Raw genomic sequence first — 72,089 nt, 5'->3', positions numbered from 1 at the left:
CACACACACACACACACCCTTGGCTGTTCTTAGAGCGTTGTCTTGGATTTCCTGTTGCCTAACATGACGTGCTTCCATGTGTCTAGCCTTTGTCCTGCATGTTGTTCTCAGAGTCTTCTCGAGCTGTGATCTGATTGGCTGTCTCACTGGTCTTGCGTGAGCTTTGCAGATTTGAACCGATTCATCACCAAACTCAGGGTTCTCCTCAGCTGCATCCAGTCTAGGAGGTGGCCCATCGAAAGCCTCCTTCCTGTCTACCCAAGGCTTCTAATCTCTAGAAACACTTCCTGAATCTTAGACTCCCCCTCTGCTTGCACTGCCCATGTGATCTTGCATGCTATCAATTCTCTTACGTAAAGTTTCTCAAATGAACTTTTTAGCACTAGGGTCCTTAGTATTTTAATCATAGTTGTTTTAAATCCCTTGACTCATAACTTCAAGAGCATATTGAGTCTGGGTCTTATGCCTTATCTTTTCAGTCTATCCCCTCGCTCCAACCTTTGGTGTCGTATAAATGTTTTGATGGCACACATGCCAGACAGGGTAATTGGAACGTCTTCAGACAAGCCACTAGAAACGAGAGTTAGATGGGACAGAGGAAGAAGAGCTCCAGTCAGGCCTCTGATTCATGGTCTCAGGCCTTTGGTATGCTTGGGCCTCCAGACTGCAGTCTGCACAAGCCTTTTCCAGTTCTTTTCACTCCGAGGTGGGGCAGGACGTTAAAGCTAGCTTCAGGTGGGTCCCTGTTAATTTTTATAACACCTCCCACAGCAGGTTAGTTTCTCCTGAAAAAATAGGACACTCTAGAACATTGCAAACCTTTCTCATCTTCTTTCTTATCTGTCCCTGCCCAGCCCCTGTGGGGAGAAGAGGGTTTCTCAGTCATTGTTGAGAAACTGGTAGAAAGTCGGGAGGTTGGTAGCCATGCTGACAGTTTTTAGCTCCCAGGGATGTACACACAGAGCCTCAAGCAAATCTTTAGTTGTAATTCTTGTTTCTCCACTGTAACACTGGTTCCTGCAGAAATTTCGGCCCCAAAAGGCTGTTCATTTTCGTATCTTGTCAATTTCCCTACCATAGCCTCATATCTCTTACAGCTCGAAGGACAACTGTTGAATATTCGTTAGCTAACTTTTAGGGACAACTTCCAAGCTCCTTCCATGCTCAATTAGAAACTGAACACTCACTATAAATAACTTTAAATCCCATAACTGAACTAAATAGTTTCAAAAAATCAAAATTTCAACAATTATCTGATTTCCCATCCAAATATCTACTCCATATGGAAAGTGGTAAAGATTTATGTATGAGATGAAAGAGGGTAGTTTTCTATTTTATAAATGTTATTCTGGTGGTGTTCTAGATAGTTGTCTATTGCTTTTCTAACAACAACAAAAAGAATGTAGCTCTCTCTACATCCATACATTCACTAATCCAGACTCTAACTCCACTAATATACAGCATATATATGTATTTTATTTATTATTATTATTATTATTGTTGTTGTTGTTGTTGTTGTTGTTGTTACCTGCAAATACTATTTGACTTTATGACTGTTATTTCCATATGGGTCTATAGGGCAATGTGATTAGATTTCTTTGTTTGCTTGTTTTTTTGTTTTCTGTGAGATTATTAAGTGCCTTCTTACTTGAGTAGTCTATACCCATTTCTTACTCCTATACATAATTTCAAGCAGAACTATATATCTTCAAAACCAGCAGTGGGTTTGGTAAAATTTCAGTTTCATTACTTATGAGGGATTTCCTGGTTGGCCTTGACGCTGGAGGAGACCAGGAAAGGGCATAGGATCCCTTGGAGCTGAATTGCAGGTTATTGTGAACTACTAGGTTTGGATGATCAGAAGAAACAGTCCAGGGTCCTCTGGGAAAGCATCAAATGTTCTTAACAGCTTAGCCATCTATCAGCAGCCCAGCACCCACATTTTCTAAAGCTTCTACCACTGCTCTTGAGAAACCTGACGCCATTCTGATTTCTGAGCTTTTGTGAATACTAACATTTTCTCACTTGTTCTTGTTCTTGGAGGTCTGAAAAACAACTATTTGGCAGGTTGACTCTCCCGCCAGCTGCCCACACTGTTCCAGGAATCTTCTCCTGCTGTTCCTTACTTAATTGTCCCCTTTGTCTGGTTGCTTCTGCTTATAGAACTCCTTCCCTTTGGTTGATTTTCCTCATGTCTCTCTTTCGGGTATTCCTCTACAATTTGACCTCTCTTTATCATCATCATCTAAGGCATCATCGAGGTTCTCGGCTTCTGCTTTCTTTTGTGGCTGTTTCTCAAACACGTCCATGCACACTTTCTCTTCCTGGGGTTTTCCTACTTTGCACCCTGGCTGTGCAACCCCCCAGATTACCCTTAGTTCTCTCCTATGTCACACACATTCTGTGTCACTTTCCTCTATTTTTGCTCATACTGGAGGATGAAGCCCAACAGACAAAGAATGATGAGCAGATGGGACTTGTGGACCTCACTGAGCACCGAGGGACACCTCCATTTACTGAAAATCCCGAAACGTAAGTTGGTTTGCTTTCACTTTGCTCAGTCCCTGGAAAGTAAACTTCACATCCCTTGCCTGGAGTCTTATGATAGCCATCCTTGGTTGTCAACATGGCTACATCTCGAATTAACTCAAACCCAAGTGTCTGGGCACCTCTGTGAGAGAACTTTTTCTTACTTAAAAGGTAGGAAGAGCCACCTTTAATCTGGGCCACACCTTCTGCTGGCAATCTATAGAAAACATGGAAGAAACTCTCTCTCTCTCTCTCTCTCTCTCTCTCTCTCTCTCTCTCTCTCTCTCCTCCCTCCCTCTCTTCTCCCTCTTTCCCTCCCTCCCTCTCTCTGCCCATTTTTTCTCACTCTCATTGGTAAGTCCATTCTTTCATTGGCATTAAAGCCTACTTCTTTAGGAGTCCAGCTTATACTGAAAAACTAAGCTAAGACATTCAGTCTCGTGAACTGAACAACTACTGGATTCTTTTTTTTTTTTATTAACTTGAGTATTTCTTATATACATTTCGAGTGTTATTCCCTTTCCCGGTTTCCGGGCAAACATCCCCCTCCCCCCTCCCCTTCCTTATGGGTGTTCCCCTCCCCACCCTCCCCCCATTGCCGCCCTCCCCCCAACAGTCATGTTCACTGGGGGTTCAGTCTTAGCAGGACCAAGGGCTTCCTCTTACACTGGTGATCTTACTAGGATATTCATTGCTATCTATGAGGTCAGAGTCCAGGGTCAGTCCATGTATAGTCTTTAGGTAGTGGCTTAGTCCCTGGAAGCTCTGGCTGCTTGGCATTGTTGTACTTTTGGGGTCTCGAGCCCCTTCAAGCTCTTTCAGTTCTTTCTCTGATTCCTTCAATAGGGGACCTATTCTCAGTTCAGTGGTTTGCTGCTGGCATTCGCCTCTGTATTTGCTGTATTCTGGCTGTGTCTCTCAGGAGCGATCTACATCCGGCTCCTGTCGGTCTGCACTTCTTTGCTTCATCCATCTTGTCTAATTGGGTGGCTGTATATGTATGGGCCACATGTGGGGCAGCCTCTGAATGGGTGTTCCTTCAGTCTCTGTTTTAATCTTTGCCTCTCCCTTCCCTGCCAAGGGTATTCTTTTTCCTCATTTAAAGAAGGAGTGAAGCATTCACATTTTGATCATCCGTCTTGAGTTTCGTTTGTTCTAGGGATCTAGGGTAATTCAAGCATTTGGGCTAATAGCCACTTATCAATGCAACTACTGGATTCTTAAACCTTCCATTGGTAGGCAACCATTGTTAGACTAGCTGGGCCACAGCCTGCAAGCCATTCTAATAAATCTCCTGTGTGTGTGTGTGTGTGTGTGTGTGTGTGTGTGTGTGTGTGTGTGTATTCATTCTTCAAGTTCTGTTCCTCTAAAGAACCCTGACTAGTACAAGTCTACATAGCTGTCACCATTTCCTTTCTGCTGTGTTGAGGATGTCAGGCGTCAGACTGGAAGATTCTACCCATTTCATACATCGAATTGCCTTGCTGTCAGGGTGGCATTGCTGCAGCCTAGCATACTGTCCCTAAGGCCAAAGCCCTTCTGATTAGAGTATTGCCTCCTCCTGCTGCCTGGAAGAGCATCATCCTGGAAAGCCACATGAGGAGAGACCCAGAGACTGTGGAACTGATTATCACTTTGATCTGCAGGACAATCCACTTTCAGAGTTACTGTCCAGATCTTTGAGAGGTTCTGGGTGGATTTTACCTGCTCGTGAGCACCCCTCACTGTGAACCTGGTCTTGTCTTCCTCTGTCTTCACTACTCGCTTCTGCATTTTTAAACTGGTGTTGTGATTAGCTTTTCTCCCTTGCTCTTTGTCATTTGAATATGTGCTTCTAAACACTTTTTTTACTGGTATTCAGTTAATGGATGCCGTGATTTGGGGGATTTTTAAAAAAAAAAAAGGTTTAAATGTAATCTCACAATTTTCAAAAGTGAACTGTCAAATATAATTTCAAAAATGCATCATAAGGACCAGAAGATGTGGCTTAATAGTTAAGAGTACTTGCTGTTCTTTCAGAGGAGCAGAGCTTAATTCCCAGAGAGCACGTTGGGTGGCTCACAACTACTTGTGACTTCAGCTTTAAGGGCTGGAGCATCCTATTCTGATCTTCACGTGCCCCAATATACACATCACTCACACTCACACACACACACACACACACACACACACACACACACCACAATCAAATCTTATATTTTGTGCAATGAATGTGAGATTGCAAGAGTAAAAGCTTGTATTTGCATGCTGTTTTATAAAGGTAGTATTTTTAAATCTAATTTGGAATCACATTGAGGACGTGGCACTTTACCAAGTACGTATGGAATTAGATTAACCTAGTTAAAGTAGGCGTTCTAGTTTATTCTCAACAATAGAACAGCAAGATTGTTTAAGAGTAAATACTTCCTTCCCCTGCACCCCATCCTCCTGGCATTAAACCACAGACAGGTTACAGATTTCGTTTTCTTCATGTGTGTAATTTAAGATTCAGATACAATAGTTGTGTTGGTTGAAAACAGAGCTCAGAGCTTTCTCGTGCATTTGTCTGGTATACAGTGTATTACAGTCATTCTGGGGATACTTCCCTATCATGTAAGAGACTGGAAAGCCTTGCCTAGCATTCTTTCCTTGTTGCTCTAATACTGAGCTGACATCAAAACTCACTCTTGACAGTAGGAACAGGTAAGGTCAGTGTGAGGGTAGAGTGAAAAGACAAGCCATGTCTGAACTACCTTACTAACCAGAACTTTGCTGGAATCAAAAGAATAACCTGACCAAAACACCAACAAGCTGAGTGGCAATGATTTTTCTTAAGACAGGTAGGAAACACATCCCTACTCATTTGTCTCCTTCCTATTCTCTTTCCACAGAACAGGTACACCAGCCAGAGTATGACTTGCCTTTCCTTGGTGCATTCATGGAACCAACTAAGAGAGCCTTGAGGGACAATACTTTATGTCTCTACTCTTCCCTCAAGCATTATGGGAGGAAGTAATAGACCTCACTCATGGTTCTTCTATAAGATTCCCTTAACTGTCTTCAAATAAGCTCCTATCGCTGAGTTTAAGTCTGAAATATGTGCAGTTGCTGAATCTGTGCTGGGATTCATTGTACCCTGACTGATGAGGAGACCAAAGTACATTCCACTATGGGGACCAGCCCTCTGGGCAGAGGAATTCTGGCCCTGTCATTTGTGTTCTGGTTTAAGAGCGTGGAGCTATGTACAATGCAGCAGAAACTGAGCACTGCACAACTTAATTGCTTCCTTTGTCTGCCTTTAGAAAACTCAGGCTAAAAGGAGCACTCCACTGCACATGTCCCATGACATCTGAGGTCACCAAGAAGAGCTCTGTTCTTTCTTTCCTTAGACAAATACAGTGTTAGATTACTAGTGGCTCATTTTGTACTTCAGTTTTGACTTTGAGCAGGGGTTAGAAATTACACATGAGACTGGATACTCCTTTCACTAAGTGAGGCCACCTTGTCTGTGTGTGGTGCTCGATTCTGCTTTACTCCTCTTACAGTTTTGCAAGGTTAAGAGTTGTGATAGGCTGTTGGCTTCATGTGATTTTATTTTCCTCTTTCTATGAGAAAGTGGGTTACTACCCTATCTTCTGAGTTTTTGAAACCTAGTTTTCTGGCAATTAATGCAAAAGCAAAAACACAGAAAGCCACGTAAGTTTTTAATTCAAAAGAAATATGCTCCCACCTCCTACTCTAGAGTCTAGCCCAGTAAATGGATAAAACTGTAAGCTATTGAGAGAGATAATCCAGACCTGTAAAGACAAACATTGAATGTTCTCTCTCATCAGAGGCTCCTACTCCAAGTCTTCTAATATGAGTATATAGTCTGGAGTGACTGCAGAAACTGGGAAAGTGGAAAAGGGATCATTGCTGGGGTAGGAAGTAAGGAAGTAATGGGGGTAGTGGGGTACAAGTGATCTGATCAAGGAATTGAAAAGGGGGTGCTCTAATTTGGAAGGGATAAGATAGATAAATACAGAAGGAGAGGGGACAGTAAAATAACAGTAAGGATTCCTGGAAGGTCATAAGGAATCAGGAGGGAGAGAGATAGACACACAGAGACAGACAGACAGGCAGACAGACAGACAGACACACAGAGAGAGACCCTATAATATACATAAGCCTATCTACAAATATGCACATACATTTTAAACGAAAAATTTTAATCTGGGCTGACAATGTTCTCTCCAAGAGCCAAAGGCCATCTGCTAAAACCCCAACAACAGGCCTGAGAAGCTCTCATTTAACTTGTGTGTCGGGGTTGTCCAAGAGACCCCCAAAACACTATAACTATTGCTATTTTCCACGATTACCCTCAAGAGGTGAAAGTAAGTCTCTGCTGCTGAAGACAACATACACTTCAAACAGAGGCCCCTGAGCTGGTACTAATTCGAAAACCTCCTTCCTGAGAACTAGATTTCATGGTACCAGAAGGCACCATATGAGCTTCCAAAGGAGGAAAGCAACTAACAGACCCACTCAGAATAATGCATATGAACTATGATGACCAGTCTGGCATCCTAACCCTAAGGATGCTGTAGTGGCATGCATGCCTTAACAGTAGCCAGCCACTGTCTAATTAGACTAAAGACCTGCTTAACATAAAGAAAGTCATCTTTCAGTCATCTGCAAACCTAGACAACTACCCAGAGCTAGGGAATCTATGGATCCTGCAGAAGAATCTACAACTGCTTTTTATTTTTACTTTTTACTAAGCCAGCACAATTCCAAACTATACTATAAATATCTGTCTTTATACCCACAGAGGAATGTAGTTCTCACCCCTGCTCATGAAAGGCTCTCTTTGTTACAAAGACCATTATGGACGACCACAACCAATCAATATGCAGAGGTGTAGAGCCCAGTCCACCTAAGGTTCAGGGAACTCTTCAGAAGAAGGGGAGGAAATATTGTAAGAGCCAGAGGACCAGGAAGCTTGCTTCTAGAATGTGCCTTGTAGTGATGTCAGAATCTACAACCATGAGGTCTCAACATGGCTGCCTAAACATGACATGAACAATAATGATGCCAATGAACATGCTAACGTTGAAGAAAGAAATCTCATAAGGCCCTAAACAAAGAACTACAGTCAACCTAAGAATGCTAAGAATGGGGAAAATAGTCTGCCTCAGGGGAGAGCACATCAAATGGTTATCCAATACCAAATGGTCAGCCCTGGAAACATGTATAACCATGATACAGACTGAATAGTGTGTGTGTGTGTGTGTGTGTGTGTGTGTGTGTGTGTGTGTGTGCATATATGTGTGTGTATGTGTGTCTGTTTGTACAGATATACACATAATAGTAATCAATGAAAATAGAGGCCATAAGTGTTTGAAAAAGGAGCAGGAAAGTGTATATGGGAAGTTCAGAGAAAGGAAAGGGGAGGAAGACGTGATGTAATTATATTGTATAACCTTGAAAAAGAAAAAAAATCAAATCAATTTATAAACAAATGAAATTGGCAGAACTATCATCAGGAATTTTAATATGTTGCCTGTACAAGATCTTCACAAGGTCAAGTCAATTATAATTTTGGCATGAAGGGAGTAGAGGCTCATGAGGCCCCACCCCTAGATGATGAGCTGCTGGGCAAGGAAGAGTCACTTTCCTTGGGGGGGGGGGGCATTGGTAGGTTTCCAAAGCCCCAGTGCTTACGTGCAGCACTTATTAGAACTGGTGAGTTAAAAATAATAAGTAAGCCAAACCAAAAACCTGAAAGCCAGCTATTAAATAAATGGCTTAAAGCAAGAAATAAATAAGCCAGACCAATGGCTAAATGATACTTCTGACAACAGTGTGAGAGACAAATGGAAGAAAGTCTTTCTGTCAGAAATAACAGAGATGCAAAAGAATGAGACTCAAGGAAAGATGACGACAACAAGAACGTGGAGAGAAGTTCCTCTTACTGGATATTTAGACAACAGAATCACAGTATTAGCTGAGCAAGGGAGGGAAGGAGGAGTGAGAAGCAGAAGACAGAACCGAGGATTCTGACCTGTTACTGGTTCGTTGGGGTCCTAGTTACCAGCTTGGTGGTAACTAGGGAATGATAGCCAACTCTCCAGTTAGACAGACATGTTTCTTCTTAGACCTTGTGCATCTAACCAAGTTACTAAATGGTGTGACTTAGAGGCCTGATAGATATTTGCCCTAGACAAAAGAACAATTTCATTTTCAAGTCAGTTCTTAGGAGCCTCAGTGAGGAAGACACTCTGGGAATTGAGAGGAGAAATAAATGTAGTTCTTGCAGGCAAACTTTGCATCAAAGAAAAGGTTTTCTATGAAAGACATTTCCTTATCTCTCCTGGGCAGGTTCCCCAAAGTTGACACAAGACTACTGAACAAAGCACTGAGTGGCAAAAGTGAGCATGCGACTTCTGCAGACCACACATTCATCCCCAGCATGTGTAATACAGTTAAAACTATAACAAAAAGATTGGGTTCCTCTACTTTTGCTTATGGGTGAGAGGAGAAAAGGCCAAGGCAGCAGGAGCCATTAGTGTTTAATTAGTTAACATGGAGCTACTGAAGCCCCTCAAAGAATGTCCAATCAGCAAGAAGAGACCCAGGAAGAAGCCATGACAGTACAAAAACCAAAGGAAGTTCATTAAGGAAGTGAAAAGGTAACTGGGTGAGGAATTTGCAGCACAGAAAGTCACTGGTGACTCTGCAGAAATCCCTTCACTAGATTTAAAGGACCCAAGCCTTGCCAGAGAGCAAACCACAGAGAAGCACAAAGTGTCTTTAGAGTCTGACAGTAAGGGTGATTGCACATACGGGGACAGACCATTTCTTTAACTTGTTTGAAAATGGAGCCTGAAATAGACTGCTGAAAATAATCCAATCTAATAAAGGGCTCAGGAGTGAGATGAAGCTAAGAGACACAGGAAGCACCCAAAACCCACTAGAGACAGGAAAGGATGGCTGGCAGCTCTGCCGGCTGGCAAAATCCCCAGGAAGCACAAGGACAGAAAATGTTCTGTTGTGTTTGATGACTAAGCCACTGGTAAGTTTTGTTTGTTTGGTTGGTTTTTGTTTTTATTTTTTGTTTTAAGAGAGATTCAATTGAGTGTTGGAAACTTAAGTCAGAACCTAGGAACCAAAAATCAAAGGGCTGTGGGGAACTGAAAGTTGATGTTTGAGGGTACATTTTCCAAACTGGTGATTGAAATTGAAAGACAATAACCAATTCTTCAGACCGGGCCTGGGTAGGTGAAGGGACTCTAGTCAGCCCCGAGCAGGACAAACATGGCTCTGGCAGGCCTTGCTCTTCTCTCCCATCCCCTCTGCCTTGCTAAAAAACTGCTAGATTACATTCCTAGATCAAGCCACCCAGGTCTAGCTATCAAAATATTGAAGTCCAACAATCAAAAGTTCCCTAGGGCTTACCTAATTAACACTCCCAATTAAAATTAAACACCTCATCCTAACATGGAATGTCCCCTTTTCTCTTCATAACCTGGCATTTGACTATAAGCCATGCCTGTCTCCTCTCTATCCAGAGACAGTCATTTGTTCCAATCCACAACAAATATTTCTTCCTCCTTTCTCTTGTTCCCTTCCCCGGCTCCCTCATAAATCTCTTTTGTGCTGAGAACTTGGTCTTGGGAGTCCTGAGCCAATACCATTCTCTTACAGTAGGCCCATGATCTCCTCTGAATGGCCAATTCTCCTAGGAATGGGTGGACACCAAGCCAAGAGAATTGAGTTTTATGGACACAACAGTCAATCAAGGTAGAACAGCTAAAGCAATATTGTTTTTTTTTCTTTCTGTTTTTATTGTTGTTGTTTATTGTTGTTGTTTGAGACTGGGTCTTACAATATAGCCCTCGATAGATTGGAGATTTCCATGTATACCAAATTAGCCTTGAACTCGGAGATCTGCCTACTTCTGCTTCCTGAGTGCTGAGATTAAAGATCTGCACCACTATAACCAGCGATTTATTTTTCCTTGGTGGAAATCCTTTCCAGAAACATTAAAAGTACCCACAGTCCAGTGGCATATGGACTGACAGGACTGTGAGGATCCTTATTTGATTTTGCAGCTATGAAGCTTTCCTCTTGGATTGAATTTCCTTCATGGTAATTGGCCAACAAAATAATTTTCAGTGGCATTGTGTCTCTTTCCCATTTGTGATGGTTAGTGTTCACTGGAGCTTGACAGAACTTCAAATCACCTGGGAGATGGGACTCTGGGCATGCCTGTAGGGGATTGTCTTGACTGCGTTAACTGGCTTATAGGCAAGGGCGCAGGACTGTACAAATGGAGAAAGGGAGCTTGACCACATGCACTCATTGCCCATCATTTCTGACCATGAGCATAGTAAAACCAGCTGCTGCTGCTGCTGCCTTGACTTCCCCACCATGATGGACTGTACCTTGAACTATGAGCTAAAATAAATTATTTCTCCTTTAATTATCTTTCTTTTGCTTTCATGAAACTATTTTTATCACAGCAACAGAAAAGAAACAAAGAACCATGAGGAAAGCAAAAAACCATAAGGATTCTATAAAACAAATTACCTTCCTCCTTCTCTTGCTCCTCCTCCTCTTCCTCTATCCATCCCTCTTCTTCCTCCTCTTCTTTCCCCTCCTTCCCCTCCTTCCTCTTCTTTCCTTTCTCCTCTCCTCCTCCTCTCCCTCCTCCCCTTCCTTTCCCTCCTCCCACTCCTTCCCTTACTTTCTCTTCCTTTTTGCAAGACAAGTAATTGATTGAACCCAGGGCATTAACAATGTTATATACTCTACCACTGAGCTATATATCCTTAGACTTACAAACTAAATTTTTCACTGTCATGATCTCAAAGTATTAAGTAGACACCCAGTATGTTTTTTTAAAAAAAAACCAAGTTAACAATAGTTAATCATCTAACACTCTCTCTCTCTCTCTCTCTCTCTCTCTCTCTCTCTCTCTCTCTGTGTGTGTGTGTGTGTGTGTGTGTGTGTGTGTGTGTGTGTAATTTATAGACATAGCTTAAATCAACTTCCTCGTTGTATAAGCATGAGTACATATAATTATGTACTCAAAGCTAACCAGGATTTTTGAAAGTCAGGTATAATCATGGGGTATGGCTTTTATTAGTCACAGCCTCCGTCTGGAAGAGTTGATTCGGCCAAACAGCAAGCCATAGGATTTGCTCTGACTTAGTCAATAGTCACTGGGGGGGGAAGGGTATAGCCTGGGTAAGGGCAAAAAAATGAGCAAATATTTAAAAGAATTGCATTTTTAAAAATACACCTCTTCCCATGGTTAAGAGAGTAGCACTTACATTTCTGATGCTGTGTGATGAGTGATGAGATTTAGAGCCTTGGCAGAGCGAGAGTCACAACAAGCATGTGGCTGTTGGCAATTGGGGTGAACATTTGCACACTAAAAAGTTTTAGTATGCACATCTGCCTATGAGAGATGGAAACCCTAAAGCCATCGAGGAGATGTTCATCTATCGGGACATTCCACACCTTTGGGAACACTTGAGGTCATCACTGATTTTGTTTTAAACCACAGTACAAGCCAAACTTAATTCACAAAAATTTAGGTCTAAGATATAAATTGACGTAGTATTTCTGAGAGTCTTGCAAAGATGAAGAAGAGGAGGAAGAAAATGAAGAAAAAGAGGAAGGAGATCAATGGGGGTAGAAGAGGACTCAGAAAAGGCAGAGCAAACAAGGTCAATATGTTCTAAGTGCATTCTATACAAGAATAAACATGACAGAACCCACTACTATGTGTAGTTAACACATGCTAGTAAAAGTGGTTCTTAAGAAACTAAAAGGGCTTCTACTTCTCCCCATCTCGCCCGATGCAAAGCCTCAAACACTACCTCATCCTGCACCAGGAGAACAACCAATGAGTAACATCTATTAAGGGATTCTCCTGAATTGTCTTGGAGTTTTCTTCCAAACTCTTAGCCCCCTCTCTGCTTTGATATTGTGTCAAAAGTTGTTAATGAGAGGTTACTACACAACAATAGGACCCGTGTCTCCTCTTCAAATGGTTTGCTCACCTCAAATGGGACCCACATTTGTGCAAGCAGATAGTGGTCAGAATGTGAGGAGAGCTTTCTGGCTGCCAGGAAGTGGCATCACATCAACTGAAAAATGTAGCCCTATCCCTAGTTCAAGCAGTGTGTGTGTGTGTGTGTGTGTGTGTGTGTGTTACATTTAACATGAATTTTTTAAATCCAAATGATAAGAAGGGGAAAGATCTAGAAAAGAAAAAGAAAAAGTCTAACCCAGCAATCCAGATAAGAACTATTATTCCAACAGTGGGGAAGGTTACCAGGATTAGATTTACAACATATGTGGAAGTTACTGTCAGCAAGTACTGGCCATGGCGGGAAGCTAGGAACAGGGATAAGAAAGAACAGAAGACAGCACCAAGGGTCCTGGGCCATTGATCTGGACAGGAAACAAATTATGAAAAGAAAAGCATTGTGTAAATTTTGAATAAACAGAATTTGAGGTCTCATTTGTTACACAGATGGAGATGCAAAGCAATCATGTGGATATAGACATCTAAACCTTGAAAGGGTCATGTTTTCTGAGGATTTGAAATTGGAAGTTCTAGAAAATGTTGGTCATAGCAACCCACTGGGTTCAAAAAAAAAAATCAAAATCCAGGCAATTACCGTATTGATTAGTATTTGCTTGCATAGAACAGAAATGCCTACAGCTAGATTAAAAGGAAAGGGATTAACTACAAAATATTATGCAGCTTAGAAATTTCATGGAAAAAAAACTATCCTAAGCTTCAAGAAATGATTCTCAACACCACACTCCATAAACAAACAGCTAAGTGAGCTGCCGTCTCTGAAACAAGAGATTCCTAACCCTTGGGACCTTCTGCTTCCTCAGTAAGTGTCCGCAGCCACTTAACCCAGCACCACAGCCTTCTTACTGCATCCTACCAGCAAACACCCCCCCAGGCCTTGACCTCTTCCCAGTGTCCCATCCAACGAGCCAGACCATAGATGTTGAAATACATGCAGAACACACAGGCATCTGAAAAATGGTTCATTTTGCTTTATTTAGTTGTGGGTTTGTTTGTTGGGCTATTTTCCACATTAGGGGGACAGTGAAGAAAAGTGCATTGTGAGTGGATCAAACTACAGGAGACTCCAAGAGGATTAAAACATGGGCAGTGAACACTGAAAACCAAAGCTAAAACTCTCCAGTTGCCTTGGTTCGGGTAACGTCAGTCACGTATGACTGAGAAAGATGATTGAAACTGGTTAAAGGTAAAGGTCCTGAGGAGATGTTGTATTTGTAGCCCCAGGCCTGGCGGAACAGAGAAATAAGCTCACTCACAGCCCATCTAGCTGACAGTGAGCTCCAGTTCAGCAAGAGACCCCGTCTCAAAATAAAACAAAATGAAATAATAAATGCGATTCATGTTAGAGTACACCTGGTGTCAACCTTTGACCTCCACATGTCTACGTGAGCAAGCACGCCAGCACCCTTGTATTGTAATTTCTTTCCAGTTGAAACATTCCTTCTCCAGCCTCATGTGGTAAACCAAAGGTCAGGGTGTGCAGAAGTTTAGAAGGTTTCTGGAGGTTGCTAGCCCACAGTATACAAGGGGACTGGAGACTGACCCTCAAAACAGTGGGAAGAAAGCCATCTGTTCAGATTGTGAAACGACCTGCAAGCTGCTTAGAGGGCTCCAGGGTTATAGCTTGGGGGCATCCTCATCTATGCAGCTGTTTTTGTGCTAGCCTACTCCAGATCAGTAACCTCTCACCCACATTCCTGACCACAACCTTAGTGCCACTCACTTTCCACCAAATTAGACAATAGTACAGTTGTCAGTTTGGTCTGTTATGGGCCCTCTTTCTGGAGTAAGTAGAAATGTTTATGGCATCTAGCCAGGAAAAGTACACACACACACACACACACACACACACACACACACACACACACACACACACATATTTTAAAGAGGTCAACAAGAAGGATAGTTTGACTTCCTCTTAAGGATGACGTAACTTCTAAGGACCTGGGTGTCCCATATAGCAGGAAGGACTCATACCAACTTAGCAGGCTTCTTGTAAGAGTGACTTACCTTTCACCACTATAGCGGAAATCAAAAGTGTTGGCCTCACTTAGCACCTGGAATCTCTCCAAGTGCAGGCGTTGGAGTGTGGGCAAGCTCAGTTACTCAGCTCCCTCATTGTCTTCTTCCAAGCTGGAAACCAACTCGCGAGTTAATAACTTTCAAATATGAGCTTTATTAATGGTGAACCAGGAACGAAGAGCTCAGTATGAGCTTTGCAGTGGCTAGTTCTTTGTTTGACCCAAGCTAGTGTTATCTGGGAAGAGGGGACCCTAATTAAGAAATTGCCTTCCTCAGAGTGGTCTGTAGGCAAGTCTATGAGACATTTTCTTGATTAATGATTGATGTGGAAGGACCAAGTACACTGAGGGTGGTGCCACCCCTGGGCAGATGGTTCTGAGTTGTGTAAGAGGTTGAGCAAACCATGAATCACCTCTCCATCCTCTGCTCCATTGCTGCCTCTAGGTTCCTACCTTGACTTCTTTCCTGGAGGACTACAAGCTATAAGATGAAATAAACCCTTTCCTCTGCAAGTGGCTTTTGGTCACAGAAATAGAAATGAAACTCAGACAGGCTTCAACCCAAAATATCCTTCCCTGAAACTGAACTCACAAACCCAGTGCCATACTTACTAGATGAGTGTCTCAGCTTGCTTTACATTGCTGTGATAAAACACATGACCAAAAGCAAAAAGAAATGTGCTTTTCCCTGTCATCCAATCCCTCTACACGTCCCTCTGCCAACTGATCAGGGAGGAAAAGTTAAACTTTTGTCCGCTGAACACTTGACCAGATGACAATAAGGCTTTTTATTTTGCAAATATCCAACACTATTGTTTCAACTTCCATACAAGTCTCTGGCATGCTTCAGGCTCATGGAGCAGAAGACTTAACATAAGAGGCACCACTGCACAAATGTATCTGCAGAGTCTAGACCAGGTCTTTGAAAAGAAATAGAAATCTAACCCTAAACTTCATATGCAAATGCAAAAGCCCCAGGGACCTACATAAGTTTGCAAAGGAAGACCGAGGTTAGAAGACTAGCACTCCCCAATTTCAGAACTTACTGAGAAAGTACAGTGATCAATACAGTGGGGGCTGGTCAAGGTCAGGCTCAGAGATCAATGGTGTAGAATTGAGAGCCTAAGAATAGACTCTCGCCTTTATAGTCAGTTGGTTCTCAACACAGCCAAGAAACTTTACTGGAAACTCTGTCAGATAAGTAGCTTTGACAACTTGTGTTTTTATAAAACATGAAGTCAATCCTACCTCATACTACATACAAAAATTAACTCCAATAAAATCAAAGACGCAATTCTAAAAGTATAGACTTATAAGAGGAAAACATAAATATAACTATAGACCTTGGGTCAAGCAATGGATTCTTAGCTATACTATCAAAAGTATAGTTAATAGAAGAAAAATATCTAAATGGATATTAGAGAATTTAAAGGGGAAATGGGTATGTCAATGAACGCAATAAAGAAAGTAAAAAAACAATTCATAGAATGGGAGAGAAAGTCTGCAAATCATTTATCTAGCAAAAAGAACTTGTATCTATAATATATAAAAAGCTCTTACAACTCAACAATAAAAAAAACAGTCCAATTTTCAAATTGGCAAAGGATCTGAAAGGTTAGTTCTCAAAGAATGGCTGAAACAGGCAGGAGAACACAACCAAGACTATTAGCCATCAGAATGAAAGTCAAACCACTGCTGGTTTCTTGGTTTCTTGTACATTATGATGCTGTAACAAAACAAAACAAAACAAAAGGAAAAAAAGTCCTGTGCGTTTTACTGTTCCCAATGGGAGCAACTTTTTCTTTCCCTCAACAGCATTTGAAACCACACTGACAAAACATCATATAATATACATTTTCTGCTTTTTCATAAATAACCCAGTAGTATGAATTTCTGATGAAGGTGTTGAGAAGCATATTAATAAATATGCTTTATGCATTAATGCTTATTTAACTGAAAATATTAATTTATACAGATGGCAACAGGTCAAGTATCTTTAACAAATGATCATGGCCTCAGCTTACTCATCCACTCTTTTGTTTTTTAAGACATAGGCTCACATTGTAGCCCAGGCAGGCCTGGAACTTGCAGTTCTCCCTCAGACCTCTGAGTGCTAAGACTGGAGGCGTTTTCTACCACATCTGGCTACAATCCATTTTCTAAAGCTGATTTTACAAAAGGAATCCAAACCGTTCTCTCTGTCTGTTACAGATTGTCCACAGAAATTTTTTAAGAGAACAGAGATGTGCGTTCTATGCAGTTCTACATTGGAAGTACTATGTCCATCTCTTTAAAGATGGGGCTGGTGTTCACATTTGTTGAGTTCTTGAAAGGATTGTTACCAGAACATTTCAGTGACATTCTCAGGCACGGTGGCAGATGTGGCACATGTATAAATGTTAGGAAGGTTTTTACTTTTCTTTGAGAAGTATTTATAACATAAGGCATTCCTCTAAGACAGGGTGCATGGTCTGTGTGTCTACAGATATTTTACTCTTTGTACTTCACAGGGCAATCAATATGACCTAAAAGCCATTGCACTGTTTAAACATCTTGGTAATATCATGAATTGAATTTGCTGAAGATCTCATATATTTCTTAACTCTTGTGCTCTTAATAAATTGAGTTGAGAAAAGAAGTTTTTGTTGTGGACAGGGGATGTAGCTCATTTGGTTTAATGCTTGTCCAGCACACATGAAGCCCTGGGTTGCTTCCCCAGTACAGCATAAACTGGGGGTAGGGGTGTAATCTTGGCACTTGGGAGGTGGAAGCAGGGAAATCAGAAGTTCAAGGCCATCATCAACTATATAATGAGTTTGAGTCCAGCTTAGCATAACAGACACTGTCTCAGCACTGAAAGCCTTTGTTGGTGGTCATTTAGGCCCTAGCAAGACAATGTCCCTTTCATGTGAAAAGTGTGATTATTATGACATATTCTCAACACGGTTCTGAACCTGCACCTCAGTTCAACACCAATCGGCTGAACTTTAAAATGTATTAAAGTAATATTTAAGTAGGCATTCAAAATTATAGGTCAGATGGTTTTAAATCTCTGTACGATAATTTGTACTGTAAAAGTTGTCCCTTCTCCCATTTCTTTCTGCTGTTCTACTATGCTAATTAAAATACTTGTGTGAACATAAAAAGTCATATTAAGAGGAATTGGTAAGAATGTGGCCAAAATGGAAAGCTCATACTTGACAGTGGAAATGTAAAAGGCTATGGCTACTTTGGTAAACAGTATGGCAGATCCTCAAATGGTCAACATGGCATTACCATATGACTAGCAAGCAGGTCTACCCATAGGTATAAATATAACCAAGAAAGGTTAAAACACAAACCTAACATTATTCATTATTGTAACATAAGGTAAGAAACGTTCTTCATAATTGTCAAAGATGGATACAACTACAGTCTCCATCTATTGGTGAGTGGGTAAGGAAAATGCAGGCTAATCCTGCATGAGAATATAGCCTGCCATGGAAGAGGTGAAGAGCTGGCCTGCCCCCACACGTATGAACCTTACCAACGTTATGATAAATAAGAGAGGACAGTCCCATTCATCGAATGAAATCAGAAAATCTAGACAGATAGAGAAGAATTCTGTTTTCCTCAGATTAGAAATAGGAGGACCAGAGCAAGAACTGAAGATTTTCTTTTAGTGGTGATAAAGTTTCTGTAAATCCACTGTGGTGATGCTAGAAAAACACTGAATATACTTAAAACCAGTGAATTGTGCTCTTGAAATGGGTGAATTGTACAGTATTTAAATTACACCTCAGAAGGATCTTTTTCTTTAAAACTAACTTATTTTTTATCACTATACCAACTGTAAAAATTAATGGGTTTCCAATAGCACAGGTACTAAGATCAACAATTAATAAATGGGACCACATGGGTCTGAAACACTTTTGTAAGGCAAAGGACACTGTCCATAGGACAAAATGGCAGCCTACAGAATAGGGAAAGATTTAACTAACCCCACATCTGACAGAGGTGTGATAGCCAAAATATATAAAGAACTCAAGAAACTAGATATCGACAAACCAAATAATCCAATTGAAAAATAGGGTAAAGATCTGAACAGAGAATTCTTGCCAGAGGAATCTCAAATGACTGGAACTTAAAGAAATGTTCAGCATCCTTAGCCATCAGGGAAATGCAAATCAAAATGACTCTGAGATTCTATTTTACATCTGTCAGAACAGCTAAGATCAGGAAGTCAAGTGACAGCACATGGCAAGGATGTCGAGCAAGGGGAACACTACTCTATTGCTGATAGGAATGCAAACTAACTTATCCATGTTGAAAATCATTGCCAGTTCCTCAGCAAATTGGGAATTGATCTACCTTAAGGCTCACCTATACCACTCTTGGGCAAATACTCAAAGGAGCACCATCTTACCACAAGACACTTGCTCAACTATGTTCATAGCAACTGTATTTGTACAGCCAAAAGCTGGAGTCAACTTAGATGTACCTCAACTAAAAAAATGAATACAGAAAACATGGCACATTCACACAGTGTAGTATTTCTCGTCTGTTAAAAGATCATGACATTTTCAGACAAATGGATAGATTTAGGGGGGAAAAAATCCTGAGATAATCCAGACCCAGAAAGACAAACATTCTGTGCATTCACTTATAAGTGGACGTTATCTTTAAAATATAGGATATCATCATGCGACAGTCCACAGACCCGAAGGGGCTAAGTAACAAGGAGGGCTCAAGATAAGATACATGAATCTCCCTGGGAAGGGGAAATAGAGGTGAACTGGAGGTTAGTGGGCATGGGAACAGGAGGGATTAGGGTGTGTGGAGGAGAGGATACTAGGAAAGACAGCTGGATTGGGGGGGGGATTTAGGGGTTATGTAGAAACCTAGTGTAATGGAAACTCCCAGGAGTCCATAAGGGTCACCCTAGTGAATACTCTTAGAGCCTGAGCCTGGCCATCTTCTCCAACCAGGCAAGGCTTCCAGTAGAGGAACTGGGACTTTAACCCAGCCACAAAACATTCAACTCACCATTTGCCATGCTTGTAAGATGTGGTGACTCAGAACTCAGATGTGGTGACCAATCAATGACTGGTCCAACTTGAAAGCCATGCCACTAGGGGGAAGACCATGCCTAGCACTGTCTGGATAGCCCAGAGACCTAGGATCGAACCAAATACTCCCTAGGGAGAAAAAAATAGTCCGTGAAATGATTCATAATGATACTTTGCTATACTTGTAGACCAGAGAGTAGCATAACCCTCATCAGAGAAGTTTCACACAGCAACTGATGGAAACAGTACAGAGACCCACAGCCAAACAATATGTAGAGTTTGGGATCCTGCAGAATAAAGGAAGGAAGGATTGTAGGAGCCAGAGGGGTCAAGGACACCACATGAAAACCCACAGAATCAACTAAGCAGTGCTCATAGGGCTCACAGAGACTGAACTGACAATCATTGGGGAGCCTGCATGGGACTGACCTAGGTCCTCTGCAAATATGCTACGGCTTGGTCTTCTTATGGAACTCCTAACCATGAGAGCAGGGGTTGTCTGACTATTTCGAAGGCTTTAGGGACTCTTTTCCTCCTATTGGGTTGCCTTGTCCAGCATTTCCAGGGGATGTGCCTAGTCTTACTTCAACTTGATGTGCCATGTTTGGCTGATATCTTGGGGAGGAGCGGATCTGGGAGAGAAAGGAGTTGGAGGAACTGGGAGGAGAAGAAGGAGAAGAAACTGTGGTCAGGATGTAATATATGAAAAATGAATAAATAAACAATAATAATTAAAGAAAACTGGTGATGATGACCTTTCCGTACACACATATATTATGCTTTGAGTATATTCGCCCCTTTTATCCTTTCTTATCACCACTCCTCTCTCTTCTACTTTTCTCCTTCACATTTCTAATGGTCCCATTTTATCTTCACGTCTTTTAAGTTTCCTCTTGAACTCCAAAAAAAAAGAGAGAAAACATTCAACTTAGCTTTTGTGAGCTGTTTGCCTCAGTCATGGGCATGGAGGACCTACTGTTGTAAGCAGGTCTCAGTGTTGTGATGCTGACTTGGATTCCTTTGGGCATACAGCCAGGAGTGGTATAGCCGAACCATTAAGTATTAATAAGAATAAAAATTAACTGTTAATAAAACCAGTATTATGTTAATGTTCTTATATTAATAAATTTACATTACATTAATTAATAATAAAACCTCTCAGTTTCCTTGAAGAACTTCCACAGTTGCCAAACTGTCCATATCAGGGTACTTGCCTGGCCCCATTTTCCAAAATTGGGGGAATTTTTGGTTGTTTGTTTCCTTGATGACTGAAGGAAGATGAAATATAAGTGTAACTTTAATTTTTATTTCTCTGATGCCAAAAGAAGCTGAACATTTCTGTGTATTTATTAGTAATTTATTCTAAACTATTGCTTCCTGATACTGAACAACAGACACGGAAGAAGTAGTAACTATAAGTAATTTGAAGTAAAAACATTAAGAGATTCCCAAATTCACAAATGTCTTAGTCAGGGTTTCTGTCCCTGTGATGAAACATCATGACCAAAAAGCAAGTTAGAGAGAAAAAGGTTGATTCAGCTTATACTTCCAGATCATAGTCAATCATTGAGGAAGTCAGGACAGGAACTCAAGCAGGACTGGAACATGGAGGCAGGAGCTGATGCAGAGGCCATGGAGGGGTACTGCTTACGGGCTTGCTCCTTATAGCTTGCTCAGCCTGCTTTCTTATAGAACCCAGGACCACCAACCCAGAGATGGCACCACCCACAATAGGCTGCCCCCACACCCCCTGTTGATCACTAATTTAGAAGGTGCCTCACAGCTGGATCTCATGGAGGCATTTCCTCAACTGAGGCTCCTTCCTCTCTGATGACTCACTCTAGCTTGTGTCAAGTTGACACCCAAAACCAGCCAGTATACTATCTAACTTTTTAATGAACTAGAAGGCAAAGCCATCTACTGGGAAGGAGTTTACAGTCATAGTGGTGTGAGAAGCAAGGACTGCAGAAGTGCCTTAGTTCCAAGTAATAAAAAATGTCAAAGTGTGTCATAAGAGTGTGTCCAAGGTGGAGTAGAGGCGGGGCACAATAATCATAGGACGTCATAAACTTTATACCCGTCAATGCATTTGTGAATCTAGAATGAATAACCCCTTTGCAAACGATTTGTCAGATGGCATTGATAACAACTTTTAAACCTTAGAAATTGCCACTATACTTGCCCTAAGAAAACGTCCTTTTACTAATTTCAGGGGTAGATATGCAAGCACGAATGGAGGCTATCCACTAGTCAGCTCTTATGTGGAGCAGAGAAAGGGAGGGAAAGAGATATGTACAGCTGTGCTGAGTTGTCTGTGCTCCTTAGACATATTAACTTTCAGAAATCTAGAAGCAAATAAATATACAAAACAACACTAAACACCACCCACCTGAGATCTTCTCCTTTTACAGTCTCGGGGTTGGTAGGATCAAAGGACAGACTTCTGGGAACCTCAAAAGACTTTCCCCTTCACACTACCCATATGAATTTTTCAGGTCTTATGACTATCTTTCCAGAGACATCAGCATTTTCTGTCACTTATTGGGTCCCCCATGGTCCCTCACCTCTAAATATAGCTTAGAATCTAACATTTCTCAAATATGATTCTGACCTTCGGCCAAGGCACACAATAACAGTTCAAGGCAGAATATAGAAAGCAGTTTGGTTATATTAAACTCAAAGGAATTTAACAGAAGGACTAGAGTGTTTCCAAGTTAACCACATGGCTGGAGGAGGGGACATTAAGCTGGGACGTGACCTCAAATAATGCAGAGCTGAGGTGTTGAAAAAAGCTACTGTCTGACATCAGGAAGTCAGGACCCAGAAACTACAGCTGCATCTCAACGCCCAAAAACTGTGTGGCTGGATGCCAGAACCTCATTTTCAGAAAAGCTCAAGGTCTTGGGCATGGTCCATGCTCTTGTTCATCAGGAGAAAAATAATTAAACATGAGAAGGGTGGCTTCTGTTTCCCTTCTGTTCTCCGGGCTTAATCCAAAGTGTGCATAACAAATATAGTCTGAAAAGTCAAGGAATCCTTATTTCCAGCTTCCCATCTAGGTACAGGATCATATCAACAAGGGTTAAAACATAGCTGCTTGGTGGCTAGAGAGGTGGTCTAGAGGTTAAGAACACTTGCTGCTCTTGCAGAGGACCCCAGTTCCACTCTGGCTCGTAAGCCCTTGTAACTCCAGCTCTGATGGCCTCTTCCGTCCTCTGTGGCATTCACCTAAACAAAACTATAAGCACACGCCTAAATAAAAAAAATAATTTTAAAATATCTAATGTACAGCAGGCAGCCCCATCCAACACAAATGTGCTCATTACTCCTGCCGATGAAATTGCCAGCTTTTGTGTTGTGTAAAATTGTTCTGGTATTTCTAATGGGAAACAATATAAATGCCAAACATGCTGTGGTGCTTTGAATAGGCTACCCCCACCCCCATAAATTCCTGTATTTCAATGCTTAATTATATTAAATGGCACTGTTAGGAGGTGTGGCCTTCCTCGAGTAGGTGTGGCCTTGCTGGAGGAAGTGTGTCACTGTGTGGGTGGGTTTTGAGATCTCCTAGCCTCAAGCTCTGCCCAGTGTGGAATCAGAGCCTCGTCCCGGCTGACTGAGGAAGACAGTCCCCTTTCGCTGCCTGTGGATCAAAATGTAGAACTCTCAGCTCCTCCAGCACCATATCTGCCTGCACACTGCTTTGCTTCACACCCTAATGATAATGGACTAAACCTCTAAAACTGTAAGCCAGTCCCAATTAAATGTTTTCCTTTATAAGAGTCACCTTGCGTCATGGTGTCTTTTCACAGCAAAACCCTAACTAGGATGCATGAGAAATGAGAAATTCTCCAAAATTTCACAAGACTGGGGAGTCCTCACCTCAAAAGTCCCTGGCTGCTGATTTCTTCAAAGAAAGTAAACAGTGCGCTCTGTGAGACTGTAGACTCTCAGTTCTCCTGCTAGACCCGTCCACTGCTGTGTTCCAGCTCCCTGTGATAGACTCTGACTTCATTGTGTAGCTGCTCCTGAGTGTTCATGCCCCACCACTCCCTCTTCCCACCGTGCCTCATATCGAAGCCGTGGATAAGAAAACTTGAACAAGCTCTCCTTTGACTCTCATGATGCAAGCCTTGGTCAACATGAGGGAACTCTCAGCCAAACCTCCTAACTGAATCTCCTCTCCCTCAACTCTCAAGGCATTTCCACACCTGAAGGAACCTTCCCTGATCTCCTATGACAGCCTCCTCAATGACTGACGACTCTTCCACGCTGTCTCATGTATCATGAGCCTCAACATCTGAACTGTGTGTGAAGCCCATCTTAGCCTGCTGTACTGGCTGGTTTTGTGTGTCAACTTGACACAAGCTGGAGTTATCACAGAGAAAGGAGCCTCCCTTGGGGAAATGCCTCCATGAGATCCAGCTGTAAGGCATTTTTTCAATTAGTGATCAAGGGAGGAGGGTTCATTGTGCGTGGTGCCATCCCTGGCCTGGTAGTCTTGGGTTCTATAAGGAAGCAAACTGAGCAAGGCAGGGGAACCAAGCCAGTAAGTAACATCCCTCTGTGGCCTCTGCATCAGCTCCTGCTTCCCAACCTGCTTGAGTTCCTGTCCTGACTTCCTTTGATGGTGAGCAGCAAATAAATAAACTGAACAAACCCTTTCCTCCCCAACTTGCTTCTTGGTCATGGTGTTTGTGCAGGAATAGGAAACCCTGACTAAGACACCTGCGTACATGCACACTGTCCTGCACTCGGTGTCTGCTATTACTTGCCTTGTTCAGTCAACTCCAAGTTCTGTCTCAGGACCCCTGCTCCCACCTATAGACACCAGCAAGGAGAGTGAGGACTTTTTATCCCATAGGAAAGTTGGCTTCTTGACAAAACAAGGTCAGGCTCACTTAGCCAGGGCTTTGCTTTGCCCCAAAAGGTTCCTTTCAGAGAACATGGCCCCAGAAAGCATGTTAACCTTATCCAAATGCATCTAGTTACCTTCCACCCATGAGAACCATCCTTATCTGAACTCCCTGTCTATGGCTCCTGCTCCTGTGAACCATGGCTATCCCTTCCTCTGTGTTCCTCTTTCGGGGGTGCCTTCAGCACCTCCACCTCACTTAAACAAGCCTTTAACTTGAGAACATGAGTGGCTATAACCTCACTCAAGCCATCTAATTCCACTTCTATTTAACACCTTTATCACATCCCTCATCGCTGAGATCACTGCCAGCTCAGATTCAGAAGCCTCCGATCACCCATCTCCTCCCATAGTTTATTCTTTTCTTTAAAAAGACTTTTTCATTTTTGTTTATGTGTCTAGGACTGTATCTGTCTGTGTGCGTGTGTGTGTGCGTGTGTGTGTGTGTGTGTGTGTGTGTGTGTGTATGCGTGCGCGCCCAGGCACGCATGCTCAGGCACATGTGGAAGCCAAAAGAGGGCCCCTTGGGCTACAGCTGCAGCACTGATGAGCCATCTGACCTGGGTGCTGGGACCTGAATGTGGCTTCTCTGCAAGAGCAGCAAGTGCTGTTATAACTGAGCCATCTCTCCAGCCCTTCCCCCCGTCCTTTATTCTTGATGCAATTGATTTTGCTGAGAGTAAGGTACCCGTAGATAAGGTGTTTTGATACCTCATCTCATCAGACTTGGTTTGGAGTTCTCTCTTCCTTGTCATTCCTACCATGGCCTTCCTATTATCCTCTACTTAGAAATAAACTTCAAAGGAATACCATGGGCTACAAATCAACAGCTAACGGCCTTTGGCTGAAATCTATTTGGATTGCAGAGGATTTGTTCTTAAAAATCATTCTTTTTGCCTGCAAACTGTTGATAACAACAGATCTCAACAGGATATCTAGATATGCCCCATGCCCGTGGTAGCATCATTCACAGTAGACAGAGGTGAAAGCAGCCTATACAGATGTCTATCTATAGACAGATGAGCAAAGAATGTTACATATATTTAAGAGAATACTATACAACCTTTAAAAAGAAAGAAATCCTTAAAATAGGACAAAATGGACAAGCTTGAGGATTCTGCCATAGTGATTTTAGCCAGTCACGATATGATAGACACCATCTGATTCTACTCATGTGAAGTCTTTAAAATAGTCAGACACTCAAGAAGTAGAATAGTGTTAGTCAGGGCCGCATGGAGGAAACAAACGAAGAAAATATATCAAGTATAAAGGTTCAGTTTTCCAAAGCAAAATAGTCTTGAAATCTGTCACATAAGAAAGTGAAAATATGAAATGAATACCAATAAATCATTCCAAAGTTGTTAAGGTGGTAAACTTTGCATCATGTGTTTTTTAAAAATTATAACTAAAAATATAAAAATTAAAAAAAAACTTAAAGCTTTGAATGCCCTTAAAGGAATTACCAAACTACCAAAGGATCAACTCTAAATAGGTTTAGGGATTTAAATGGGCTACAGGGCCCCTAGACATTAATTCTGAGTTTGGGATAATGGTAGAATTTTTGAAATGAATAAAATGAACTTAGAGGTCTTACACAGGATGGTGGGATTTAACAATAAGAATGATTCCTTTGTTCCCTAGACACTTAATGAATCCTACCACCTCCTGCTTGTGAGACACAGAGAATTCAAAATTACTTCAGATCCTGTCTTCAAATGCCTTACATCCTAAATAAGTCGATTTACAGTATTTAATGAGTATTAAGATTAAACGTCGTACAGGGAGGAAGACAGATAACCCCTGCAGTGTCTCCTAAATGCATTCGTATGTGAGGGTTTTGTAGTGTCTCTTCTATGAATAGGTTTTACTTTGCCTGCTGTGGTCGGGAAAGCTTCCTAATATAATTTCAGTCTTCCTACACTTCTGACACATATCCTGAGACCTGATCTGTGATCTGTCCTGGGAAATGGTCTGTGTACTTGGAGAACATGCATGCTCTATTCTCTTTGGGTATAATGTCTGCTATGTGTCTATCATATCAGTTTCTCCACATTTGTGCTCAAGTTCACTGTCTTCTTACTGATTTTCTGTCTATACATTCTAGCCACTATTGAAAATGAGGTATTTAAATTAGAAGTGAGAGGCTATCCTGGCTTTAACAGTAAGTCCCAGACCAGCCTGGACTATAGCATAAAACTGCCTCCATAAATCCCTCAAAATATGTCCACCCAAATTCTCAATTACTCTTAGAAATACCTCTACCATATACTCATTGCATATTTTATGCTTGCACAGTTCATATTGACAGTATTAATCTATGCGGAATTCACCTGGTATATTCTCCGAAATTTTCCTAAATGATAAGCCAGTTCCCGGGCTGTTCATTACTGAAAGGCCCTGATTTGTACATACTGAATTCTCATAAATAGTTGTCTTAGTTAGGGGTTCTATTGCTGGAAGAGACCCCATAACCACAGCTACTCTTAGGCTGGCTTACATTCAGAGGTTCAGTCCATTATCATCGTGGCAGAAAGCTTGGCAGCATCCAGACAGATTGGCAGCATCCAGACAGACATGGTGCTGGAGAGGTAGCTGACATCTGGATCAGCAGGCAGTAGGAACAAAGAAAGCCAGGGGGCCTGTCTTGAGTATTTGAAGCACCACCCACTACTCACCCACACCCACCCCCGAACCTCCCCAACCCCACTCCAACCTCCATAACACACATCCACCAACAAGGCCAGACCTCCTCCAACAAGGCCAGACCTCCTCCCACAAGGCCACACCTACTCCAACAAGGCCACACCTACTCCAACAAGGCCACACCTACTCCAATAAGGCCACACCTACTCCAACAAGGCCACACCTACTCCAACAAGGCCACACCTACTCCAACAAGGCCACACCTCCTAGTGCCACTCCCTAAGCATTTAAATATGATTCTATAAGCCCCTTCTTATTCAAAGCTCTACAGTAGTTGAATCCCTTACTTCATTTATTGATCTATAACGCTCCTTTATTTATTATTTTACCAGTACAGCACCATTTTTATTATTACCCTTCTCTATTTTTTTCCTGAATTCTGGTGAACTCTAAGGGTTGAGGGCATAGTGTTCCAGAATTCTTTTGGTTTAATACACTATTCTCTTGAGCCTCAGAGTCCAGAAAGCTGAAAACTACATTTCCCATAGTTCACAGTAGATATCATATTTAGATTTTTTTATTTGTTTTTCTTTTTCACATAGGGTCTGTGGTAGCCCAGCCTGGCCTCAAACTTCCAAGAATGACCTTGGATCCTCTTCCTGCCTCCATCTCCCAGGTGCTGGGCCTAGATTTGGTTTTAAGTTAGACTTAAATCGGATGCATTGGTACACGTTTTAGCTGGCAGGCCCCTCTGGGTCTGGTCCTCTCCGCCAGTCACTGATGTTTTGGCTGTTGTGAGTCCACAGGGCCTGGTTTTCCTGGTACACACTGCAGCAGGGGCTGAGGTGTGGAGCACACAGCAGTCCTGACAACTTCCTTCTCAGAGTGACATCCTCACCAGGACTCTTCTGATGTGGCCGACACAGCAGCTGCCTGGTGACACCATTTTGCAGTGTGGTTTCCAGAGTCATTTCTGAAAGCTGCACCTAGTGTCTGGTCCTCAGCACACTGTCAACACTTGTACAAGCCACCCGGTCTCCTGTAATAATTATCCTAAGTCAAGTGAATTCTGTCCCGGCAACTGGACTTAATAAATTAGCAGCATAGCTTTGGTGGAAGATAATTGCTTACATTTGCTAGGCCCGGAAGAGCAGGAGGATTTTTCTTTGTTTTTTGGTTTTTTTTGTTTTGTTTTGTTTTTTAAGTTGCAGCTTCAGGTTTCTCTATAAACAAACAAACCCCTCAGGAGGGTGAGGCAGAAGGATCATGGGTTTGACATCAGCCTGGGCAGCCTAGTGAGACTCTGTTAAGGAAGAAAGAGAGGGACAGAGGGAGTGAGGAGGAAAAGAGGGCAGGAAGGGAGGGAAGGAGGGGGAGGGAGAGAGGGAAGGGGAGGAGGTGCTTGTCTTGAACACTACTTAGGCTCTTCATGTGGTTTTGCTTAGTCATCCCAAGGTTAATGTCTTCTTTTCTGTGACCCAAGAGAACTAAGCCCCGTGTCAATATTCTATCCAGAAATATGTAGAAGATGCTCGTGTATTTTGAAGTCATGACCTGAAAGTTATACCTAAATGATGGCTGTATCGCATCGGCCAGAACAGACGCTGGCTGCCTGCCACACTTGGTTGCTAGGAATAGTAAAAGCCTTCTGTCCCTGGCTCTTGATATCCTGAAGTATCTTATTATGAAACTCAGAGAGTGCCCTGCACTAGAAAGGGGCAAGACCTAGCTGCAATTTTCTTACCTTTAATTTTCTAAAAAATGATAGATTGGAGTCCTCATTTCTCCGGCTATTTAAGCCTAAGCCTTTGCTACTCCAAGTGTGGCCTGTTGGGGTCAGACTGCCGCTACCAAGATCTATTTTCAATGGATCGCTCACGGGCGGTAGTATTAGGCTTGGAAGTCAAAGAGGTACCCCAGGCCTCGAAGAAGATCCTGCAGCCTTGCCTGGCTCAGCTCCTTCCGCCCACTCTTCTACCAAGCGGGACTTGGGGAGCAGGGCTGTCTAGAGCGTCAATTTCTCGAGCGCGCCATCTTGCGGTAATTGTGGGGTATTTACAAACGAGACATCTTCGAACACACTCCCTGCTATTCATCAGCTTGAGAGGCTCCAGATTTCCTGTAGCCACTTTCCCTACCCTGTCTTTCTTGGTCTCTTTTCTCTTTTCTTTATTGCAGGGGATTATAAATCGTCGCCCAGGGCTAGGTTTAAACGTCAGCACGTTTTCCTGGGTTGTCACGTGTGTTTTTACGAAGTCTGGATTTGAATGGCATGTACTGGGAGACTACCACACTCGCCACGATTCTTTGAAGCAGGGCAAGCAGAGAGGCCTGATTTGTTAATTCATTCATTACTTCTCTGGCTCCTGTGAGCACTCGATATAGTGATTTAACCAATTTTCCTCTTCTTGCTTTGTTTTTGTTTTGTTTGTGTGTGTGTTTGTTAGCTTTTCTAGCTATGTAGAAGTTTTTGAGTTAGTAAAGAACTCACAGTCCTTCACTGTCATGGGCACCGAACGCCTGTCACTGAACAACTGCTTTTAACTTCCTTCATTTGCTTTCCATTTTTCTGTTATTTATTGGGTGTTGCGTGCTCAATGTCATCAAAGGAAAATTGGTTCCCTCTATCCGGTGGGTACTGGGGATCAAACTAAGGTGGTCGGGCCCGGAAGCAAATGCTTTTCCAGGGGAGCTGCCTCATCCGCCCTCCCTTGTTGTCATGTGGGGAATTTCCATCAGTTTTTTCCTTTCTTGCTGAAATTCAAATATTACATCACCTCTAGCCTGGTCTATGTACACCACACCCAGCAATGGGGACCTGATAAACTGGTGTAACTGCAGGGGAATAGTTCACCAGTCTGTGGATCAATCACTCCCAATTCCTTACTCAGCAGCATGCGCTGTGGAATCTAGGAGACCCACAGTTACAGCATTTTGTCCACTGTATCGCCCTGTTCATTATTCTCTGGGCAACCAGTTTCCCTCTCATATTCAAAATACACGTAAGACACACCAAACTAGTCTATGACCCAGCAATTTCAGGCCTGGGTGTATGCTTCGAGAGTAGTAAGGACTTCCATTCACACTGAATCTTGTAGACAGAGAGCTATAGCAAACATAATTCTCTTATTCCTCTGGCTAAACCTTTGTGTACTGCATAGAATAAGAATGGAAGGAGTGGGTATCCTTCACTCTGTCCAGATTATAAGACAAGTGCTCAGAGCTTTCTTCATTTAGTGTAAGATTGACTACAGCTTGGTCATATACGACCTCGGTAATGTTTAAGTGTGTTCTTCCTATACCTAGTTTGTTCCAGGATTTTATCATGAGGAGATGTTGAACTTTGCCAAGGGTCTTGCTAGCACTCACTGAGATGAAGATATGATTTTATTTTTACCTTAAGTCTAATTATAAGTTTTGGGTTATGTATGTTGAACCATTCTTCATCTCATGGTAAAAACCAACTAGGTCACAATGTATAATCTCCTTAACATTGTCATGAATTCAGCTTGCAATAACTGTGCTCTTGCATGCATGTGTGTGTGTGTGTGTGTGTGTGTGTGTGTACAAGGTCTCTCTGTGTAGCCCTGGCTGTCCTAGAACTAATTCGGTAGAGTAGGCTGGCCTCAAACTCATAGAGATCCGCCTATCTCTCTCTCCCGGCTGCTGGGATTAAAGGTGTGTGCCACCATGCCAGGCTAAGTTCGAAATAATCTGAGAACTTTTGCATCAGTATTCAGCAGGGAAGTTGGCCTGTAGTTCTCTTTCTTTAAAAAAAGAACGTGCCCCTCCTGCCTGGAGCTGACATAAAGATCCAGCAGTTAGGTAAGCCAACCAAGTCTGCAACTACCCTTCTAGGTCCTTGCTGTCATTGAGGGCCACATCAGAGCCCAAGGTCCTACTACCACCAAGGTATGTGTCCATATTCATGGTCTAATTTACCATCAAAGGCCAGGCAGTGGTCTGTGGTCTATGCTGCCACCTGAAGTCGCTTTGATGTCCTTGGGACATGCTGTCCCAGGGGCCATACTGCACTGCCATGTAAGGTAATGAGCCCACAGTGTGGGCAGCCTGCAAGGGCCTTGTCTGGGTATGTCCTACTGCAACAGGGGCCTTATTCATGGTCTGTGCTGTCACCGGAAACTGTGTAGAAGCCCAAGATCTGTGTTCCCATGGACTGAAAGATCAAGGAAGCTTCTTTTGCTGTTATCTGGATGACTGCAGATGCGCAGTGGAGAGGAAAGACAGGAAAGCTTCTGTGACCATCTCTACCCCAACCTCCACCCTCCAGACAGTAACAGCCTAGGCAGGAAGGCACTGAAGAGAAAAAGCAGGATGGGATGCTGAAATGTAGCTCCCCACAATGATGGCTTCTGGCCAGGGTGCAGGTGAGGAAGGACTCAGTTCTATTTAAGGGGCAGGCCACTAAGAAATTGATCATGTTCCAGTGAGGCTATAGGTGGACTTGGGTTTTGTTTTGGTTGTTTGTTTGTTTGTTTGTTTGGTTGGTTGGTTGGTTGGTTTATTTTCTTCTTTTTATTTTTTACTTCTTTGGTTGGGTAGGTAATAGGGGGCAGACATGGAAGGACTGGAAAGGGATTGTGATTGAGGTGTATGATATGAAACTCCCAGAGAATCAATAAAAATGTCATGTGGAGTAGGGTGGTTTGTATATGCTTGGCCCAGGGAGTGGCATTATTTAGAGGTGTGGCCTTGTTGGAGTAGGTGCACCACTGCGGGCTTAGTCTTCAAGACCCTCATCCTAACTTCCTAGAAGTTAGTCTTCTCCTAGTGACCTTCAGACAAAGATGAAGAACTCTGAGCTCCTCAAGCCCCACCATCTGCCTGGACACTGCTGTGCTGTCATTTTGATGACAATGGACTGAACCTCTGAACCTGTAAGCCATCCCCAATTAAATGTTGTCTTCATAAGAGCTGCCTTGATCATGCTGTCTGTTCACAGAAGTAAAACTCTAAGACATGGGGGGAAATTAAAAATTTTCCTCCATTCAGAGAGCATTCACGTTAACCCTTTCAAGCTTGGGTTCTTCCAGTCCTGACTTTTCTTAGTGTGGAATCACTTCATTTCTGCTCTAATTTTTGTTTCCATGCTCTAGATTTAAATTTTGTCAGTTCCATGCATCTAGCATTTATCAATTCTTTTCCGTTTTCCAGTCTTTTGGGCCAGGAGATCGGAATATTCTTTAATGCTTTTCTGGATTTCACTGGAGTCTCCAGTGCCCTTCCTTACCTTGGTTACCTCTAATTTTATTAACTCGGCCCTCTCTCCCCTTTGTAGGTTAGAGAGTTGTCAATCCCATTTAGGTTTCAAAGAACAAACTGTGATGGACTGAGTTCTACACTCTGTTCTCTTAGTCTCTGATGTATTAATTTCTACCCTGGTATTATTTTTGTTTTGCTATTTAGTGGAACCTAAGTCTAGTTGGATAGTTATCGGTTATTCCAAATATCTAAGTGCCACAGTTGCACCCTTAGGGACACCTTGCTGTGCTGAGCATATCTGGATATTTTAGATCATAGGCTTTACAGCTGGGTAGGACTGCTCATTGCTCCTCTCCCTTGGCGCTTGCATAACACTTTTAGATACTATGGGAGCTAGTCCTCAGGGAGGCTTCCAGGACAAGTCCAGCTAATTCCTCAAGTCCTGTATATGGGTAGGATGGTGTCCTCAGCAATAGGGTCTTACCTCTGGCAGGCAATCAAAGTCAGCAACCATCAATAGCCTATATTGTTGTGACAGTCTTGATTCCACTGACCAACAACTTGAAAGGAGATTTCCACCTCGCTGGTCCCGACCCACAGCTCCCTGCCCCCAAACCCCGTGAGAGAGAGCTCACCACCCTGACAGGTGAGTACTCCTGAGACTGCAAAGTGGGAGAGACCACCAATACTGTCCACCCCTGCCCACATCCCTGGCCCAAGAGGAAACTGTATAGTGCATCTGGGAACTGGAAGATAGGGGCACACAAGCGGCAGGTTTCCTGCAGTCCAGACATCTCCTGGACCTGAAGGGACCCGATCAATAGCTTCCTGCACCCAAATCCCATGGGAGGGAGAGCTAAACCTTCAGAGGAGCAGACACACCTGGGAAGCCAGAAGAGACTACACTCTGCCCTCATTTCTGACTCCAGAGGAAAACACCTAATGCCATCTGGGACCCAGGTGCATGAGGACCACGGGAAAAGGTGGTGCAGGCTCTGCTGGTTGCCACCCTCACTGAGAGCTCAAAAGCAGCCCCCAGGAGCCACTTCAGCCGTGGGACCACAGGTAAGACCAATTTTCCTGCCCCAAGCAACCTGCCTGGTGGACTCAGGGCACACGCCCACAGGAAGAGCTGAAGACCTATAGACAGGAAAAACTACACACCCGAAAGCAGAACACTCTGTTCCCATAACTGGCTAAAAGAAAACAGGAAAACAGGTCTACAGCACTCCTGACACACAGGCCTAACCACTGTCAGAAATAGCAGAACAAGGTAATACCAGAGACAACCTGATGGTGAGAGGCAAGCGCAGGAACACAAGCAACAGAAACCAAGACTACATGGCATCATTGGAACCCAGTTCTCCCACCAAAGCAGACACTGAATATCCAAAAACACCAGAAAATCAAGATCAAGATTTAAAATCATATTTCATCATGATGCTGGAGGATTTCAAGAAAGACATGAAGAACTCCCTTAGAGAAATGGAGAAAAACATAAATAAACAAGTAGAAGCCTATAGAGAGGAATCACAAATATCCCTGAAAGAATTCCAGGAAAACACAATCAAACAGTTGAAGGAATTAAAAATGGAAATAGAAGCAATAAAGAAAGGACACAGGGAAACAACCCTGGATATAGAAAACCAAGGGAAGAGACAAGGAGCCGTAGATACAAGCATCACCAACAGAATACAAGAGATAGAAAAGAGAATCTCAGGAGCAGAAGATTCCATAGAAATCATCGACACAACTGTCAAAGATAATGTAAAACGGAAAAGGCTACTGGTCCAAAACATACAGGAAATCCAGGACTCAATGGGAAGATCAAACCTAAAGATAATAGATATAGAAGAGAGTAAAGACTCCCAGCTCAAAGGACCAGCAAATATCTTCAACAAAATCATAGAAGAAAACTTCCCTAACCTAAAGAAAGAGATGCCCATAAACATACAAGAAGCCTACAGAACTCCAAATAGATTAGACCAGAAAAGAAAATTCTCCCATCATATAATAGTCAAAACACCAAATGCACAAAACAAAGAAAGGATATTAAAAGCAGTAAGGGAAAAAGGTGAAGTAACATATAAAGACAGACCTACCAGAATCACACCAGACTTTTTGCCAGAGACTATGAAAGCCAGAAGATCCTGGATAGATTTCATACAGACCCTAAGAGAACACAAATGCCAGCCCAGGTTACTGTATCCAGCAAAACTCTCAATTAAAATAGATGGAGAAACCAAGATATTCCATGACAAAACCAAATTTACACAATATCTTTCTACAAATCCAGCCCTACAAAGGATAATAAATGGGAAAGCTTAACATAAGGAGGAAAGCTACACCCTAGAAAAAGCAAGAAACTAATTGTCTTGGCAACAAAAGAAAGAGAAGAAAAGCACACAAACATAACCTCACATCCAAATATGAATATAACAGGAAGCAATAATCACTATTCCTTAATATCTCTCAACATCAATGGACTCAAATTCCCAATAAAAAGACATAGATTAACAAATTGGATACGCAATGAGGACCCTGCATTCTGCTGCCTACAGGAAACAAACCTCAGAAACAAAGACAGACACTACCTCAGAGTGAAAGGCTAGAAAACAACTTTCCAAGCAAATGGTCTGAAGAAACAAGCTGGAGTAGCCATTCTAATATCAAAAAATGGATTTTCAACTAAAAGTCATCAAAAAAGATAAGGAAGGACACTTCATATTCATCAAAGGAAAAATCCACCAAGATGAACTCTCATTCCTAAATATCTATGCTCCACATACAAGGGCACCTACATACATAAAAGAAACCTTACTAAAGCTCAAAGCACACATTGCACCTCACACAATAATAGTAGGAGATTTCAACACCCCACTCTCATCAATGGACAGATCATGGAAACAGAAATTAAACAGAGACATAGACAGACTAAGAAAAATCATGAACCAAATGGACTTAATAGATATTTATAGAACATTCTATCCTAAAACAAAAGGATATACCTTCTTCTCACCACCTCATGGTACTTTCATCAAAATTGACCATATAATTGGTCAAAAAACAGGCCTCAATAGATACAGAGAGATAGAAACAATCCCATGTGTCCTATCAGACCACCACAGGCTGAAGCTGGTCTTCATTAACAATAAGGGAACAATGCCCACATATACATGGAAATTGAACAATGCTCTACTCAATGATAACCTGGTCAAGGAAGAAATAAAGAAAGAAATTAATGACTTCTTAGAATTTAATGAAAATGAAGGTGCAAAATTCCCAAACTTATGGGACACAATGAAAGCTGTGCTAAGAGGAAAACTCATAGCTCTGAGTGTCTGCAGAAAGAAACAGGAGAGAGCATATATCAGCAGCTTGACAGCACACCTAAAAGCTCTAGAACAAAAAGAAGCAAATATACCCAGGAGGAGTAGAAGGCAGGAAATAATCAAACTCAGAGCTAAAATCAACCAAGTAGAAACTAAAAGGACTATACAAAGAATCAACAGAACCAAAAGTTGGTTCTTTGAGAAAATCAACAAGATAGATAAATCCTTAGCCATACTAATGAGAGGACACAGAGAGTCTGTCCAAATTAACAAAATCAGAAATGAAAAGGGAGACATAACTACAGAATCAAAGTAAGTTAAAAAAAAATCTGATCCTACTACAACAAAACTTGAATATCTGGAGGAAATGGACAATTTTCTAGACAGATACCAGGTGCCAAAGTTAAGTCAGGAACAAATAAACCATCTAAACAACAACATAACTCCTAAAGAAATAGAAGCAGTCATTAAAAGTCTCCCAACCAAAGAAAGCCCAGGTCCAGACGGACTCAGTGCAGAATTCTATCAGACCTTCATAGAAGACCTCATACCAATACTATCCAAACTATTCCACAAAATTGAAACAGATGGAGGGCTACCGAATTCCTTCTATGAAACAACAATTACTCTTATACCTAAACCACACAAAGACCCAACAAAGAAAGAGAACTTCAGACCAATATCCCTTATGAATATCGATGCAAAAATACTCAATAAAATTCTGGCAAACCAAATCCAAGAGCCCATCAAAACAATCATCCACCATGATCAAGTAGGCATCATCCCAGTCATGCAGGGATGGTTTAATATATGGAAAAAACCAACATGATCCACTATATAAACAAACTGAAAGATTAAAAACCACATGATCATTTCATTAGATGCTGAGAAAGCATTTGACAAAGTTCAACCCACCTTCATGATAAAAGTCCTGGAAAGAATAGGAATTCAAGGCCCATACTTAAACACAGTAAAAGCCATATACAGTAAACCAGTAGCTAACATTAAACTAAATGGAGAGAAACTTGAATCAATCCCACTAAAATCAGGGACTAGTCAAGGCTGCCCACTCTCTCCCTACTTATTCAATATAGTTCTTGAAGTTCTAGCCAGAGCAATCAGACAACAAAAGGAGATCAAGGGAATACAGATTGGAGAAGAAGAAATCAAAAATATCACTATTTGCAGATGATATGATAGTATATTTAAGTGATCCCAAAAGTTCCACCAGAGAACTACTAAACCTGATAAACACCTTCAGCAAAGTGGCTGGGTATAAAATTAACTCAAATAAATCAGTAGCCTTCCTCTCCACAAAAGAGAAACAAGCCGAGAACGAAATTAGGGAAACGACACCCTTCATAATAGTCCCAAATAATATAAAATACCTCGGTGTGACTTTGTATGATAAGATCTGTATGATAAGAACTTCAAGCCTCTGAAGAAAGAAGTTGAAGAAGACCTCAGAAGATGGAAAGATCTCCCATGCTCATGGATTGGCAGGATTAATATAGTAAAAATGGCCATTTTGCCAAAATCGATCTACAGATTCAATGCAATCCCCATCAAAATACCAATCCAATTCTTCAAAGAGTTAGACAGAACAATTTGCAAATTCATCTGGAATAACAAAAATACCAGGATAACTAAAACTGTCCTCAACAATAAAAGGACTTCCGGGGGAATCACTATCCCTGAACTCAAGCAGTATTACAGGGCAACAGTGATAAAAACTGAATGGTATTGGTAAAGAGACAGACAGATAGACCAGTGGAATAGAATTGAAGACCCAGAAATGAACCCACACACCTATGGTCACTTGATTTTTGACAAAGGAGCCAAAACCATCCAATGGAAAAAAGATAGCATTTTCAGCAAATGGTGCTGGTTCAGCTGGAGGTCAGCATGTAGAAGAATGCAGATCGATCCATGCTTATCACCCTGTACAAAGCTTAAGTCCAAGTGGATCAAGGACCTCCACATGAAACCAGATACACTCAAACTAATAGAAGAAAAACTAGGGCAGCATCTCGAACACATGGGCACTGGAGAAAATTTCCTGAACAAAACATGGGCTTATGCTCTAAGATCAAGAATCAACAAATGGGATGTCATAAAACTGCAAAGCTTCTGTAAGGCAAAGGACACTGTTGTTAGGACAAAACGACAACCAACAGATTGGGAAAAGATCTCTACCAATCCTACAACTGATAGAGGGCTTATATCCAAAATATACAAAGAACTCAAGAAGTTAGACTGCAGGGAGACAAATAACCCTATTAAAAATGGGGTTCAGAGCTAAATAAAGAATTCACAGCTGAGGAATGCTGAATGGCTGAGAAACACCTAAAGAAATGTTCAACATCTTTAGTCACGAGGGAAATGCAAATCAAAACAACCCTGATATTTCACCTCACACCAGTGAGAATGGCTAAGATCAAAAACTCAGGTGACAGCAAATGCTGGTGAGGATGTGGAGAAAGAACACTCCTCCATTGTTGGTGGGATTCCAGATTGGTACAACCATTCTGGAAATCAGTCTGGAGGTTCCTCAGAAAATTGGACATTGAACTACCTGAGAGCCCAGCTATACCTCTCTTGAGCATATACCCAAAAGATGCCCCAACATATAACAAAGACATGTGCTCCACTATGTTCATCACAGCCTTATTTATAATAGCCAGAAGCTGGAAAGAACCCAGATTCCCCTCAACAGAGGGATGGATACAGAAAATGTGGTACATCTACACAATGGAATATTACTCAGCTATCAAAAACAATGACTTTATGAAATTCGTGGGCAAATGGTTGGAACTGGAAAATATCATCCTGAGTGAGGTAACCCAATCACAGAAAAACACACATGGTATGCACTCATTGATAAGTGGATATTAGCCCAAATGCTTGAATTACCCTAGATGCACAGAACACATGAAACTCATGAAGGATGACCAAAATGTGAATGCTTTTCTCCTTCTTTAAAAGGGGAACAAGAGGAGGGTTTAGGGGGATGTTGGCCCAAAAACTGGGAAAGGGAATAACATTCGAAATGTAAATAAGAAATACTCAAGTTAATAAAAAAGGGGGGGGGAGCAAGAATAACCTTGGCAGAGAATAGGGAGGCAAAGTTTAGAACAGAGGCAGAAGGGACACCCATTCAGAGCCTGCCCCACATGTGGCCCATACATATACAGCCACCAAACTAGATAAGATGGATGAAGCAAAGAAGTGCAGGCCAGCAGGAACCGGATGTAGATCTCTCCTGAGAGACACAGCCAGAATACAGCAAATACATAGGCAAATGCCATCATTAAACCACTGAACTAAGAACAGGACCCCCGTTGAAGGAATCAGAGAAAGGACTGGAAGAGCTTGAAGGGGCTTGAGACCCCATATGAACAACAATGCCAACCAACCAGAGCTTCCAGGGACTAAGCCACTACCCAAAGACTCTACATGGACTGACCCTGTGTTCCAACCTCATAGGTAGCATTGAATAGCTAGGCTTAGTAATTGAATTACTTAGCCTTGAATTACTAGGCTTAGTAAGAGCACCAGTGGAAGGGGAAGTCCTTGGTCCCGCCAAGACTGAACCCCCAGTGAATGTGATTGTTGGGGGGAGGGTAGTAGTGGGGGGAGGATGGGGAGGGGAACACTCATATAGAAGGAGAGGGGTAGGGGTTAGGGGGATGTTGGCCCAGAAACCGGGAAAGGAAATAACAATTGAAATGTAAATAAGAAATACCCAATTTAATAAAGATGAAAAAATAAATAAATAAACACACCAAGTAATTTGAAAAAAAAAAAAGAAAAAAAAGAAAGGAGATTTCCCTTACCTAGCACTGGAGAATTTTATTAGATCATCTTAAAGGAAGCATTATTAACCCCAAGTGACATCTCTTCATTATATATATATATATATATATATATATATATATAATATTGCATACATTAATTCATTTGTAATATAATAATTCAAAATATAAAGTAAGATGTTTCTCTATGACTTTATAAAACATCCTCAGTGTCATTTACTGCTCTTCTCCTCCCTAAGTTCTCTCTCCCCTTCCATAGTTAAAAAGTCTCTAGTTCCCCAGTTCTTCTATTAAAGCCCCTGTATCACATGATCAACCTCTCTAGAGCTCTTTCTCCCAGGTCTCTTTTTACTTACCAGGTTTCTGTGTGACTTCATGTTATACACTCACATCTGATTATTTGGAGCGAATATCTACAGATAAGAAAAAATATGCGATGTTTGTCTTTTGGTATCTTGGTGCACAGGATGAGTTTCAGTCTAAAATTTTGTCCGTCTCATCCCTCTCCACCACTGTATCCTTTACCCTTAAACAGGGTCACTACCCCCAGCCTGAGCACCAGCTCCTAAGAGCCCCTTGTTGTGACCCCTTGTTCTTGAGAACCATGCCAACAAACTTTCTGTCTGCTCAGCAGGAGAAATGTATGCTCTACTGATTCAGAACTTGGTTGTTTTTGCCAGCCCAGCCCACAAATGGTCTACTGTTCCTATCAAGGAAACACAGCTGTTCTATAGAATTCATTTCTAAACTGCAAAAACATCTTGGCCTCTCCCATCATTTGATGATAATGAATTTACTAAAACCCAAAATAGTAATTAGAGGAAAATTCATGTATATATGTAAAAATATTCATACTTGACATAAAATGTATCTAAACAAAAAAATGTTTCTGATATTCTGGCAGATAGATAGATAGATAGATAGATAGATAGATAGATAGATAGATACATACATACATACATACATACATACATACATATATACATACATACATACATACATTTTTCAATACATCCATGCTTCCCCCTTTAAAAAAATAACAAAGCTATTCATGGTACTTAGAAGGTATCATACAGTCTACTGAAGGAGGAAAGCAATGGTCAGTCCTACCCAGCTGCAAATGTTCAGATCTCTGGTAAGGCATGCCCAACAGTGTCACAAACATTACAAAAGTAACCTGTCACTTTTTATTGAATTTAAAGCCAGCTCCAGCAGATGGAACCCATACTTGACCTTTTAAATGACGCCATGAGCCTGAAGTTAGAGAGAGAGAAACCGACTACTCTTTCTCTGCTAACTGGATATAACAATAAACTGATTCCTACTGACTCAATGCTCTCCCCATTGATCAATGCATCTCTCAGCTCTCATTGGAGGAGCTTTTTCTTGCAGCAATGGCAATTAATGGAGAACTACGGCTGGCCAATGTTTATAGAATAAAGAGTGCTCAGTCCACTCAAGGCTCAGGGATGAGGGTGTCTGAAGAGTGGGAGAAAGGAGAGTAAGAGTTAAAAGATGGTGGGTAGCTTCAAAAGAGCCAGCATTCTCCAGACACAATAGGGCAGATGCCCATATGAACAAACAGCAGTGTATAGGTTCGAGTCAGACAAGATCCCAGCACGGAGAAGAGGAGGCAGGCATGTCCCAACGCTACTCAGGAGCCATTCGTATTCAATTGCTACTGGGAGAGGTGAAACAGTTTTTCTTTAATGGTGCAATGCCTGGTATGTCGACCACACGTCATGGCAGACCCTATATTCAGGCATAGTCAGTCAGACGACACAAACTAGACTCAATGTCAGGTGCAGGAGAACATGGAGTTTGGTGGAGAGAAATATGGGGGAGGATCTTAAAGGAGTTGGGAGATGGGTGTGCGTATAATTAAATGCATTATCTGAACTTCTCCAAGAATTAACCAAAGTATTACTTCAAAGAAGAACAGAACTAAAGTGTTAAAACTAGCAGTTGTTGACTCAGTGAAGCTTTTAATGTTATCTATGCATTGAAGACACAAAGCTTTTCTTTTTTAAGATTTATTTATTTTAAGTGTATGAGTGTTGTGCTTTCATGTATAAGTGCATCACCTGCTTCCCTGTGCCAGGAGACCAGAAGAGAACGCCAGATCCCCTGGTACAAAAGCTATAGACCATGTGGTGGCCATGTGGATGCTATGACCTGAAGCTGGATTTGGAAGAACAAGCCAATGCCATCTCTCCAGGCCCTTAAGACTTTCATTTTTAAAAGCGAAGTTGTTCTCGACTTGAGCTATAAAACTACAGAAGTCAGCCACACACTTCCTCCTGCAGTCTCTTCTCTGTCGATGGTCAGATCCTCACATCCTTCTCTCACTGCTGCTCCACAAGCACAGCTGCAGTCTCTCTCATCCTTTAGCTACATGGAAGAAAACACAAGAGCCAGGAGGATGCTGACTTACCCCATGTCATGTGAGATGCTCTAAGGTGTCCACCCCAGGGGCTGTAACACAGGGAGAATTGTGGCTAACTCTTCTTCTTTCCTAACATTTATAGTTTTGAAGGGCACAGTTGGCCTGACTCTCCAGTTCAGTTTATTTAAAAAAAAAAAGACAACTGCAAAGATAAACATGAGGAGAATGTGGCCAGGAACTGGACACTATCAAAATGAAATCAGGAGAGGGAGAAGCATATTCAGAGCAGACTGCCTTTATTGGGATGGAAAGGTGGACCCTATGTCATCTTCTAGTTTTTATCTGCCTACTCCTAACGTTCTCACCTCAACTATGGTAGTCAATGTTGTTGTTAACAAGATGTAAAATCAAGCCTCTGGGTACACCTGTGAGGAATTATCTAGACTTAGGTTGACTGAGGCGGGAAGAGCCACCTTAATTGTGGGCAGTACCAGTCTATGGGCTAGGATCCTATGTCTATCCAACTCCCTCTCTCCCTTCCTGATTCTTTACATCCCTACCTGCCTCCCTCCTCCCTCGCTCTCTCTTCCTCTCTTTTCTGTTGATGGGATGTGGCCAGATGACCCCCTTGCCATGAAGGACTGAACCCTGAAACTGTGAGCCAAAGTTAACCTTCCCCTTGCATCCTTTTAGTCATGTGACAAAACAAGTGCCCAGTTCCACTTCCTCACCATTTTCAGACAACCTTGTCTGCAGCAGAGCTTCAAGGTGCTGAAATCTAGAAGCAGGGTTGTGAGAAGAAAGGCCAATCACTAATTGCTTCTTAATAAAAATAAGATGGGGCTGAAGAGATGGCTCACTGATTAAGAGCACTTGGCTGCTCTTCTAGAAGACCTGGGTTCAATTCCCAGCTCACACATAACAGCTCATAGTCTGTAAATCCAAACCCAAGGATTCTGACACCTTCTTTTGGCCTCTGAAGGAGCTTCATGCATGTGGTGCACTGATGCTTTCTGACAAACACCCATAGACAAAATAAAATAATAAATGGACACTCCTACCTCCAAGACAATCCAGAACAGCCCTTCAGTCCGTGTGATGAGGCCAGAGGGTGCGGCTGCCTCCTGCCTCTTCCACAGTCCTCTCCCATCTCTGACTCTTCTTCAGAGCTGTCCTCTACATAACCAAGGCGCTGGTTTAAAGGCTGAACTCAAATCTAGTATGCTTCAGAGAGAAATCTAAACTTCCCAGGACTTTTCTACCCAGCAGTGTCATTAGATGAGTACCATTTGCAGCCAGGCTACGCAACTTCTCCATTGCTAGTGTGGGGCCCATAGGTGAGGATATTTATACTGAAATGAATGCCATTACCAAACAGACTGATGAGACTAGAGGTGTTGTTCTTGCTGGGTTTATCCCCCCCCCACCCCCCGGCTCTGGATCCTCCCATCTCCAAGCACCAGGACTTCACTAATTTTATCCCCCCCCCCTTTTTTTTTGACTGAAAGCCTCCAATAGCTCCAATCACTATTTCTAAAAGCAGAGTTCCTAAAATCTCACAATACAGAAAAGTGTAGCAAGTGTAAAACATTACTTAATGATCTGATTTAAAGATAAATCCTTAGTCCTAGTGGAGCTTGAGTCCAGTAGTTATCTGGTCACATCTCAGAAACTGGTAACCCTTGCAGCATAGCTGACCAACTGTCTGAAGAGCACATTGCAGAATTCAAAGAGGCTTTCTCCCTACTTGACAAGGACAGGATGGGACAATAACAACAAAGAGGCTGGGGATGGTGATGAGGTCTCTGGGCAGAACCCCACAGAAGCAGAGCTGCAGGACATGATCCGTGAAGTACATGTGGGTGGTAATGGTACAGTTGACTTCCCTGAATCTCTGATGATGATGGCAAGAAAAATGAAAGACACAGACAGTGAAAAAGAAACTAGAGAAGGATCCTGCGTGTTTGATAAGGATGACAATGGCTCTATTAGTGCAGCAGATGAGGAGGGTGAGAAAGTGATCAGAGAAGCAGACATCATTGGGGATGGTCAGGTAAACTACGAAGAGTTTGTACAAATGATGACAGCAAAGTGAAGATGCTGTACAGAAGCTGTTAAATTTCATGTACAAAACTGTTCGTTTGCCCTGTCTTTGTAACTTATCTGTAAAAGGTTTCTCCCCCACTGTCATAAAACGTGCATGTATAGTAATTAGGACTTAACTCCTCTGTGTTTCTTCCCTTATCTTCTGTGATTGTCCTTCAACCTTGTTTTAGAAAATTGGCCAAGTACCATGTTGTATGTGGCTTCCTGTGGATATATCTAAGCCCTTCTGCACATCTACACTTAGATGGAGTTGGTCAAATGAGGGAACATCATTTGCCTTTTTTAAAGTAGCTTTTAGGAACTGTCGGCATGTTGTTGTTGAAGTGTGGAGTTGTAACTCTGGGTGAACTGCAGACAGTCAACAACATGTTCTTAAAGGTTACACTATTACAGAATGTGTGTTTTATCCATGCACTCACTCATACACTATTTTTTTGTACTGCTGGTATTATACCAGAAACATTTTCTTTTATTGTTACTTGCCTTTTAGACTTTGTTTAGCCACTTAAGGAAAATCTGCTTATGCAACAATTTGCCTCAAATCCATTCCAAGTTGTATATTTGTTTTCCAATAAAAAAATTACAATTCCCTGCCCCCCAAAAAAAGATAAATCCTGCTGAATTTTTGTGTATCTTTCTAAGTAGGTATGTATGCATGTGTGCATGCACGTGCGTGTTTGTGTGTGTGTGTGTGTGTGTGTGAGAGAGAGAGAGAGAGAGAGAGAGAGAATCTATATTCTAGTGTAAATATTATTTCAATTTTTTTTACAATAGCAGCATTTACTAGTGGAAATACTTCAAACAATATCTGTATCTAGGCAAACAACTGAACTCACCTTCCCCCTTTCTACGCTGTTCCCAAACTCCTCAGTAGTGTCCAGGGTCTGTGGTATGCTCTTTCTGCACTTTCTAGACAGGTTTCTTTTATTCTTAAAAATAAAAGCAGTGTCAGGCCAGGGAGAATGCTCATCCAATAAAAACACTTGAGCAAGTCTGACAATGTCGGTTTTAATCCCACATAAATTATGTCAGGAACCCCACATAAAAAGCCAGATGCAGTGGTGCACATCTGTAATCTCATCCCTTCTACAACAGGATGGTAGCTGGAGGCAGGAGGATCAGCCAGGAGCTCCCATAAGCAGCATAGCCACAGAATCCTGACACAAACCAACTGCTGTAAAATTATCCTGCAACTTCCACCCTGTGCTGTGATACACACACACACACACACACACACACACACACACACACACTAAGGAATAATTTTTTAAAGTATCACAAAACATGCATGCTGCCTCAAAAGCTGCTTTTCATTTCCAATTAAAACAGTTCAGATGTTTTTCCACGTCAGTGCACACAGGATTGTTTGGGTCTTTAACGGTAGGAGTTTCCCACTATGAGCTCACTGTACCCAGGCACCCTGCATTGTTGCAGATTTGGTGGCACCTTTACTTCTTCATCCTCTGGGATATTTCACAGTGGCTGCCATGACCAGTCCAGTTCCCATACCCCAAACACCTGCTGGGCTGCTCACATTCGTCTGTGGCTATGAGCATGAAAGGCCAGATAGACTGGCAGGAGTTGGTCATCTGGATTTCCTCAGAGGAGGCAGTCTTATGTCTCCCTGCGTGACTGAGTTCAGGCTCCCTGTCTCTGGATTTCATTAGGTTGACTCCCCTGCAAAGTCATAGTGAAGGAGACAAAGCAAGAGAATCTTGAGCAAAACACTTTAGGTGAGTTTTCTTTTCCTTTGCTGTGTGGGCAACTGGTATTGCTTAACTCAAACTCTGCTCTGCATATTCATCAGACCCTACTTCCATCCAGCACTTCCCTTTCCTCCTCAGCCTGACCCCCTACACTCTTCAGAGGGGAGCCCCCTCTGAGGGTTAGCCCCAGGGAAACATTCCATGGGTCTACTAAGGGGGCAAGTCTGGAGTCAGGCTGATCCTCTGTTCTTCATGCCCCATGACAACTTTATAAACCATTCCACTGGTCATATTCATAAATTCTGACTCCAGACCTTCCCTGTTGTCTTTGGGAAGGCTCCCCATCATCTCTGAACTTTGTTTGATTTTTCTTATTCTATTGTCTCTTTCAATTACACATTGACCCTGTCTGATTTCTAAGTTCTAGGACTTTGTCATATTGTCTATCTGGTCTACCTCGGTTCTGTCTCTTCCTCTGTTATGCTATTATGATTTCATCCTTTTATATTTTCTCCACATATGGAAGTTTAACTGATCTCACAGGAGTAGAGGGTGAACTTGTGGTCATTAGAACCCAGTGGGATTGGGAGGAGAAAATACAGAGTTAGAAAAGGAGAAACTTTTTCACATTCCACAGAGCAGTGGGGAAAATATAGTTTGTTTATTTATTCTATATTTCAAAATAGTTGTAGGAGAGAATTTTAAATGCTCCCTAACCATATTACAAATGTCTGGGAGATAGATTTGATTTTGTTTCATCATTACATATTGCATACCAATCTCGTGCTTTACACTACCTCCCGCAAATATGCATAATCAATATGTGCCAATTGATTTTGTTTATTTAAAGTGAATTTTTCTGTACTTTCAGTGGGGACTAGAGAGTAATGATTAGCTGCTGAAAATCCCCAGTTTGCCATCTTGAATTTTATGAATTACTAACTTCTGGTTTAAGAAAATAAGAATTCAAATATATAGGCAATATATGAATCTTCTTGTTGCAGATAAACTATGTGCATGCCTCCTTGCCAACCCATCCTGTCGTCTAAACACTTAACAGGCATCACTACTTTTTGTAGTGAGAATCTTGTTTTTTTTTCCTTTAAAAAAACTCAGTTATGTTATGTGAATATGTTTTTGTTTTAATCACAGATATGTGATATAAGGCTGCTTCAGATTGTCCACAGCTGATAACTATGATTGTCTCAGGCACTAAGAGGGTCATGATATTTGCCAGCTGCAGATAGTTTAATTCTGGAAACTCTGGAGAGGTTGTAAATGGGAAAGTCTGAATTAAACATCTTTAGCTGGCTGCTCTTGTAATGGAGCTAGGTTTGATTCCCAGCACCCTCATGATAGCTCACAATAGCCTTTAACTCAGTCCTAAAGAATCTGATGTCATCTTCTGGCAATCACACCATGCACAGACATAAATGCAGGCATAGCATCCTGTGTAACAAAACAACACATTAAATACATAAGATTCCATACACACTACTCCAGATCCTTATTGCTTATGCATACACATGACCAGTTCGCTTGAGGTACATGGGCTCCCACTGTAAGTGCTATTTTGATATAGATTTTCACGTGCAATATTTGCTAAAGCTATTTCCATTTCCTGGATTTGTGTACTCCATAGCACAAATTTTTTGCCTTTTACTAAACTATGATGACTGGCTATTTCTTTACTTCTCCTGTTTAAAAAATATTATTAGCATGTATTAGTTACACATGGAATAAATTTCATTGATATTTTCACACATGCATATGGTATATTTTGGTCATCTTCAGTCTTATTACCTTCTTATGACTCCCTTCCACTCCTTCCAATCTCTTCCCTTTTTCCAACTATTTCCTCTCCTGCTTTCATGATCTGTGTTTGTAACTTAATGAGTTAAATTGGGCTGCTTATGACAAAATTGGGGGGAAGGCAGAGAGAGCAAGGGAGGAAGAGAAGGAGGAAGGAAACATGAAAAACTTGTCAACTTCCTGAGGAAACTGCCTCTTCTGTAACTAACTACAGACCCTCTGTGAGGAAGAGGGAATTACATGCCTCTCTCCTGTCCATGATTGGCCTTCTTTCCCATCTCCCTCCCAAAGCTCCTCTCCATTCTGGTACCCTATGGATGCTTGCCAGGGTCCGTGGCATTCTTCCAGCCCTTCTCCTTCCCTTTAAGACTTGTAAGACCCTAAATGTCTCTCCACTAGATGCCCTCTAACCTGTTCCTTTAATGAAGACACAGGTTAGCTACCTGAATTCCCCTTAAGCCTCTCTTCATTCTGATCATTCTGGCTATTGCAAAGAATTACAGACTCTTCCTCTTCCTCCTCTTCCTCCTCCTCCTCCTCCTCCTCCTCCTCCTCCTCCTTTTCCTCCTGGCCCTTTCCCCTCCTGTTGGGACTCAACAGTTCTCAGCCTGTTCCCCAATAGAGAACTCTCTGAACAACACTCCTGTGGCTGGGAGACCCAGATCACTGCCTCACTTCAAGACTCACTAAAGCCCTGCCAGCTTCCTGGCTGGGTGTTCCTGTTGCTTTGTCTGGCTCTAGGAGCCAAGACTAGTCACATTACCAGGTGACCAAGCTGTTGAGGGCACCAGACTGTAGCCACCTGGAAAGGAAATAGTAGACCCAAATACTAGACAAAGTGTGCTGACTAGTTTTATGTCAACTTGACATAAGCTAAAGTCATTGAGAGGAGGGAACCTCAACTGATAAAATACCTCCAGAAAGCCGGGCTACAGGTAAGCCTGTAGGGATTTTCTTAATTAGTGATTGAGTGGCAGGGGCCAGACCCTTGTGAGTGGTGGCCCTGTGTTCTATAAGAAAAAGGAGGAGCAAGTCAGTAAGTAACCCTTCTCTATGGCCTCTGCATCAACTCCCGCCTCCAAGTTCCTGCCCTACTTGAGTTCTTGCCCTGACTTGATTTGATGAACAGTGTTGTGGAAGCATACATCAAATAAACCCTTTCCTCCTCAAGTTTCTTTTGGTCATGGTACTTCATTACAGTAGTATTAGCCCTAGCTAAGATACAGAGGAAAATGACATCCCAGCCCTGCTGTGAATTAGCTCCACTCCTGAACACTGTAAACACCCCTGCTGAAATAACAAAAGTTGCTCAAACAAAAAAAAAGAAAGAAAGAAAGAAAGAAAGAGAGAAAGAAAGAAAGAAAGAAAGAAAGAGGAAAAAGAAATTTAATAAAAGGAAAAGAATTTTCTCCAGATACACAACATGAAAGACCAAAACGTGTGTCCTCCAAAAACTACAAATGCTAAAGAAATGGCTCCTATGGAAAATGGCCTGGAAGAACTGTCAGACATGGGATTCAAATGAACAATTGTAATTGTGGTCAAACAACTCAAAGAGGACAAACACAAAGAGATAGATAAAATAAAGAAGTCCAAGGGCTCAAGACCCCATATGAACAACAATGCCAACCAACCAGAGCTTCCAGGGACTAAGCCACTACCTAAAGACTATACATGGACTGATCCTGGACTCTGACCTCATAGGTAGCAATGAATAGCCTAGTAAGAGCACCAGTGGAAGGGGAAGCCCTGGATCCTGCTAAGACTGAACCCCCAGTGAATGTGATTGTTGTGGGGAGGGCGGTAATGGGGGGAGGATGGGGAGGGGAACACCCATATAGAAGGGGAGGAGCAGGGGTTAGGGGGATGTTGGCCCTGAAACCGGGAAAGGGAATAACATTCAAAATGTAAATAAGAAATACTCAAGTTAATAAAGAAAAAATGGAAAAAATACTATTATTATACTGCCGCCATCAAAAAATAAATAAATAAAAATAAAGAAGTCCAAGACATGAAAACAGAATTTGAATTTTAAAGAAAACCCAAACTGAAACAATGTTAGAAATAAAAAAATAAACTTAACAAGCAAATTAAAACTACAGAGGAAAGCCTCATCAAGAGGATGGAGCCCATCATAGATAGAGTGAGGGACAGAAGAAATGTAGAGGAATCAGATACAGATCAATGGGAAGTTCAAAAAATGCAAACAGAGCATGGGAGATAGGACACTATGAACAGACCTAACTGCTCGTTCATGGGAATGTTGGCCGGCTAATCTTGTGTGGGTGAGTTTAGGAGAGCAATAGCTGTGTCATATCCAGAAGACAGCATCCTACAACACCCTACTTGTCCAAGCACTCACACTGTGTCTCCCCCTTCCATAATTTCCCATGAGTCATGTGTTGAGCAGGAGGTGTCTTAGTCACTGTTCTGTTGCTTTGAAGTGACACTATGACCAAGGCAACTCTTATAAGAAGAAGTATTTAACTGGGGCTTGCTTACAGTTTCAGAGGGTTAATTCATGGTCTTCATGGCAGGAGGCAAACAGGAGGCATGTCACTGGAGCAGTGATTGAAAACTTTGCATCCTGATCCACAAGCAGCAGGCAAAGAGGGAGAGCCTGGGCCTGGCATGAAATTTGAAAAACCTCAAAGCCCATCCCCAGTGACACACCTCCTAATTCTTCCCAGTAGTCCACCAACTGGGAACCAAGCATTCAAATATGTGAGCTTATGAGGCCACTCTCATTCAAACCACACATGGGATGATGATACAAATGGCCCATTTAAAGCTGAGCAAGCAAAAGCCACATATTCCCAGCACAAAAAAAATCACAATGAGTCTCAACATAATTGGCTTTAATTAATTTATTATTGCATTAAATTACAAGGAGGGGCTAGGGACTCAGCAGCTGTACCTGTCACTTTTGCAGAGGACCTGAGTTCCATTTGCAGGACCCGGGTTGGGGGCTAGCAATGGCCAGTATCTCCAGTTCTAAGGGGATCCATGTCTATGGTCTATGCAGGCATCTGCACTCATCTACCCCATACCCTACTGATATACACATATGCATATATATGTGCACATAAACATACTCACACAGGCACACACATACATGTATGAACCCTGCCAGCTCTTGATCATGGCCTTGATTTTTAATATTTGTCATTCTAATAATCAAAGCAACTCCACTCAAAATTTTATGCTGTACTATTGAAATTTATGTCTTCTGTTCATTTGTCATTTACTTGTCTTTGTCTATTTTTCTTTATGTGTGTGTGTAAATGTGGTATATGTGTGTAATTTAAGTATGTGTGTATTTTAAGTGTGTGTGTGAGTGTGTACATGAATAGTTTAAGTATGTATGTGTGTAATTTAAGTGTGAGTGTGTGTGTGTGTGTGTGTGTGTGTGTGTATGTGCGCGCGCGCAATTGACCATGCCCATGTATGGCTGAAGGCCAGAGAAGAACCTTCAGTGTCCTGCTTTATCACTTGTAACCTGGAGCTAGGCTGGCAGCCAAGAAGCCCCACAGATGTTCTTGCCTGGACAGCAACAGGGGTTATAGGCACATGCATCACTTTGTTTACGTGGGATCTAGGATCCAAACTCAGCTCCTCATGCATATTCAGCATGTACTTTAACCCTTAAGCTGTCTTTCTAGCACTTTTTTCTTTTCTTCTTTTCTTTAATTAATTAATTAATAATTAATTACTTAATTGAGACAGGATATCATTATGTAGCTCTGGTTGGCCTAGAACTATCTTTGTAGCCCAAGCTTGCCTTGAACTTGCAGCATATCCCTGTCTCTGCCTCCCAAGTGCCAGTCCAGATTGCCACTTACATATCATCCACATGCTAGGCTGTGTCCCTCCACTTACACAGGGTCTGAGCTTCCTGTTGTCTTCATAAAAGCATTGCATGGTACTTAACAAATCTATTCTCAGTCTGAGGGACTTTGATGCTGATGGGAAAATAATCTTATAACTATTATTGTTCATTCTGTTTTGTCTCTTAATTTCTTTCTTGTATTTCAGACTTTTACATTAATTTAAATAGATTTGCCATTAAGCCTCGTGAATTTTCTGGTTATGGAAATATCACAGGCAAATGGTGACTCTTTGACTCTTCCCAACATTATTCCTTTTCCACTTGTGGTTTATGAAGTGCAACAAAATGTTAATGGGAGGCAGAGACACGAAGCTTGCTTTGTCTGTGGAGAAGATGATCCTGGACTTCACTACTCGAGTTTAGTGCACAATGTTTCCTTCATGGGCAGAGTCCCTGCATTCCTGGTGTAGACGTGGTTATTTTGTTGTTGTGTTAAGTATTATTAGAAATGAATGTTGAGTTTTTCAGTTACTCCTTTCTTAACATGTTGTATTAATAGATAAGCTGGCAAATCTGTAGATCTGTCTACATATATATTACCCCGTCCACACCTGCAGTCACCCTGATGTTAAGCAGAACTCCAGAACATCCCTCTCATCTACCTACAGTGCCTCTCAGTGCCCTTAATCGGCCTTTTCTTGTTCTTCCCTCCCCCTTTACTCTTCTCAGCCTCTGGTATCCACCATTTTCTCTGAAGGACTCTAAAATCAATGTTTTTAGATTCCACAGACAATGTGAAATGGCATTGTCCACTTGTCCCTGGCTCACTTTACTTAACATACTGACCTCCAGCTTCATCCACACTGCTGAAAATGGCAGAATTCCATCCTTTTGTGGCCAGACAGTATTATTCCACTGTATATATGAACTACATCTTTATTGTCTGTAAAAATGGGAGTGCAGAGGATCCAAAAGCCTAGCAATACATGTCTGAGTTCATAGCAGTGACTTCAGTTCTCAGTTCCTATTTTCTTTTCTTTTTGAATTAACATTAAGTAAAATAAGCCAGAATCAGATAGTGAAGTATGACATCTCTCACAGACATACAATCTGAGGAGAGGAGGAACAAGGGGTCTCAGCAAGATGGAGAATAAGTGTGAGAAATAAGGAAGGCAAATCTCATCAAACCAAAGTTTGCACTATTTTAAGTGTCAAAAGAGAAGCAAAATTTCCTTGGCAGGGAGGGCTACAAGGAGCATGATCCTGGGATCCTGGAAGCATGGCCTCACCTTTGTCCCCCTCTCGTCCTCCCTTCTCCATCCCCCTTTGAACCTTGCATTGGCTTGGCTTATTTCCATGGCACTAATCCCATGGCTCTCATGGAAATAATTGTCCTTGTTTGTAAACAGTTAAAGATGAAAATACCAAGGTTGGTTTATATCCTTGCTAGAGAATAATGGGAAGGGAATTTGTTGAAACATACAGAAAATAGGGAAGGAGTTGATTATACAAGAGAGAGAGAGAGAGAGAGAGAGAGAGAGAGAGAGAGATCATAAACAGAATGGGAAACCAGGAACCAGAGACCCATATTCCATATTAACAGTGGCATCTACTGTCCAGACACCACTGTCATCAGCTAATTGTACCTTTAGCTGAGTACATATGCTCTGGACCAAGCACCTGTAATTATTAACAATTTGAATTATTTGCTTTTATGATGCAATGAATAATTAACGTGGGGGTCCAGGGACTTTATTGTGTGACTCCTCTACATAGCTTGGCATCTTTAATTTTCTCCCAGGACAAGGAGAGAGAGGCCAGCCACATACAACAAGTCTTCTATTCCTCAAATGCCAGTCTACCCTTCAGAGAAGAGTCATCTTACAATTATTACTACTATCAGCTAGTGAATTCTCATAGACAGAGATTGTGGAGAGCCGCAATAACATTCGCCACCACAAGATGGCGCTGGCTTCCACTGCGCCCCACGTGGAAAGCCGGGATAGCTTTTTGCCATTACAAGATGGCGCTGGCCTCCGCCGTGCCAGCCGACTTCCTTTCAGGAAGTTAACTGTGTGCGCATGTGCAAGAGTGCCTTCGTGCCAGGTCTTTGCCCACTCCGGGGCGTGCCTAATGAGATCATGGCGACCAATCAGGTGTGGATGCGCCACACTAGGGTGTATATAAGCCGCACCATGCTGGCGCCCTGGGCCCTCTCTCTCTCTCTCTCTCTTTTTTTTTTTTTTTTTTTTTTTGGTTCATTTTTTTTTTCGGAGCTGGGGACCGAACCCAGGGCCTTGCACTTCCTAGGTAAGCACTCTACCACTGAGCTAAATCCCCAGTCCCCAGGCCCTCTCTTTAAGATACAATAAACATTTTAGCTGCAGAAGGATTCGTGTGTCCCTGTGTGTTCTTGCTGGCGAGATATCACAGGGCATCTGGTGCCGAAACCCGGGATAGAAACGCCACACCATCGCCAGACGCCGAGAGAGGGGTCCTCTGTCCGCGGAGGGAATCCAGAACTGCAGTGTTTTAGGGTAAGCTCTGAAAGATATATTTGGTCTTGATCTGTTCCACTTCTCTCCCCCGCTAGAAGATGCGGCGGAAGTTTTTGTTATCGTTTTAGCAGCCTTCATGCTTTCTCTTTTGGTTTTTGATTTTTTGGCTGCTGCTAGACAACGTCAGAGGTCGTGCCTGGAAGATGGGAGCCGCCCAACTGTAATAGCAGGACAGAGAGTGCTAGGGAAGTTACAAGGCAGCATGTCAGAAACAGAGCGGGATGAAAGATTAAAGAGCTCAAAGAGAAAAGATAAATATAAGCAAAAAGGCCCTTCCAAGGACCTTGGATCTGAGGAAGCAAGAGATTGGGGAAAGAACGCCCCAGGAGAGAAACAGAGAAAGGAGAAGAAAGCTTTGAAAAGGAGAAGCCTTTATCCAGTAAAGGAGTTAGAGGCTTTAGAGCTTGATAGCTCAGAAACAGATGAGCTTGGCTCCTCTGAGGAAGAGGATTTAGAAGATGAGGCAGCTCGCTATGAAGAAGAAAGATATGGGCCTAGGTGGAGAGCCACTGTGAAGAAAAGTTATGGATCCCTTGTGGACATCACTGGTAATTTTGTTTAAGCTTCACAGAGTCATACTGATCAGATTTGATAGAGGTAGACCGCCTGAAAAATCTACTCAGGAGAATCAAACAAAAGGACATCTCAACGCCCATGCCCAGTTTGATGGAGTTAATGTAATTGGGTTGTGAGTGGAAATATTCAGGACTGTGTTTCACTTCCATACCATTTGTGAATGTCAGTCGTGCTGCTCAGATATCCTGTAATATATCTCAGTATCTTACAGGAATTTGGTTTCAACATGTTGATGAACTAGTCCAGGAATTGAGACAATTCATCGTCCATATCAACTCCACTCGAGTGGATAGTCACCGTGGAAGTGGTGGGAAAGGGGAAATCCTACCTCTCTGCTGACTCCTATTGGAACCTGGGTTCCTTTTCTGGGACACCATCTAGTTTTTCCCCTTTGTCTATTGTCTGTCCTTGGTGCACCAAGCTGTCCATGTATGTCAGTTTATGTCTGTGGTTTTTGTTTCTTGTTGCTTAAATGTTTTATGTTTCATGTTCAAAAGAGAAAATGGTAAAAACTTTATCTGCTGGTCGTTCACACCTTGATTTGGTTTTAACTCGTTTCAAAAAAGGAACAAATGAATAAAAAACAGTTTCAATCGGCCTTTAGAGCCCTATACCTGTAGCCAGGAGTCTAGGTCAGCTGGAGAAGCTGCCCGGGGGGCTGAGCGTCTGCACAAGCTGATCTTAAAGGTGCCAACAGCTCCTCAGCTTCTTTGGTACAGGATCTGATAGCTGTTTCTCTTAGAAAAATCCCTGACTTATTATTTGACTCAACAGGTGGCAAGGTGCTTCTCTTAAAATCATAGCTAAAAAGATAAAAATGGTGCTTGGTCTAAATATTAAAGACATGTGTAGCCACTTCAATTTTGTTTCTGATTGGTTTTAAATGTACAAATATGCTCTACATACATTGGTTATGGACTATTGGCTTTTAAGTTATTGGATATGGTTAAAAAAGTATGGGGGTTGAGGATTTGGCTCAGTGGTAAAGCGCTTGCCTAGGAAGCGCAAGGTCCTGGGTTCGATCCCCAGCCCCGAAAAAAAGAAAAAGGAAAAAAAAAAGTATAATATTGGTAACAAAAAGTTGACATAAAACTGATAATTTGTATGAAGTCATTCTAGACAACATGTGACATGGGCCAACCTAGGGAAACAGGTCTAAATTGAGATAATATTTTTATGGAATTCTTACTCTAGAAACCAGGCTTCTAAAAGAATTTAGGGCAATGTCTCTTTGTTGAGGTATTGGAGACCGCACCATCGTGCATTCATATGTAGGAATTGACAGTCAAACTTTGTAACGGTGTTTTGGAGACTGGATTTTAGAAGCTAGTTTGTTAGAGGTTGAGTTTTGCTTTCCAAAGTTGTGGTTTACCCTGGAGTTATCTGTATTTTGATGCTAATTCCACTGCCCCAAGAACAACTGCCTAGTCACATACTCAGAACTCAGGTGACATTCCAAAGTTGTGGTTGTGCTCTGGTGTTACAAGGAGAACTTAAAGATTGTGATTAAGGATTGCCAGTGTTACATTGACTAGCTCAAACTTATTTGTAATTAAGAAAAATCAAACAGGTAGAGATTGTTACAGGATTTATGAAGGATTGATGGGGTTTTGGAACTTGTGAGAGCATTACAGGTTGTTTGCTTACTCCAACTGCCATTTCAAGACAGATTTAGAGGATTGATTGTGAGTTTTCATTTCATGAGCTTGCTTATAATTTTAGAGAGCCCATAAAGTGATATCATTAAGAATGACTAACAGCCTTGTATTATGTAATTTTGTCGCTTCTTCAATGTTAGAAGTTAGAACTTTAAATCTTTCAGTGTATATGAAAATTTTTACTACAAATCTTTGCTCTCAAAATGAGCTTTAATATTTGGGGAGTAGCTGTTACACTACTCCAGAAAAGAATATTTGAAACTAATTTTAAGCTTCTAAGGATATGTTAATTGGCTAAGTACCTCACCTTACCAGAGGACTTAGGTCTTTGTTATCCACATTAGAGATAAAGCTTCAGTTGTGTTAATACAAAATTGTAGGCTAGAGTCATGGAAGTATTTTAAAAAGAAACCTGGTAAAACATACCTTATTCCAAACAACAATTAAATTGGTTATTACAAAATACTGATATTTGGCCTATTACATATACAAATTTTTCAGGCAAAATTGATAATTTTACTCTTTACATGCTTTTGTATTTACTGTAAATTTGTACATGCTACCCATAGAAAATGCGCTTAGTGTATTTATAGGTGGTTCATCTAATGAAAAGGCTACATGTATGATTAGATCACTTGTTTATTCTCTTGAGTTTCTGCTGCTTCAGCACAGATTATTAAATTCCATGCTTTAGCCACTGTTTTTAAATCAAGCTTTCAATTCATATACTGATAGCCAATGTGCTGCTTGTGGTTTACAATTGATTTCAATTACTTAATGCTTTACTAGAGACAAGTTTTCTACATGAAATCAGTGAGTGATGATTTCAGTGTGAATTGTCTGACAACTCACTGTCCTTTCAGTGCTCTGGCTCAGACAACTAAACAAAACCATAGACCCAGCTCTTTGGAAATGGTAATGGAGTTGATATGAAAAGAGGAAGACTCCATTTGCTTACTTTCAATTCCCAGCCTCACCCTGCCAGCTCAGAGATTTCTAGTAAGACTGAAATTGGACAATATTTACAGGATTTGACATTTCTAATTAATGCTTATGTTTAGGTAAATAAAGTTTGTGAGGTGCTAGAGAGATGGCTTAGTGGTTAAGAACACTAAGTACTGTTACTTTATAGGACATTAAGAACTCAAATTAGATTGCCTGGGCTCCTTAACAAGGGAGGACAATGATACCAGACAGATTATAGGCCTTACATAAGAACAATTAGTCAAAAATCTCATTCTTTCTAATATTTTAATAATTAAAAGGGGGGAGTTATCCCTGTATGCTAAATAATGCTCCTTTTATTTCAATTTTAAAATTTGTATGCCAAGGAACACTCTGAGTGTTTATGACACTCTACAACTAGGCATACTTCTGACTAGGTGAAATAGAAAGATCCACATATTGGCATGATCCTGTACAGGTATTTTTATGGGGAAGAGGGAATGTTTGTGTTTTTTCTACAGGATGCTACAAGAGTATGCCAGCTGCCAGAAGTGGTTGGTGAGACCTGCTGATCCTGGTTGCATGAAGATTCAGCTCTCCTGGTTCAGGTCCCTGGAGTCATTCCTCTGCCCTGAGAGGAAGATGGAAGATTCCCCCTCATCTTTTGTCATCACAGAGATTTTGGCGTTGCTGCAGTCAGTGTTACCGCTGCGTGTGTCCCGTCCCACTGTGGCCTGCTCTCTGACCCTCTGTGCACTGCTGCTTGCTGGAGAAGACTGGACTCCAGGCGTTGCTGCCCCCCTCATTCCCCTGGTGACTCTTGCTGCCTTAACTGGTGTTGTCATTTTGCAGTCTATAGCTTCACAGGAATGCCACCTGCGTAAAGCTGCTGTGGACTGGGGAACTCTGCCCTGGTTGTGCAGATCTCAGACATGGTTCCATTGCCTGCTGGTTGTTCCAGAAAAGAATGGCTGATCCTAAACTGTCCTGGGAAAGACCTTGTTATTTTCGCTGCTATTGTAGCAGCCATTTACTGCTGCAGCCATTGTGTCTACAGTGTCTGGAGTTACCCTCCCCCCATTCTATTGTTAGACAAGCACAGTGGGTGAACTTTCTGGAGTAGTTGCTAACAATTGGGAATTCTAAATTTTATTATAGGAGCGGCTTGACTACGGCCCTTGGTGGTAGCAGCTGAGGAGAACCAGATGAGGTGCCCACTACTTATCGGGAATGGCTCTGTTTGGTACAGCCCTATGCTGTAGATTAGTGTTCATGCTATGGTTGGTTTGCAAACTCAGATCTCAACAGAAACGTGACAAGGTCGTTGTCACTCAAGCACTTGTGGCCATTGAACAAGGGGCCTCCCCTGGAATTTGGTTATCTATCCTCAAAAATTAGTCGACATCTGAGTTCTCTACTCTTGCACCCCATGGATTTGTGGATCCATTGCACTGGGATGAGAGAGACTCAATGATTCTTTGATCAGCCCTTCTACATCGCTGAGGTTTCCTCATTACATGCGATAGGGTGATCATGATTTCCCCACTAACTCATTTTCTGGCTGGCCTCTTTTGTAGAGTTCGCCCTAGGTCGTTTAACAGTTACTGTCACACAGCACTGTGGTATCCAGAGACGGGCAACTTTCCTCATGCACAGACCAATCTAAGACACGGGGCCCAGTGGTGATAGGGTTACCCTTTGACGGATAAGGCTGTGACATAGAGGAATGACCTAAGACAGGAGCCACAGCAGATGGACGTAACTACAGGGACCTAGACCAGCCTCTTATTAGTAAAACAATAAGGGGGAGATGTGGGAGCCGAAATAACATTCGCCACCACAAGATGGCGCTGGCTTCCACTGTGCCCCACGTGGAAAGCCGGGATAGCTTTTTGCCATTACAAGATGGCGCTGGCCTCCGCCGTGCCAGCCGACTTCCTTTCAGGAAGTTAACTGTGTGCGCATGTGCAAGAGTGCCTTCGTGCCAGGTCTTTGCCCACTCCGGGGCGTGCCTAATGAGATCATGGGTAAGCGACCAATCAGGTGTGGATGCGCTGCGCTAGGGTGTATATAAGCCACGCCATGCTGGCGCCCCGGGCCCTCTCTTTAAGATACAATAAACGTTTTAGCTGCAGAAGGATTCGTGTGTCCCCGTGTGTTCTTGCTGGCGAGATAGCGCGGGGCAAGAGATGAGTGTATGCCTGTAATATTCCCATGAAAAACATCATATCATTGAGTTCTTAAGAATTCCTAGGCTTTCCCTGGTTCACATCCCATGTGGTGCCTTCCCCCTTTAAGAATAAAGGTTATCTTCTTAGGCTCTCATTACGAAAAGGAAATAGCATGAAACAACCGGTCTAAATGTCATATTTCATTTAAAGAAAAATCTGTTTTATATATGTATGATAAAACAGAAAATATGGGTAAAACAGTAAGCAATTCACTTATTACATATGAATACAGCATCAGGGTGGGATACACTCTCACAGATCCATGGAGACGCAATAGTCATGGCCTTCACCCCATCAGCAGACACATCGATAGATCTTCATCTTACATGCTGTGACGGTTTGAATAAGTTTAGTCCCCACAGATTCACATGTCTGAATGCTTGGGCATAGAGAATGGCCCTATTAGGAGGTGTGGCCTTGCTGAAGGAAGTGTATCACTGTAGGAGGTGGGATTTGAGGTCTCCTGTCTGAGCTCTGCCCAGTGTGGAATCAGTGTGGCACTCAATAGCAGAATCCTTGAGAAATGCTGTCTCAAAACATAGATGGAGGGTGATATTAAAAAAGGTACCTGATGTTGACCTTTGGCCTCCTCACATACGTGTGTGTGTGTGTGTGTGTGCACATAACCAAAGGAAACATCCTTCACAAAGGCACACTATTTGTCACTGAAAACCAAAGCACACGTCCAGATGTTGGATTGAATGATCAGGAAGTGAGAGACAACAACGCAGCAGCCCGGGGACTTTGCTTCTTCTCACTACCCAATTTCCACCAAGGTTTCAATGATACCTGCTGTCAATGTGGTCTTTACAGAAACTGTCAGTAACCCACAGGTCCTGAAATGACAACATATGTAAGTTATCATTTAAATTTATATTTAAAGATCAGCATCACCCATTCTCATAGCTCGTTCTGAGAGGGGGCTAACAGCACGGTGACACTAGCCAATTTCATTCCTCTCTCAGCTGAAACTAGAACTCATCATTCTGTGGGAAAATGGTGGTTAGCCACGTAAGCGAGACAATAGGATGATGCCCTAGATAGAAGCTACATTCACTTCAGTTTGCAGGCACAGGTGCACCTGCAATGAGCAGAACAGAGGGCATCTTGAAGGCATGCTTTTTTTTTTTTTACATTTCAAATGTTGTCTCCCTTCCTGGTCTGCCCTCCACAAACCCCCCATCCCATCCTCCCTCCCCTTTGCCTCTAAGAGGGTGCTCCCCCATCCTCCCACCCACTTCCTGCCTCACCCTCTAACCACACCGTACCCTGGAGCAACAAGCCTCCAAAGGACCAAGGACCTTCCCTCCTGTTGATGCCAGATAAGGTCATCCTCGGCTGCATATGCAGCTGGAGCCAAGGATCCCTCCATGTGTACTCTTTGGTGGGTGGTTTAGTCACTGGGAGATCTGGGAGGTCCAGTTAGTTGATATTGTTGTTCTTACTATGGGATGGCAATCTCCTTCAGCTCCTTCAGTCCTTCCCCTAACTCTTCCATTGGGGTCCCCAGCCTCAATCTGATGGTTGGCTGTAAATGCCTGCATCTGTCTTAGTCAGATGGTGTCAGAGCCTGTCAGAGAACAGTCATACTAAGCTCCTGTCTGTGAGCACTTTTTGGATCAGCAAGCGTGTTGGGGTTTGGTATCCACAGATGGGATGGATCCCCAGGTGGGGCAGTCTCTGGATGGCCTTTCCTACAGTCACTGCTCCATTTTTTGTTCCTGTGTTTCCTTTAGACAGGAACGATTCTGAGTTAAAAATGTTAAGGTGGGTGGGTGGCCTCACCCCTCAACTGAAGGTCATGCTTATCTACTGGAGGTGGTCTCTTCAGCTTCTATCTCCCATCTGTTGAGTGTTTCAGCTAATGTCATCCCCACTTTGTCCTGGGAACCTCTTGCTTCCCGGGTGTCTGGGAATTTCTAGTGGTTCCCCACACCCTCAGTTCCAACTGAAGAATCTCAAATGACCAAGAAGGACCTAAAGAAAAGTCCCACTTCCTTAGTCATCAAGGAAATGCAAATAAAAATGACCTCTCAAGGGAGCATCTACCTCACACCAATCAGATGGCTAAGGTGAAAAACTCAGGTAACAGCAGATGCTGGCAAGGATGTGGAGAAAGAGGAACACTCCTCCATTGCTGGCGGGATTGCAGGCTGGTACAACCACTCTGGAAATGAGGTTCTTCAGAAAGTTGGACATAGTACTTACTACCTGAGGACCCAGCTATACCACTCCTGGGCATATACCCAAGAGATGCTCCAGCATACAATAAAGACACGTGCTCCACTATGTTCATCGCAGCCTTATTTATAATAGCCAGAAACTGAAAAGAACCCAGATGCCCTTCAAGAGAGGAATGGATACATAAAATGTAGTACATTTATACAATGGAGTACTACTCAGCTATTAAAAATAATGACTTCATGAATTTTGCAGGCAAATATCATCCTGAGTGAGGTAACCCAGGCCAAAAGGACACACATGGTATGTACTCCCTGAGAAGTGGATATTAGCCCAAAGGCTCAGAATACTCACAATACAACCCACAGACCACATGCAGCTTAACAAGAAGGAAGACCAAAGTGTGGATGCTTTCATCCTACTTAGAAGGGAGAACAAAATAATCACAGGACGTAGAAGGTGGCAGGGACATGGGAGGAAGAAAGGAGGGGGGGGGGGAAGAGGAGCAGGAGCAGGTATGGGAAGAGGGTCAGGAGGATGAATAAAAATATTATTAGTAGGGAGTGGGGAAGGCATGCTTTTTTAAAGCCCATTTTGACATAGACCTTTGGTATGCATAGGCATAACTGAGACAACATCTTGGAGGAAATACATGTTCTGTCCACCTGCAGTTTCTTCAACTAATGTCCTCTCATCTTTTCACTGCTTCTTTCCTGCAGACACAGGCACTTCTGTGGGAGAGGGTGACATGTGCCATCCAGCAATTTGATAAAGCAGCAAAGGTTTTGTCACTGACTTATACTTCAGAATGTGTGTGTTACTAGAGAGTTGGTTTAGTGCTTGAGAGTACTTATTGCTCTTCCAGAGAACCTGGGTTCAATTCCCAGCACCAACAGTATCTGTAACTTCAGTCTCACCTGATAGGTGCAGGCACAACATACATGTACTCAGACATGAATGCAGGCAAAACACCCATACACGTAATTATAGATAAGTTTCAATTTAATTGTTTTGGTTTTGGATTTTCGAGACAGGGTTTTTCTGTATATCCCTGGCTGTCCTGGAACTCGCTTTGTAAACCAGATTGAACATAAACTTGGAGGCCTGCCTCTGCCCCTGCCCCTGCCCCTGCCCCTGCCCCTGCCCCTGCCCTGCCCCTGCCCCTGCCCCTGCCTCTGCCTCTACCTCTCTGCCTCTGCCTCCCGGGACTAAAAGCAGATGCAACACAGCTGATTGAAACAGACACAAATACTTACACCCAACCATTGGACTGAATTCAGGGAACCCATGGTAGAACTAGGGGAAAGATTAAAGAAGCTGAAGGGGAGGGCGACCCCATAAGAAGACCAGTAGTCTCAACTAACCCAGACCCCTGAGAGCTCCCAGAGGCAGAGTCACCAACCAGGCAGCACATACAGGCTGGTGGGAGGCCCCCAGCACCTATGTAGCAGAGGACTGCCTGGTCTGGCCTAAGTTGGAGAAGATGCGCCTAATCCTTGACAAACTTGAGGCCCCAGGGAAGGGGGAGGCTGGTGATGGGGGAGCACCCTCTTGGAGGCAAAGGGGAGGAGGAATGGGGTGAGGAACTGTGGGAGGGGAGACAGAGGGCAACTGCTGGATTGTAAATAAATAAAATAATAAGAGAAAAATACCAAGTGCCACTACATTCATCTTTAAATTTAAAATATTTTAAAGATTAAGCAATGTTGTTTCCCTAATAATCAAATTACACATCATCCTTTATCTAAAAGGTCTTAGATAACATCCAGAGAAAATTCCAGGATGGCTCTCTGGTTTCGGTAGTCTTTTTTCTTTCTTTTTTCCTTTTCTTTTTTCTTTTTTCTTTCTTTCTTTTTTTTCAACATCAACACTCATAGCCAATATCTTATAATAAATTAATAATTCTCTCTCCTCCAGCTTATGATCTAGGGTACTAGTCACAGTTTATCCAGTGGTTCTCAACTTTTCTAATGCTATGACCCTTTAATACATGTTGTAGTGACCCCCCAACTATAAAATTATTTCATTGCTAATTCCTAACTGTAATTTTGCTGCTGTTATGAATCAAAATGTAAATATCAGATATGCAATCCCCAAAGGGCTTGTGACACACTGTTTGAGAACCTCCATTCTATACACTCCTTGAGTCCTCATGTTTCTCAGACACAGGGTATGACATGGCCAGAAGAGGCCCAGAGCAGAGGGCAAGAACACTCTGACCTAGATCTAATGGTGGAAGTGCCCCTGGTGGCTACACTTTTTATTCTAGCCTCTTTAAATAGGAGACTAATGGTTCAGAACATGGTCTAGAAACAGCCCTAGAAAAGCCTCATTTATATGACTATCTGGGCAGAGTTTCCAGGAAACCACATTATTAAATAATCGTTTTAAGTGATTCGCATTAAATGTTGAGAACTGTTAAGTCAACAACTAGAAGTGGGTATTAAGGGTTTCCTTCTCACATAGAGTCTACCAACTTTATAGACCACAGGACTAAACTCCTGAATAGTTGCTTCCCATTCTAAAGCCATGATCATCCAGGCAGCCCATTTATCCTCTTGGCCTGAACTCTTCACAGTAAACACTGATCATGCTCTGCAGTTCCAGGAGACCTATAACCGAATTCCTGGCAAGCTGTCAGACGACTCAACATGCTGTTTTCCTAGCCAGTTCCCCCATCCAGTTTCCTGGAAACTCTGCAGCCTCCTGAGGGAGAGCTCTTCCAAGAACCCACAGCCTCTCCACTGAAGTGGGGCAGCTTTATAAATTGTTAGACCAAGGAGCCAAGAACTAGAAGCACCAGCAGAGCAGGAAAAGTAAGTGTCCCAACTCCAAAAGATTAAGCTCAGCTTTCCTGCACTATTTTTATCTATCTAGTCCCTCTATAGAGTGGGTGCTAACTACACATGGGGGTGAGGGTATGTCTTAGTTTGGGTTTTATTACTGTGAAGAGACACCATGACCAAGGCAACTCTTATAAAGGCAAATGATAAGTTGGGGCTGGCTTACATTATCATCACGGTGGGAAGCATGGCAGCATGAATGCCTTGGTGCTGGAGAAGCCAAGAGTTCTACATCTTGATATGAGACAGCCAGGAAGAGGCTTTCTTCCCCACAGGGAGAAGCTTAAGCATAGGAGGAAACCTCAAACCCCATCCCCACAATGACACACTTCCTCTAACAAAACTACTCCTTCTCCAATAAGGCCACACCTCCTGAAGTCCCACTTCCCATGGGCCAAGCATATTCAAACCACTACAGGATGATTTTCTTTATTGTTTCAAACTCCTTATGACACAACTATGGGGAAGAAATGAAAAAAATTGCTTCATCCAAAACTCCTTATTAGGACTGAAGACAGTCCTAACTTAGTAAAGTACTCATCCCACAAGCAAAAGGATATGGGCTCAATCCCTGGAACCCACAAACAAAGGCTGGCTGTGGCAGGTAGAGCATATTTGTAATCTCAGCAGTGTAGAGGCAGAGGCAAGAGGGTCTGTAGGTTGATGTCCATATGCAGGTGAGGGCTGGCACCAGTTAGGTCAAGGCCATGATTGGACAATAATAAAAATAAGGCAAGGACAAAGTTTTTGTAAGACAGGAGAGAAGAAGAGGGAAGGAGAATCAAAATGGAGATGGAGAAAGATGACCCAGATCTGGGTGGTCTTGAATTGCCAAGGTAGTTGGGATGGATTTCTGTAGGCAAATTTCTTGTATCTAGGTGGGCGGTTTATATCCTTATCAATTGGTTGTAAGTTTGTTGTGTGGCTGTATTGTGGATTGAGAATTTAACATATAAATCTGATGGTTGGGTTGCAATTTGTTGCATCTTGATTTTTTTTTTCAGTAGATTCATATAAACACAATTTTATTTCTCTTTCATTTTTTTTTAAATTAACTTGAGTATTTCTTATATACATTTCGAGTGTTATTCCCTTTCCCGGTTTCCGGGCAAACATCCCCCTCCCCCCTCCCCTTCCTTATGGGTGTACCCCTCCCAACCCTCCCCCCATTGCCACCCTCCCCCCATAGACTAGTTCACTGGGGGTTCAGTCTTAGCAGGACCCAGGGCTTCCCCTTCCACTGGTGCTCTTACTAGGATATTCATTGCTACCTATGGGGTCATCTTGATTTTAATGGGTTGTTGGGAATGTAAACAGAGCAGTGACAGAGAGTCATGAGAGGGTAGCCACCGCTGAGACCAGGGGGTGGATGCTGGAAATGTGAGCAGAGTTCACAGTAAGAGAGCCTAAGATAGGCGGTCTCTGCATGAAACTGGTGTGGCAGCGACCTGCCTGGGTTAGAGTACTTTGGGAGCAGCATGAAGCTGCTGACAGAATTAGCACTAGTTCCAATGGCCCACAGGAGCCAGAATTAGTGAGGGCACAACTGCAAGGGTACTCTCGCAGGAACAGTTCTGCGGTTTTTTATTTTTACCACGACAAGGGTCCCTGGGGCAATCTCCAGGTTCAGTGAGGTAAATTAGTTCAAAAAGTAAAATGACACCTGACATACACCTCCGGCTTCTGCATACATTCACCTTGCCTTTTCCTTCCCATGTATATGAACCTCTACTTTCTTCTGACCCTTTACTCTTTTAGAGTTTCGTCTTTTCTCCATCATTCCCGTATTTCTAGTAGTGAGGGCAAGGCCAGCACATACCAGCACAGTAATCACATCTTTAATAATAGACTTTTAGTTTCCAACATAATTGAACTCATCAGAAGAGAAAAATGACTTCACAAGTACGTTTGTAAATTTCATAGGTGATAGACTGTCTCCAGCTGGACAGACTAGGAACTGGAAATTACGTGCTATCTTATAATTTAAAAGAAATTCAGGTCCACTTTTCTTCCATAAGAATGGTTGTCGATATTATATCTATAGCTTCCCTTTTACGTACTAGTTTTTCATTGTACATCTTCCTTCCCATGAAATCTGTCGCCATCAACTCTGAAAATTGCAAAGGTTTGATGGGCTAAGTCTGTGGTCTTCAAACTTTTTTCTTTTATATTTTTCTAAAGAAACGTTGGAAATGTGTGCATTCCCCACACCTACTTGCACACTTTCTTTTTCACACAGGGACAGTTGCTTTGCTTTGGTTACCTATTTGTGTGTACATTTAAAGATGCCACATGCATGCTTCAGTGCAAGTGTGGGTGTGGGAGTTGGTTCTCTCCTTCCACCCTGTGGATCCCAGGAACCAAATTCAGGTCATAAGGCTTGGCAGCAATCACTTTTGTCCACTGGACCTCTAACCACCATTTGCACATTTTCAGTAATACTTAAAATTTTCAATCCAAGTTTAAACCACTGCAAAAAACAAACAAACAAACAAACAAACAAAACTTCCAAGTATAGTATAAATGTTAGTTTTTAGAACATATTTTAAAACCTGTATACTATAAGCTTTACGTAATATCCTTTTCTTACTTAAAAATTCATAATCAAACCTTCAGGTCTATACCTCTGTTGAGACCGATATGAGTGTCTGCCCCTCTCACCACCCCAAAATCTGCAAGTCTCTCAGGAGATCTACTGCACTAGAAACACAGATATCCCAGGAGATCTACTACAACCAGGGTCACAGAACGCAAGCTCCAGACAGAGAGGTCCAGGCCAGTTAACACCAGAGATAATTAGATGGTGAGAGGCAAGTACTAGACCATAAGCAACAGAAGCCAATATTCATTGGCACCATCAGAACAAAGTTCTCCTACCACAGCAAGTCTGAGATAGGACAACACACCTGAAAAAGCATGATTCTAACCTAAAATCCCACCTCATGAAGAAAATAGAGACCTTTAAGGAGAATATAAATAACTCACTTAAAGAAATATAGGAAAACACAGTCAAACAAGTAGAAGTCCTTAAAAAGGAAACAAATAAATCCCTTAAAGAATTACAGGAAAACATAATCAAATAGGTGAAGGAATTAAACAAAGCAGTCCAAAACCTAAAAATGGAAATAGAAACAATAAATAATTCACAAATGGAGGCAACCCTGGAAATGGAAAAGATTAGACCAGAAAAGAAAATCCTCCCACCACATAATAGTCAAAACACTAAATGCACAGAACAAAGAAAAAATATTAAAAGTAGAAAGGAAAAGGACCAAATAACATATAAAGACAGACCTATCAGAATTACACCACACTTCTTAACAGAGACTGTAAAAGCCAGAAGATCCTGGACAGATGTCATGCAGACTTAAGAGAACACAAATGGCAGCTCAGGCTACTATACCCTACAAAACTCTCAATCTTCATAGATAGAAAAATGAAAATATTTCATGACAAAACCAAATTGAAACAATATCTATTTACCAATCCAGCCCTACAGAGAATTCTAGAAAGAAAACTCCAATACAAGGAGGGTATCTACACCAAAGAAAAAACAAGAAATTAATCATCTTACAACAAATTCAAAAGGAGAGAATCACATACACATAATACCACCTCCAACAACAAACAAAACAGGAAATAACAATCACCTGTCTTTAATATTTCTCAACATCAATGAGCTCAATTCCCCAATAAGAAAGACATAAGATAACAGGCTAGATATACAAGTAGGATTGAGCATTTTGCTGTATACAAGAAATACACCTCAGTGGCAAAGACAAAAATACCTCAGACGAAAAGCCTGGAAATAAAGTTTTCCAAGGAAATGGCTCCAAGAAAAAAAGCTGGAGTAGTCATTCTAATATCACTAAAATAGACTTTCAAACAAAAATTATCAAAAGAGATGGAGAAGGACACTTCATACTCATCAAAGGAAAAATCAACCAGGATGAAATATCAATTCTGAACATCTATGCCCCAAATGCAAGGGCAACCATATTTGTGAAAGAAACTTGACTAAAACTCAAAACACACATTGAACCTCACACAATAACAGTGGAAGACTTCAATACCCCATTCTCACCAATAGGCAGGTCATTTAAAGAAACACTAAACAGACACACAGTGAAATCAGTAGAAGTTATTAACCAAATGGATTTAACAGACATATATAGAACATTTCACACAAAAACAAAAGAATATACCTTCTTCTCAGCGCCCCATGTACCTTCTCCAAAACTGACTATATAATTGGTCACAAAACAAGCCTCCACAGATAGGAGAAACTTGAAATAATCCCTTGCATCCTATCAGATCACCACAGATTAAGGGTAGACTTCAATAACAACAAAAACAGAAAGCTCACATAACCCATGGAAACTGAACAACACTCTATTCAATGATAACTTGGTCAGGGAAGAAATAAAGAGAAAAATTAAAGGTTTCCTGGGATTCAATGAAAATGAAGACACATCATACCCAAACTTAGGGACACAATGGAAACAGTGTTAAGAGGAAAATTCTTAGTACTAAGTGCCCTTCTAAACAAATTGAAGAGATCCTATACTAGCCATTTAACAGCACACCTGAAAACTCTAGAACAAAAAGAAGCGAACATACCCAAGAGGAGCAGACAGCAGGAAATAATCAAAGTCAGGGTGGAAATCAACCAATTAAAGACAAAGATAATGATACAAAGAATCAACAAAACCAGGAGCTGGTTCTTTGAGAAAATCAACAAGATAGATAAACCCTTAGGCAGACTAACCAGTGGGCACAGAGACAGTATCCAAATTAACAAAATCAGAAATAAAAAGGGAGACATAACAACAGAAACTAAGAAAATTTAAAAAATCAGATCCTACTACAAAAGCCTATATGCAACAAAACTGGAAACTTTAGATGAAATGTATGATTTTCTAGACAGATATCAGGTACCAAGTTAAATCAGGATCAGATAAACCATCTAAACAGTGCCATAACCCCTAAAGAAATAGAAGCTGTTGTGGTTTGCCCTGGAGTTATCTGTATTTTGAGGCTAATTCTGCTGCCTCAAGGACAGCTGCCTAGTCATATACTCAGGACTCAGGTGACTTCACTAAAACCTTCTCCCCATTGAATTTGTAAAATACAGGTGAGGGGTGGTACAGAATAGAAGGAGGCCTGTCATTGGAGAAGAAGGAAGGATGGATAGGGGAGAAGTTTGAAGGAAGAGGAGGAGATGGGAACGGAAGGAGGAAGAGACTGGAGGAAGAGGGAAAGAAGCCATGGCCAGTGACGTTAAGAATCCGCTCTGTGTATTTACAGGTTGTTATTAATGTTCTTAAGGGATGGATGGTACTGGGCTTTGTATGTTTAGGTGGGCAATTATATCTTACCAATTGGGTCAAATATTATTGTGTTGTGTGTTCTTTCATCTGTTGATTTAAGTGTAAGGGAGTGTGGGGCAGCTGGTCTGAGCCACCACAGAGTTGGGATGTGTTTCTGGCATGGAAACCTCTTGGGAACTAGATAGGTAGAGAGATTGCTGCCAGGCTCAGAGAGAGGCCTTCGGCAGTAGGGGATGGAGTAGTGAGACGCTTTGCTGAATGAGAATTAAGATATCCAGCAGATATCTTGAGGCAACATGGTGCTGGACCTAGGGGGATAAAAGATAACACTACTTTTTTATTTTTTATATTTTACAACAACAAGAAGCAGTCATTAAAAGTCTAACAACAACAAGAAGAAGCAGCCTAGGAGCAGATGGTTCTAGTGCACAGTTCTACCAGACTTCAAAGATGAGCTAATACTAACACTCCTCAAACTATTCCATAAAATAGAAGCAGAAGGAACACTATCTAATTCATTCTATGAAGTCACAGTAACCCTGATACTTAAAGCACAGAAAGGCACACAAAGAAAGAGAACTTCAGACCAATCTTGCCTGTGAATATCAATATGAGTATTTTACTCAATAAAGTTCTCACAAACTGAATCCAAGAACACATCAAATCCATCATTCACCATGGTCAAGTATGCTTCATCCCAGGAGTGTAGGGGTGGTTCAATATATGAAAATCCATTAATATAATCCACTATAATATAAACTAACTCAAAGAAAAAAATCACGCTATCATCTTATTAGATGCTGAAAAAGCATTTGACAAAATACAACACCCCTTCATGTTAAAAGTCTTCAAGAGATCAGGAATTCAAGGCCAAAACCAAAACATAATAAAAGCAATATACAACAAACCAACGGCAAGTATCAAATTAAATGGAGAGATACTTGAAGCAATCTCAGTAAAATCAGGGACACAGATGCCCACTCTCCCGTATCTATTCAATATAGTACTCAAAGTTCTAGCTAAAGCAATAATACAACAAAAGATGAAGTGGATACAGATTGAAAAAGAAGAAGTCAAGGTATCACTATTTGTGGATAATGTGGTAGTATAATAAGCAACCCCAAAAATTCTACCAGAGAACTTCTACAGCTGATAATTTCACCAAAGTGACTGGATATAAAATTAATTCAAACAAATCAGTACCCTTCCTTTATACAAACGATTTATTTCTCGGGCTGAGAAATAAAATAGGGAAACAACACCCTTCACAATAATCACAAATAATATAAAATATCTTGTGTAACTCTAACCAAACAAGTGAAAGGTCCATATGACAAGAGTGTCAAGACTCTGAAGAAATAAACCAAAGAAGACTTCAGAAAATGGACAGATCTCCCATGCTCATTGATAAGTAGGATTAACATAGTCAAAATGGCCAAGCTAGCAAAAGCAATCTACAGATTCAGCAAAATCCCCATCAAAATTACTATATAATTTTTCACAGACATGGAAAGAGCAATTCTCAATTTCACATGGGAGAAAAAAACAGGATAGCAAAAACAATTCTCAACAATAAAATAACTTCTGGGGGAAGTCACCATCCCTGACCTCAAGCTATACTACAGAGCAATAGTGATAAAAAAAAAAAAAAAACCTGCATGGCATTGGTACAGAGACAGACAGGTCAATCAATGAAATAGAACTGAAGACCCAGAAATAAACCCACATACTTATCGACACTTGATCTTTGAAAAAGAAGCCAAAAACATACACTGGAAAAAAGAAAGTGTCTTCAATAAATCATGCTTGTCTAACTGGCTGTCTGTATGTAGTAAAATGAAAATAGATCCATATTTATCATCTGGCACAAAGCTAAAGTTCAAATAGATTAAGGACCTCAATATAAAACCAGATACACTGATTCTAATAGAGTGGGAAAGAACCTCAAACTCATTGGCACAAGGGTGGAAATTTCCTCAACAGAACTCCAATGGTTCAGGCTCTAAGATCAACAGTTGATGGGACCTGTTGAAACTGAAAAGCTTCTGTAAGGCAAAAGAAACAATCAATAGAACAAATTGGCAATCTACAAATTGGGAAAAAATATTCACTAACCCCACATCAAATACAGGGCTAATATCCAAAATATATAAATAATTCAATAAGTTAAGCTCCTAAAATCAAATAAACCAATTAAAAGTGGGGTACAGAACTAAACAGAGAATACACAACAGAAGAATCCTGAATAGCAGAGAAGCACTTAAAGAAATATTCAAAGTCCTTAGTCATCAGGGAAATGAAAATCAAAATGACCCTGAGATCTC

At 41.8% G+C, this 72,089-nt stretch overlaps 1 pseudogene; it reads left to right on the top strand.

Annotated features, from left to right (window-relative positions):
* The first annotated feature begins 41,418 nt into the window (after positions 1–41,418).
* On the top strand, positions 41,419–44,085 carry Calm2-ps3 (calmodulin 2, pseudogene 3; annotated as a pseudogene).
* Positions 44,086–72,089: the final 28,004 nt, after the last annotated feature.

This window comes from Rattus norvegicus, chromosome 6 (genome assembly GCF_036323735.1).
Source record: "Rattus norvegicus strain BN/NHsdMcwi chromosome 6, GRCr8, whole genome shotgun sequence".
In the NCBI taxonomy this organism is placed as follows: domain Eukaryota; kingdom Metazoa; phylum Chordata; class Mammalia; order Rodentia; family Muridae; genus Rattus; species Rattus norvegicus.
This window is presented reverse-complemented; position numbering and strand designations above follow the sequence as displayed.